This window comes from Oncorhynchus nerka, linkage group LG20 (assembly GCF_034236695.1).
Source record: "Oncorhynchus nerka isolate Pitt River linkage group LG20, Oner_Uvic_2.0, whole genome shotgun sequence".
In the NCBI taxonomy this organism is placed as follows: Eukaryota; Metazoa; Chordata; class Actinopteri; order Salmoniformes; family Salmonidae; genus Oncorhynchus; species Oncorhynchus nerka.
Window position 1 is genome coordinate 51601997 of NC_088415.1, and position 70547 is coordinate 51672543.

The 70547-nt window shown below is 43.7% G+C and overlaps 5 protein-coding genes across 7 annotated transcripts in view; 1 reads left to right on the plus strand and 4 right to left on the minus strand.

Moving 5' to 3' along the window:
* Positions 1-2148: 2148 nt before the first annotated feature.
* Positions 2149-6843, minus strand: LOC115102726 (ubiquitin-conjugating enzyme E2 R1). Its single transcript, XM_029622966.2, has 5 exons — positions 5690-6843; positions 5225-5311; positions 4748-4845; positions 3990-4124; positions 2149-3873 (listed from the first exon to the last, which is right to left on the minus strand). The coding sequence occupies exons 1-5, from the start codon at positions 5873-5875 to the stop codon at positions 3666-3668; spliced, it is 714 nt and encodes a 237-aa protein (XP_029478826.1). The 5' UTR covers positions 5876-6843; the 3' UTR covers positions 2149-3665.
* Positions 6844-7106: 263 nt separating this feature from the next.
* LOC115102725 (splicing factor Cactin-like) lies at positions 7107-16637 on the plus strand. Its single transcript, XM_029622965.2, has 10 exons — positions 7107-7450; positions 7559-8246; positions 9633-9728; positions 12136-12281; positions 14006-14168; positions 14289-14403; positions 14681-14873; positions 15071-15190; positions 15300-15643; positions 15769-16637. The coding sequence occupies exons 1-10, from the start codon at positions 7149-7151 to the stop codon at positions 16257-16259; spliced, it is 2658 nt and encodes an 885-aa protein (XP_029478825.1). The 5' UTR covers positions 7107-7148; the 3' UTR covers positions 16260-16637.
* Positions 16638-26463: 9826 nt separating this feature from the next.
* stap2a (signal transducing adaptor family member 2a) lies at positions 26464-31085 on the minus strand. Of its 2 annotated transcripts, none has more exons than XM_029621190.2 (11): positions 30841-31085; positions 29833-29904; positions 29611-29730; positions 29469-29525; positions 29218-29372; positions 28990-29121; positions 28804-28873; positions 28604-28706; positions 28368-28463; positions 28145-28279; positions 26464-28059 (listed from the first exon to the last, which is right to left on the minus strand). In XM_029621190.2, the coding sequence occupies exons 1-11, from the start codon at positions 30961-30963 to the stop codon at positions 28004-28006; spliced, it is 1119 nt and encodes a 372-aa protein (XP_029477050.1). In that variant the 5' UTR covers positions 30964-31085; the 3' UTR covers positions 26464-28003. The 2 variants fall into 2 exon arrangements, with proteins under 2 accessions (XP_029477050.1, XP_029477051.1); XM_029621191.2 differs by lacking the exon at positions 30841-31085 and adding an exon at positions 30509-30617.
* Positions 31086-31478: 393 nt separating this feature from the next.
* On the minus strand, positions 31479-58485 carry LOC115102727 (endophilin-A2-like). 2 transcript variants are annotated; one of them, XM_029622967.2, is made up of 9 exons: positions 58272-58485; positions 45761-45829; positions 45437-45653; positions 45110-45243; positions 44844-45002; positions 35033-35136; positions 34764-34894; positions 34601-34660; positions 31479-34159 (listed from the first exon to the last, which is right to left on the minus strand). In XM_029622967.2, exons 1-9 carry the CDS (start codon positions 58314-58316, stop codon positions 33975-33977), a joined length of 1104 nt encoding a protein of 367 aa, XP_029478827.1. In that variant the 5' UTR covers positions 58317-58485; the 3' UTR covers positions 31479-33974. The 2 variants fall into 2 exon arrangements, with proteins under 2 accessions (XP_029478827.1, XP_029478828.1); XM_029622968.2 differs by lacking the exon at positions 34601-34660 and having other exon boundaries at positions 58272-58484.
* Positions 58486-64523: 6038 nt separating this feature from the next.
* Positions 64524-70547, minus strand: part of LOC115102728 (nuclear receptor ROR-beta-like) — an 18182-nt gene continuing 12158 nt past the window's right edge. The window contains exons 5-9 of the mRNA XM_029622969.2: positions 70392-70519; positions 70153-70285; positions 68286-68393; positions 67728-67951; positions 64524-67320 (exon numbers count right to left, since the gene is read on the minus strand). Coding sequence (XP_029478829.1) covers positions 67156-67320; positions 67728-67951; positions 68286-68393; positions 70153-70285; positions 70392-70519 — 758 coding nt within the window. The 3' untranslated portion in view covers positions 64524-67155. The remainder of the gene's footprint in view (positions 67321-67727; positions 67952-68285; positions 68394-70152; positions 70286-70391; positions 70520-70547) is intronic.

The following is a 70547-nucleotide window of genomic DNA, read 5'->3' on the forward strand; positions in this document are numbered from 1 at the left end:
TTAACTGTAATATCTTATGTTTCACCGAGTCGTGGCTGAACGACGACACAGATAATATAGAGCTGGCAGGATTTTCCATGCACAGGCAGGACAGAGAAGTTACTTCTGGTAATACTAGGGGCGAGGTATTGCTCGCCTGAGGTAGAGTACCTTATGATAAGCTGTAGACCACACTATCTACCAAGAGAGTTCATCTATATTATTCGTAGACATCTATTTACCACCACAAACCAATGCTGGCACTAAGACAGCACTCAACCAGCTGTATAAGGCCATAACCAAACAAGAAAATTCTCATCCAGAAGTGGCGCTCCTAGTGGCCGGAGACTTTAATGCAGGCAAACTTAAATCCGTTTGACCTCATTTCTACCAACGTGTAACCAGAGGGAAAAAATGTCTAGACCACCTTAACCCCACACACAGAGATGCTTACAAAGCTCTCCCTCGCTCTCCATTTGGCAAATCTGACCATAATTATATCCTCCTGATTCCTGCTTACAAGCAAAAACTAAAGCAGAAAGTACCAGTGACTCGCTCAATGCGGAAGTAGTCAGATGACGCGGATGCTACGCTACAGGACTGTTTTGCTGGCATAGACTGGAATATGTTCCGGGATTCATCAACTGGCATTGAGGAGTATACTACCTCAGTCATCGGCTTCATCAATAAGTGCATTGATGACATCGTCCCCACAGTGACCGTACGTACATATCCTAAGCAGCCGCGAGCTGCCCAATGACACAAGCCTACCAGACAAGCTAAATGCCTTTTATGCTCGCTTCGAGGCAAGCAACACTGAAGCATGCATGAGAGCACCAGCTGTTCTGGATGACTGTGTGATAATGCTCTCAGTAGCTGATGTGAGCAAGACCTTTAAACAGGTCAATATTCACAAAGCCGCAGGGTCAGATGGATTACCAGGACATGTACTCAAAGCAACTGGCAAGTGTCTTCACTGACATTTTCAACCTCTCCCTGAAATACCTACATGTTTCAAGCAGACTCCTATAGTGTATTCGGCGCATGTGACAAATAAAGTTTGATTTGGAAGAACTGGGACATTTTCAGCTTCCAGGAATTGTGTACAAATCCTTGCGATATGGGGCCGTGCATTATCATGTTGAAACATGATGTGATGGCGGCAGATGAATGGCACGACAATGGGCCTCAGGATCTCGTCAGGGTATCTCTGTGTATTCAAATTGCGATCGATAAAATGCAATTGTGTTCGATGTCCGTAGCTTATGCCTGCCAATACCATAACCCCACCACCACCATGGGGCACCACTCTGTTCACAACATTGACATCAGTAAACTGCTCGCCCACACGACGCCATCTGCCCGGTACAGTTGAAACCAGAATTCATCCGTGAAGAGAAGACTTGTCCAGTGTGCCAGTGGCCATCGAAGGTGAGCATTTGCCCAATGAAGTCAATTACGACTCCAAACTGCAGTCATGTCAAAACCCTGGTGAGGACGACGAGCACGCAGATGAGCTTCCCTGCAACGGTTTCTGAGTTTGTGCAGAAATTCTTCAGTTGTGCAAACATGGGTGATCTGGCAGGTGAACAAGTCGAATGTGGAGGTTCTGTGCTGATGTGAAAAAAATATAAAAGCAACATGTTAAGTGCCGGTCCCATGTTTCTTGAGCTGAAATAAAAGATCCCAGAAATGTTCCATACGGAGCAAAATATTGTTTCGGAGTATTTCTGTAATAAAGCCCTTTTGTGGGGGAAAAAAACATTCTAATTGGCTGCGCCCCTGCCCAGTTGTGAAATCCATAGATTTAGGGCCTAATTTATTTCAATTGACTGATTTCCTTATTTGAACTGTAACACAAAATCTTTTAAATTGTTGCAAGTTGGATTTATATTTTTGTTCAGTATGTGAGAATATTTATTGTTGACAAATCTTTACACAATTTCTTATATCACCTTTTATTTTCTTGCTGACCAATATGGTTGCCATTTTCAACCATTTCTGGAACTTTTGAGTTTGACAATTACTTCTGTAGGCTGTCTATGGTTGATGTACTATCGACAGCACACACACACAATTGTTACACTACAATCAACTTTTGCATTGTTGTAAAAACAATTGTGATGTATACTGCCCATTTCAATTGGGTGTAGGAGGAAGAAAATACCATTTGTTTTCCGATAATGATCTTTATTTGTTCAGTTTTAAATAGGCAAAAAATAAAATACATGTAAATAAAATGAAAAGGTCCATGTGCATATCAGTAAGTGTACATGTTACTGTAAACCATATCTGAAGCCACCAGGTAGGATAAACTAGATCACGTTACCACCTTAAAATAAAAAATTCTCATTAAATATCCAGAGGAAGTTAAATTAAGCCAAATTAGAATAAAATGCAACATCCAATATTGCTGACACACACACACCTGTTTGGAGATTCATGATTAGCACCCCCCAGCAGCACACACAAAATAAATAAGCAAAAACAAAAGTGGCTGCCATTTTCGTTCCCAATTCCCACTGCTTGCTGACTGATACAACATATTGAAGAGATACAATCTTCCTACAGAAACCCACCAACATCAACCCCAGGACATTTGAAAGCATTCTCTAACAAAAACTACAGGCATAATTCTCAATGAAAGAAGAATAAAAACTGCAAACGTAGCTAATTATGAAGCTGCTAAACCCATACAGCTAACTTTTTTTTCTCTCCATACAGTTGGGCTCCACTGGTTGAGATCTCTGGCTCCATCCTGCTTCGCAGAGAACCTTGATGAGCAAAGGGTCTTTGAGGAGATTCTGTCCAAACGCAGAACTGGTTGCCGCAGCATCGTTGGGCGCTTTAGAAGCACACACTCCACTTTCAAATGACAGCCGTAACTATCTGAGCTGGTGTTCTCTAAGCCAGCAAAACACTGTTAAAATGTTCAAACTGGGTTTGGGCCACAGCTCAAGCTCAATCTGGGGACCCCCAGACAGAAGTCATTAGAGTTTCCATGATCACTTTTTTCTAAATTCAATCAAACCAGTATGGCGACAAGAGCAACGGTCCATCTAAGAGAAAATTTAACGTGTCCAAGATGTCTGACATGCAGAAACACCCATGTTGCAAAATGTATCGTCCGTTTTCCCTCGCACAAAAATTTAAGGGTGGTGAGAACACAGAACCTCATCTTGGAGATAAATAAGTTCTGCTGTGTCAGTCACACAGATACCATGACAGATGGAGAAGTCTTCAGTCACCTGTTCAGTCAATGAAGTCTATAGGTGAGGGAACTAGAGGCGGCAAGTTGAAGGGAAACTTAACAAGTGAGAGATCTAACTTATGGGCCTGATTTACCAAGTGTTTTCACCAGTGCAATGTTGACACCCGTTTTTTTTTTTTTAACAGGTAGTCAAACAAGGACAAAAGGTAGCATGTCATTTTTTGCTTTATTTTAGTCAATCCTTTCAGAAAACAACAGGTGCAGCCTTTCCACTGGTAGAAAACTGAGCACATCAGGCCCAGCCTAAGTGTTCTTGGATTCTGAGAAGAAACGGCGGAGGAGAACCACTTGCCATCTGTGGATAGAAAAAGTGAGAGGTTTAAAACATGTGAAGTAGTCCTTTCAGAACTGTCTCTCCTATGGGAGAAGTCAGGGAGCGCATGCGTCAGCCATCCAGGGTCACATTTAGGACGCGTCACGACTCCTCTGTCCCAGAGTCATCTTCATCGTAGCAGCAGTCGTCTTCATCCTCCAGATCCTCGTCGTCATAGTAATCGTCATAGAAGAGGTCAGAGCCCTCGTCGGGTGGCGGGGCGCGAGTGCGGACACAGTATTCGGCCAGTGTGGTGGGGACCTTCACCCCGTCGCGTTCCGCCTCAGCCTTAGTGGCCAACACCTGCTTCCTGAGAGACAGGGAGATAGAGAGGGTGAATAAGTGTGTGTGTGTGCGCTGTACTCTCTGTCCTTGTACTTGCGGTATGTATGCATGCTACACGCGGTCCTTTGTGTGTGTACCTACCGAATGATCTCTGCGTACTCTCTGTCCTTGCCCTTGCTGTCTCTCCACTTACGGTACATGACAGAGGCATCCACATTGGCCGGGGAGAAGGTGTTGGGCTCGTTCAGCAGAGAGATGACACTTAGAAGGATGGTCCTACGGGAGCCACACAGAGGGTTTGATGTCAGAAAGAAGCACCAAGCAGTTCCTATCGAAGTAAGCTGGTTGACTCATTGATCCTGCTTTGTGGGATACAGGCTAGGATATTTATGCCTGTCGATGTTGATATAAACCTAAAATGTTGCTGGTAAAAATAAGACCTACAACTTCTTCAATTAGAACTGACAAACATGACTTATAGTATTCCACGTAACTGGGTCAGACAGAAAATAAACAAAGTGTAACAGGGTTTCTGTGCAGTCTTGGAGAGGTTCCACTGAAGCCAGATCGACATGTCATGTGATCTGAGTATGAGTGACACAGCACAATGGGAGAGAGCGGGGCATAGAGGAGAGGGACAGAGAAAGAAGGGATGAATTGGGAGCGTGATAGAAGGGAGAGTGATATAGTAAGCAGAGGGAGAGCAGGGGTGTATTAATTCTATGGATTCTGTTGGAAAACATTTCCTAAACGGAAGAAACCAAATGAAACAGGGAGGGACCTAGCTGAATTTGTCAACTGTTTGGTAATGGGAGAAGGTCACAGAGGAAAAATGAAGCAGAAGGAAAAGGTACAGAGAGAAGGGGATGTGAGGTTAGAGAACATGCTGAGATGTGTACCTAACATTCTGGGTAGGGTTCCACCTCTCAGAGGGCAGCTCTCCACTCTGAGGGTCATCAACTGGAGGGTGCAGAATGGATATACACACGTCCCCATTCTAACACAGGGAAGAGGCTAAAATTAATATACAGACAGGTTCATGTTCACAAATTGCAGGTGTGACTAGGATTAGGCCACAAAAAGATGGAGAGAAATGTAGATTAACACCACAAAATGTCTGAAAATGAATTACATGGAGTAATTAATTGGCGCAGCGGTCTAAGGCACTGCATCTCAGTGCAAGATGCGTGCGTCACTGGTTCGAATCTAGGCTGAATCACATTCAGCTGTGATTGAGAGTACCATACAGCTGCCGTTGTCCGGGTTTGGCTGTCATTGTAAATAAGAATTTGTTCCTAACTGACTTGCCTAGTTTAATAAAAGGTTACACAATGTATTTTTCTAGAATTAAAATTTAAAATTGTATCTCTTCTTACCTCATAGATGTTGGGGTGCCACATCTTGGTGAGGAAACGGAAAGCAGGTGGTGAATAGGGGTAGTCAATGGGGAATTTGATGCGAGCCTGTGGGACACAGGGAGAGAAGCAAATATGTCAGCAACATGTCCTAACATGCGTCTCTGGGGCCTAAACTACCTAACCGGATTCAATTGTAATCCTGATGTCGCAACCCAGTGCTGAGTAGACCAAACTAGAGAGCAACAACAGCGTGACCCAGAAACAAGTTTGACACTAAACAGTACTGCTTGTCACTGCAGGCTGCATCAATAGAATGCAGATGCGATGTTACGTTTTTCACGGGCCTATTATTAACGGAAGCCAACAATGTAGTTGTCCATTAGTAATGGTGGCTAGCTAGCAAACAAAATAAATTAGGAAAATAGCATTTGTGTATGTAACATATTTGCAAAACAAGCTGACATACCTACGCGTCGAACTTACCTTGAAATACCCTCCTTCATAGTGGGTGTTAGGAGGTCCAAAAATGGCCACTTCCCAATTGTATAAATCTGCCTCGTCCACCAATGTTATTCTGAAGCCCTCGACTGGCTCCTCTTGAAGGCTCTTCATTTCTAACATTAATGCTTTCTGTGAGCTTGCTACGTGAGTAGGACCATGTTGCGCCATGGTAATATAGCAAACTAGCGAATCTAGTTAACCTCGTTGTTTACTCGAACACACGTAACAACCTAACTAGCCACCTGATTCTGCAAAAAAAAAAAACGTTTTCTTTGTTGCGATTTTTGCGATGCGGACAAATGCTAGTTAGCTAACTTTTATTTTGCTTCAGGTGGATGGATTTGTTGTGAAACCGCGCAATGTTTTATCTGGCTAATTATCTTTATAAAATAGCTGAATTTAGAAAAACTCATACTAAAAATAAATGTTTTGGTATTTCAGTAGTTAGGCTCACCGACCGAGCTGACTGCCGTGGATATAGCTAGTAGTTAGCAGAAGGCGCTAGCTATTGATCAAATTAATATTTTAAAAAGCGGTTACTTTGCTACTGATAGTTATACTAAAATAATTAGTTTTGGACCAGCCAAAGTCTGTACAACATTAATAATTATTCACCGAATATATTTTTAAACTGCGAACGTCTGTGTCCCTGCTGGCTAGCAATGTGAGGAGTGAAAGCAGTCTCCTCTCCTCTCAAAACGTTCAATAAGATTGCAGTGCCGTCTGGGAAATGAAGTTCCAATGAAACATGGAACTTAAAACTTCTCATATCAGCATTGCAAAAATTGCCAAAAGGTTTCATGATATACATTTTATTCACCATGTTTATTGTACAAGTACTCCAATTAATTGTGTATAGCAATGTATTTACAACTCTTTCATTATTTTCGAGGTTTTAAAAACTACACTCACTGCATTTCTGGAAAACAGTCCAATTGTGTGACGTTACAACAACACGAATGTTGTTTGTTTTGATGTGAAGTGCCTTGCTTGGCATTTTCGATGTCAATTTGTGTGTAAACTGAAATATTTCTATACAAAATACTTATAGATGGGATGTAGTGTGCGGATTTCATTGATCATGATAAAATACTTGAGAAAAGCGTAGTTGTATTTCACCATCCCCCATTCTGCTCCAAACCAAACGACCAGTCAGTTTATAATATGACGCGTACAAACTGCGTCAGGGCTCAATACAAGTCCCAGTGGTAGGCTTTAAATATACCTGAGAATTAAACAAATGTGAACAAAATCAATATAAAGGTTATTAGGAGAGGATCCCTTCGTGGTTTAAGTTAAATAATTATGTTTGTAATTTTCTTAATGTGTTTCTCTCCTCAAATACAATACAGTTGTGTGCTGCGAACAAAAATAATTATACAGGTCCTATTTACGCGACCTAGAAGAGAACGGACCACAAAAATTTGGGAACTCTTTTGCCATGGGTCCAAAAAAGCATCGTCGGTCCCGTTCTGGATCTCGTAGTCGGAACCGGGATCGAAACAGGTACAAAATAAGCAGATCACGATCACCCGAAGAGAAGAGAGGCCGGAGTCGGTCCATTGATCGAAACATAAAACCCCGGAGAATTGCGCGTTCTGAGAGCGGAAACTCGAACAGCAGTGGTGGATCTACGAGGCGACAAGGACAGCGGCCCCGTAGCAGAGACCATCCCGGATCGAGAAGCGACTCAGACAGCGACAAGAGACGTAAACTGAAGGGCAAATCAAAAGACAGATCCAGGTAAACGTTACAGGTTAAGCTATATGAAATAAAATTGTACTGTGTATGTAGTTCGCAAAAAATGGCCCACATACTGTATCTGCAACTAAACGTTTTTCTATCCATCAGGTCTGACTCAGATGATCCAAAGGGAAGGAAGAAAAGAGAGATAAAGAAGAGCAGAAGAGAAGACAAAGGAGAGAAGATGATTAGCAGGAGCCAGTCCCAGTCCGACTCCGGGTCTAGTGCAGACCGGAAGAGATCGAGGGACGGGGGGAACAATGCCCGGGAGAGGAGATGGCAGAGGAGTGCAGACAGAGGGAGTAGAAGCCCCAGCAGAGAAAGGGAACGACAGATGCGGGAGAGAACGAGAGACAGGGAGAGAATGAGAAGCCGAGACAAGGAGCCAAGCCGATGTAAGGAGAAAAGTCGAGAAAGAAGCAGCCGGAGGAGTGAAGACCGTGGGAGGAGAGAAGGAAGCAGAGGGAATGACCAAAGGGACAAAGAGCGTAATAGACGTCGCTCTGGATCCTCTGACTCGTCTAAGAGCTCTGGGTCAGATGGCGGGGCCCGTGGAGGCAGCCCGGGGTCTGGAGAGGCCGGTCCCTCGGTACGAGATGAGAAGAAGAACCAGAGAGAGATGCTGAAGGCCCTGGAGACCCCAGAGGAGAAGAGGGCCAGACGACTGGCCAAGAAGGAGGCCAAGGAGAGGAAGAAGAGAGAAAAGATGGGCTGGAGTGAGGAGTACATGGGCTATACCAATGCAGACAACCCCTTCGGAGACAACAACCTGCTGGGCACCTTCAAATGGCAGAAGGTACGACGGGGAGAGGAGAATGAGCACTTGAGAAATGGGTGTATATGGGACTATCAACCTCCTGCTTTTAGAAGTGCAGTGGTTGTCAGACCTAGTCTAAACAGCAGACTGATACAATTTTTTTATTTTATTTATTTCACCTTTATTTAACCAGGTAGGCAAGTTGAGAACAAGTTCTCATTTACAATTGCGACCTGGCCAAGATAAAGCAAAGCAGTTCGACACATACAACGACACAGAGTTACACATGGAGTAAAACAAACATACAGTAAAAAACAAGTCTATATACAATGTGAGCAAATTAGGTGAGAAGGGAGGTAAAGGCAAAAAAGGCCATGGTGGCAAAGTAAATACAATATAGCAAGTAAAACACTGGAATGGTAGTTTTGCAATGGAAGAATGTGCAAAGTAGAAATAAAAATAATGGGGTGCAAAGGAGCAAAATAAATAAATAAATTAAATACAGTTGGGAAAGAGGTAGTTGTTTGGGCTAAATTATAGGTGGGCTATGTACAGGTGCAGTAATCTGTACGATGCTCTGACAGTTGGTGCTTAAAGCTAGTGAGGGAGATAAGTGTTTCCAGTTTCAGATATTTTTGTAGTTCGTTCCAGTCATTGGCAGCAGAGAACTGGAAGGAGAGGCGGCCAAAGAAAGAATTGGTTTTGGGGGTGACTAGAGAGATATACCTGCTGGAGCGTGTGCTACAGGTGGGAGATGCTATGGTGACCAGCGAGCTGAGATACAATGGTTACTCCATGAATATCAATCTGAAAGAAGTCGCTGTAAAAGAAAAAGCAATAGTCTCTACAAGGCAGAATTTTTAAAAATATTTATACTTATTTTACAGGTTGTACATGCTGTTGGTCCTTTTGGCGGTAGGAGGTGGAGATAATGTTTCCACGGGAATGTGTTTACCTGACTTTTTGCAGCGCCGATAGGTTCTGTCACTTGTATTATCAATCTGTTGTCACATTACACGTGATGCACAATATGTAAACAATAGCCGTAACACGTTTCCTCGCAATCAGCTGGAAGTGTTTGCCTTTCGGTTAGGCTCGGCTATATTGTGCAAGTGTTTGTCACGTGCTAATTGCATCAGTATTGAAAATAGAAATTATCTACAGAACAGCGTACTGAAGGTTGGGTTGATGACATTATTCTGTTGGTCATTTTGTCTCACATTCCTACCAGCAAAAGGAACAACCACACGGATAACCAATACTTTTTTTCAGCATTCTGGCTTGTAGAGGTCATGAAATGAAATTTTCCTGAAATGCTAATTTCTGCCCGACTTAGAATTATATTCAATTCAACGTCAGGTCTTCAGGCTTCATCAGACAAGGTTCTGAGGAATTTGTGTATTTTTCTGTTGTTGTTGTGGTCAGGCTCTGGACAGGAAGGGCATTGGCCATCTGGGTGAGAAGGACCTGAAGGACAGGAACAAACGTATCCAGGAGGAGAATCGCAGAGAACTGCAGAAGGTATGCTTCTATGCAACACAAGTTTTCTGGGTCTGCATAATAAATCAAGGATAGTTGAAATCGGTGTTAAATTAAGTCCCCAGAAGTAACAAGTAATGGTAGACCTACCAATTAGTTATAGTGATTTTACTGATATCAATTTTGTTAATGAATTATTATGTGTTTAAAACTCGTAATTCCGTGACCAATTTGGCAAAGGAATTACCAAAAAATCTGTAACAGAATTACTGCAACTGAATTGGCTACAATGGGAAATCACAATAGTCACCTGCTTGGGTCACCTGCTTTACTGTCCCCTCTTCCACTGACATACTGTTATGTTCAGCTCACAACTGTTTTCTTTGTCTTTCTTGTGGACAAACCCAGTGTTAAAACAGTCTGAGTCTGGACAACCCCCTCTCTCTTTCTCTCTAGTTAATGTCACCTCTCCCAGGTCTTACTGACACATACCCATGAGCCCCCTCTCTTTCTCTCTAGTTAATGTCACCTCTCCCAGGTCTTACTGACACATACCCACAAGCCCCCTCTCTTTCCATGGACACTGGACGTCCATGGACTTTTAAAAGTAGTTGAACCAAATCTGAATCTATCATAGAGTTATGTTTCATAAGTTTGGATAGTACAGTACTCTACATTGAGTAGAGCACAGTAGAGTGTAATAAACTGTAAGAAACGTCCCTCTTTCAGGACCCTGTCTTTCAAAGATAAGTCGTAAAAATCCAAATATCTTCACAGATCGTCATTGTAAAGGGTTTAAACTCTGTTTCCCATGCTTGCTCAATGAACCATAAACAATTAATGAACATGCACCTGTGGAACGGTCGTTAAGACACTAACAGCTTACAGACGGTAGGCAATTAAGGTCACAGTTATGAAAACTTAGGACACTAAAAAGGCCTTTCTACTCTGAAAAACACCAAAAGAAAGATGCCATTGGTCCCTGCTCATCTGCGTGAACGTGCCTTAGGCATGCTGCAAGGAGGCATGAGGACTCTAGATGTGGACAGGGCAATAAATTGCAATGTCTGTACTGTAAGACGCCTAAGACAGTGCTACAGGGAGACAGAACGGACAGCTGATCGTCCTCGCAGTGGCAGACCACGTGTAACAACACCTGCACAGGATCAGTACATCCAAACATCACACCTGCGGGACAGGTACAGGATTGCAACAACAACTGCCCGAGTTACACCAGGAACGTACAATCTGTACTCTAGAGCGTGATCGATTTGGAGGTGGAGGGTCCGTCATGGTCTGGGGCGGTATGTCACAGCATCATCGGACTGCCTGCAATGACAACAAGCTCAATCTCAACGCTGTGCGCTCCAGGGAAGACATCCTCATGTGGTACCCTTCCTGCAGGCTCATCCTGACATGACACTCCAGCATGACAATACCACGAGCCGTACTGCTCTGTTCTGTGCGTGATTTCCTGCAAGACAGGAATGTCAGTGTTCGGCCATGGCCAGGGAAGAGCACGGATCTCAATCTCATTGAGCACGTCTGGGACCTGTTGGATCAGATGGTGAGGGCTAGGGCCATTCCCCCCAGAAATGTCTGGGAACTTGCAGGTGCCTTGGTGGAAGAGTGGGGTAACATCTCACAGCAAATCTGGTGCAGTCCATGAGGAGGAGATGCACTGCAGTACTGTGGAACTTGTTCAGTTTATGTCTCAGTTGTTGAATCTTGTTATGTTCATACAAATATTTACACATGTTAAGTTTGCTGAAAATGAACGCAGTTGACAGTGAGAGGATGTTTCTTTTTTTGCTGAGTATATATTGTACTGAACTAAACTCTACTGAACTTTGCTGCGCTGTATTGTACTGCATTGTATTCTACCGTGATGTCCAAACTTGTGAAACTGTGCTGTAAATGACATTCGTTTCCATATTTATGCATTTCTGTGTAGTACAGATCAGGGACCCATGATGTAATTCTGTTACCGTAGTGCCGGCACCGGGTATAAATCCACTTCATTTACTGTACTTCAATAACCAAAAGAGATTTTTCAAACGCAAGCTATCATTACTGATAGCAGACATCTTTTAATCTTAATTCGGAGAAGATATTTAACATTGTTTTTGGAAAACGTTGGTCGCATAAAAACCTTAGGGTTACATCTGCACAATTCTTCTACTAAACTCGTTTTTGTACATTTTTTTTAGTGGAAATTGTTAAAAGTAGCCCTTGTGCATAGAGTTGTGGTTTGAACATCTTTTAAATCAATGTAGTTTTAACACAAAATGAGGTTGGGACTATATAAACCCCAAAATAGTGTTACATTTGACTGCAACGAAGTCATGCAATTTTACTGTAGGACAATGTAGAGCGAGAGAGAGAAAGCCATGCAAGAGCAGGACCTGTGTGTGTGTATAACTGTGTTTGTGTGTCTGCCTGTGTTTAGGTGAAGCAGCTGCGCCTGGAGAGGGAGAGAGAGAAGGCCATGAGAGAGACCGAGCTGGAGATGCTGCAGAGAGAGAAGGAGGCAGAGCATTTCAAAACCTGGGCGGAACAAGAGGACAACTTTCACTTGCACCAGGCCAAGCTACGGTTAGTGGTGCCACCTTCATTACTATCCCTCTGTAAACCCTGACCCCTCAATAACCTCTCACATGCAGTGCATTCAGAAAGTATTCAGACACCTTGACTTTTTCCATGTTTTGTTACATTAGCGGTATTCTAAAATGTATTAAATTGTTTCTTTCCCTCATTAATCTACACACAATACCCCATAATGACAAAGCAAAACCGTGTTTTTTTTATTTTTAAGTGCAAATATATATATATATTTTTTTAAATTTACACAAGTGTTCAGACCCTTTACTCAGTAGATTGTTGAAGCACCTTTGGCAGCGATCACAGCCTTGAGTCTTCTTGGGTATGATGCTACAAGCTTGGCACACCTGTATTTGGGGAGTTTCTTCCATTCTTCTCTGCAGATCCTCTCAAGCTCTGTCAGGTTTGATGGGGAGCATGGCTTCACAGCTATTTTCAGGTCTCTCCAGAGATGTTCGATGGGGTTCAAGTCCAGGCTGTGGCTGGGACACTCAAGGACATTCAGAGACTTGTCCCAAAGCCACTCCTGTGTTGTCTTGGCTGTGTGCTTAGGGTCGTTGTCCTAGTCTGAGGTACTGAGCGCTCTGGAGCAGGTTTTCATCAAGAATCTCTCTGTACTTTGCTCCTTTCATCTTTCCCTCGATCCTGACTACCGGTAGTCTCCCAGTTCCCGTCGGTGAAAAAAAACCTCCCCACAGCATGATTCTGTCACCACGTGATGCATTATACTGTCACCATGCTACACCCTATAGATGGTGCCAGGTTTCCTCCAGACATGACCTTGACATTCAAAGAGTTCAATCTTGGTTTCATCAGACCAGACAATCTTGTTTCTCATGGTCATAGTCCTTTAGGTGCCTTTTGGCAAACTCCAAGCAGGCGGTCATGTGCCTTTTATTGAGGAGGGGTTTCCGTCTGGCCACTGGCCACTGCTCTACCATAAAGGCCTGATTGGTGGAGTGCTGCAGAGATGGTTGTCCTTCTGGAAGGTTCTTCCATCTCCACAGAGGAACTCTAGAGCTCTGTTAGAGGGACCATCGGGATCTTGGTCACCTCCCAGACCAAGGACCTTCTCCCCCGATTGCTCAGTTTGGCCGGGCGGCCAGCTCTAGGAAGAGTCTTGGTGGTTTCAAACTTCTTCCATATAAGAATGATGGAGGCCACTGTGTTCTTTGGGACCTTCAATGCTGCAGAAATGTTTTGGTACCCTTCCCCAGGTCTGTGCCTCGTCACAATCCTGTCTCGGAGTTCTACGGACAATTCCTTTGACCTCATTGCTTGGTTGTTGCTCTGACATGCACGGTCAACTGTGGGACCTTATGTAGACCGGTGTGTGCCTTTCCAAATCCTGTCCAATCAATTGAATTTACCACAGGTGGACTCCAGTCAAGTTGTAGAAACATCTGAAGGATGATCACTGGAAACAGGATGCACCTGAGCTCAATTTAGAGTCTCATAGCAAAGAGTCTGAATACCCTTTGTTGTTGTTGTTGGGTGTGTTGATGGATGAGGATTTTTTAAATTTTTTAAAATTCATTTTAGAATAAGGCTAACCAAACAAAATGTGGAAAATGTCAAGAGGTCTGAATACTTTCCGAATGCACGGTGGTTCCATTTACTCACTCAAAAACAGCCTGGTCCAAAAACAACACCCCAGTGCTATCTGCCGATGTGGATTTGTGTGTAGCCCTCTAACTAATAAATGTTTGTGTGTTTAGGTCTAAGATCCGTATCCGTGACGGCCGTGCTAAGCCCATAGACCTTTTGGCTAAGTACATCAGTGCCGAGGATGACGACTTGGCTGTGGAGATGCACGAACCTTACACCTTCCTCAACGGACTCACCGTCACTGACATGGACGACCTGCTTGAAGATATCAAGGTGTGTGTGTGTTTGTGTGCTTACTGTCTTTCTAGAATAAATGGAGCTTGTTGGTTGAGAAATTGTGGTGTGCAGAGGAAGAGAGTTTTTTTTGTGTGACCCTGTGTGTTTTCTCTGTAGGTATACATGGAGCTGGAGCAGGGGAAGAATGTAGACTTCTGGAGGGATATGACCACCATCACAGAGGATGAGATCAGCAAGCTCCGGAAACTGGAGGCATCTGGAAAAGGCCCAGGTGCACCACCTCAACCTCTCATAGGCCCAGCTACATGGACATCTCAGTATTGCTCTCTCTCATTGGCCCATTTTATGTCTTGGCTGTCCATCATCAACCTCTATACTTTACGCCTAGGCATTTCTCCCCCTGTCTCTTTCTCCTAGGGAGTGTCGGAAATGGCACCCTAGTTAAAAGTAGTGTAATATATAATTAGGGCATAGGGTGCCATTTCTGGTGCAGCCCTAGTCTGTCAAGTGAGGTTTCCTGTTTAGTTGACTGTCTCTCTGTTCTCCAGGTGACCGTCGCGATGGCATTAACACGTCAGTGAGCACCGATGTTCAGATAGTGTTTAAGGGAAAGACGTACAGCCAGCTCCAGGCGCTGAACCTCAACATCGAGACTAAGATCCGAGCTGGGGGATCCAACCTGGACATAGGCTACTGGGAGAGCTTGATGCAGCAAGTCAGGGTCTTCATGGGCCGAGCACGGTGAGGACCGGTTGATTGCATGTAGAGCATGGTGCTTGCATCGCCAGGGTTGTGGGTTCGATTCCCACTGGGGACCAGTACAGGCAAAAGTACAGAAATGTATCCACTCACAGACACTCTTATCGTATGCCGCTCGGGCTAAGAGTGTTTGCTAAATGACTCAAATAAAAAAATGTCAACCCCTATCTGTGTTGTAGGTTGAGAGAGAGGCACCAGGACGTGTTGCGTCAGAAGCTGTTCAAGCTGAAACAGGAGCAGGGAGTGGAGAGTGAGCCTCTCTTCCCGATCATCAAAGAGGAGCCTGAGGACGAGGCTGTGTGAGTACACGCACACACACACCGTCAACCTCTTTCTACGCACGCATGCATGCACGCACGCACAAGCACACTAGGTTTGACCTTTGCCGCCTCTATTTTTCATTCACAGAACCGACGGCGAGAAAGACACTCCCTCAGGGGTGCCTGGACCCTCCTCTTCCTCCCCTTCCATCAATCAAAAGAGAGATGCAGAGGAAAAGGATGAGCAAGTGGCGGGCCCATCCACGGAGGGAGACAGGGAGAAAGAGGGGGATGGAGAGGAGAAGGGTGAGGTGGTAGAGGCTGTTCTGACAGAGGAGGATTTGATCCAGCAGAGCCAGGCAGAGTATGACTCTGGCCGCTACAGTCCCACACTGCTGCTTCCCTCAGAGCTACCGCTGGACACACACACCATCACACCTGACGAAGACACACACAAACTACACCTCTCACGCAGACAGCTCGCCGTCACAGGTAAGAGGCTCTACACACCCATATTCATACATACACAAAAACGCTCAGACATTCTTACAAGGCCTATCTCTACCCATCGTCCTATTAATCAATCTTCCTCTCTCTGCTCACCCCTTGTTCTCCAGGTGATGCCAATGAGAATGCAGAGGATGAGTTTGTGCGCCGCGCCAAACAGGGCATGGGCGGGGACGAGGCTCAGTTTAGCGTAGAGCTTCCCCTCACAGGGAAGATGTACCTGTGGGCTGATAAATACCGTCCCCGGAAACCTCGCTTCTTCAACAGGGTCCACACAGGCTTCGAGTGGAACAAATATAACCAGACCCATTACGACTTCGACAACCCTCCGCCTAAGATCGTCCAGGGCTACAAGTTCAACATCTTCTATCCGGACCTGATCAACAAACGTTCCACACCGCAGTACTTCCTAGAACCCAGTCCCGACAACAAGGACTTTGGGGTTCTGCGGTTCCATGCGGGCCCGCCATATGAGGACATTGCCTTTAAGATCGTTAACCGCGAGTGGGAGTACTCTCACCGCCACGGGTTCCGTTGTCAGTTCGCCAACGGGATCTTCCAGCTGTGGTTCCACTTCAAGAGGTACCGCTACAGAAGATAGAACCAGCTGAGTTTAGAACCTCAACAGTACAACACCAGCCTTGGGCCTGGACCCCAATCCGGACCAAGAAACTCACACTGCCAGGTTGTAACCATAGAAATGGAATGTATAGATCAGATATCATATCAGTTGGGATCATCAGTAAGGTTAATGTGTTCTAGCGGTTAATGTTTAGTCTGAAGGCCTAAAGAAAAACAATTACACACTTGGGATCAACTGTGTTTTTATTGGTTATCTTCGTGTTAACCTTTCTCCTAGTTATTACTACGGCAGCCCTGCCCATTCTGTTGTCACAAAGAATGGTTTGTATTTTAGTTTGATCAGATAGGCTTTCAATGTACCTGTCTCTGAAATTACATATTAAAGATTCTTTTCCTAGCGGACTTCCATTTGTTGCCATCAGAGCTGTGAGGTAAAACAGTCTAATAACAAAACATTTGACAATATTTCAATTTTCCTAGGAGTGGCATTAACTATGTCTCATAATCAGTCAGGAAGAGGATGTCAACAAATCACAAGATAGTAAACTGTCTTTTTTACCATTGGCTAAGTGTAACGTTGACCTATTTTCAATCTTAGAAACAACAGCTGTTCGATTTAGGACTAATTAACCCCCAATGTTAGCACTTTCTTAGCAAGTCCACTCCTGCCCCAGATTGAAACCAGTCATGCCTGTTGACTATTCTATTCACACACATTGGAGATGCCAAAAACAGTTCAGATAGAAAGAGTTTTAATAACGTAAACAACACTGATACAGTACAGTTAACAGGATCCTGAGAATGCACTTTAGGCTAGTGGCCAATCCTCCATTTTTTATTTTTTTCCCCCATATCTCTTAAGGTCTCCCATGTATGAAATGGATGGTTGTGTAAAAATATTTTACTGCAGAAGGGGTTACATTTCTAGATATTGTGACACCCTTTGACTCAAAGTTCAGGATAATGCCTGGCTGCAGGGGTAACCCAATATGGCAAGCTCTGATATTGCTCAAATTTTGAATACAACAAGTCAACTGTCTGCCCAAATACACAAACATCATTTGGATATCTTAAATAACTTTTAAAATAAAGACCTGTAAACACAGATCCATACAATAGGCAGAAATAACTATCAAGAATCATGTTGAATGTAAACTTTGCTTTTTGGTAGCTGTTCAATAGACAACTTTCCATGTCAAATTAGCTTTCATTCAGTATGGTACCGCCTGGCAAGAATACATACAGTTACACATTATTTTATGTTGTGGCTATTGTAATCACTCTAAGGAAAACAAGTGGGCTCTGACATCCAAATAAGATGTTTTGGGGTCAAAGGTTCTGTAAAGGTTCCCTAGTCTTGCAATTAAGTCAGAGAGCCATCACAGATTATCTTTATATTTGGTCTCAAATTCAATATGGCTGCCATAATAACATTTGATGGAGGTTAAATCACCTGTAAATATTACTTTTGTAAATGAGGCCTTTTTTTCAGAATTGTGTACAACACTCATGCCTATAAAGACTGTTGGTGTAAATACTTTTTTTGTGTGTATTTGACACCCTTTTTACCCGCAAATTTGATCTTGTCTCATCGCTGCAACTCCCCAACAGGCTCGGGAGGCGAAGGTCGAGTCATGTGTCCTCCGAAACAAACCGCTTTTCTTAACATCCGCCCGCTTAGCCCCTGTCCGATTAAACGTCGTTCAACTAACGACAGAGGTCTGCCTGCAGGCACCCGGCTTGCCACAAGGAGTCGCTAGAGCTCGATGAGCCAAGTAAAGCCAACCCGGCCAAACCCTCTCCTAAACCGGACGACGCTGGGCCCTATGGGACTACCGATCACGGACGGTTGAGATACAGCTTGGGATCGAACCGAGGTCAGTAGTGACAGACCACTGCGCCACTCGGGAGGCCCTGTAAATACATTTTATTCTGATTCCAATATGGCCAACATGATTACACTCAATACCTTTGCCCACAAATAAGTAGCCCTTGATAATTTTGTATTGTGTTATTCTAAAAGGGTTTCATACAGCTCTTGCTATATTTATGAGTGGCACTGCCATGCCTCTGTGTCTGAATAGCCGAAGGCAACTAGTTTTTCAATGTGTGATCATGTTTTAATCTCATTCACACACTTACAGCATATACAAAATGTAATAAGCCTTTCAAGACACAAGCACACAGTAGCGTGCTTTCTATTTGGGGTTTTAGGCTGGGTTTCTGTATAACCACTTTGACATCTGATATAAAAAGGGCTTTATGAATACATTTGATTGATTAGAAAATATGTTAATGTCATTATTTGGTAACAGAACACCTATCTGTTCTAACTAAAATGATTTTCCCAATGAAAACTTAACTTTCATCCTTTGCATACTGTTCAGTCACAGTGAGTGCTGAATACACTCAAAATATGATCCATTTAGTTGGAACCAAAACGATTTTCCAATCATTCTGAACAGGACCCATATTTTCTTTGTTCCTGTCTGATCAAAAAATAAAGTTCTGAACCAGTTCGAACCCATATAGTTCCTTTTTGTCATTTTTGTAACCTGTGAAATCAACATAGTTTTTACAGAATAGATCATTCATTTACTCAACCTATTAGCACAGCTAGAGAAGCTTGCTATGGAACGCTCGGCACGAGATGCAACAGACATTTCACAGGTGGGGAGAGAGAGGGGTGAACATGGAGGGGGCTTGGCTTGAAAAGCTGAACATCATGACATGACGTGAACTGGAATGTGTTTAGGCTATTACTAGAATTATAATTTCACCGAATTATAGAATTATGAGGACATTATGTGGACATGAGGAATGTTTTTGGTACAAAAAGGTTCTCAAGAATTGAAAATAACGGTTCTGTTCCAGAACACAAGAGATCACTTTGGATGAGCATTTTCCTGTTCACTTATGGCGGTATACAGCTCATTAAGTGTGGTTTTATGGTGGTGATATGTAAACTCAAGGTAGATAGTGTGGTCTACAGCTTATGATGAGATCCTCTACCTCAGGCGAGCAAAACCTTGAGACTTCCTTAGATATCGTGCACTAGCTGTTCTTTACAAATATGCATAGGCCCCCGCCCCGTGTCTTACCAGAGGCTTCTGTTCTATGCTGCCGATAGTCGTCGTCTAATTGATTATTAGAAAACCCTTTTGCAATTATGTTAGCAAAGCTGAAACTGTTCTTCTGATTTAAGAAGCGTCAGCATTTGTGGGTTCGATTACAGGCTCAAAATGGCCAGAAACAAAGGACTTTCTTCTGAAACTCTTCAGTCTATTCATGTTCTGAGAAATGAAGGCTATTCCATGCGAGAAACTGCCAAGAAACTGAAGATCTCGTACAACGCTGTGAACTACTCCCTTCACAGAACAGCGCAAACTGGCCCTAACCAGAATAGAAAGAGGAGTGGGAGGCCCCGGTGCACAACTGAGCAAGAGGACAAGTACGTTAGAGTGTCTAGTTTGAGAATCATACGCCTCACAAGTCCTATAGTGGGATCTTCATTAAATAGTACCTGTAAAACACTTGTCTCAACGTCAACAGAGAGTTGCAAAGAAAAAGCCATATCTCAGACTAGCCAATAAAAATAAAAGATTAAGATGGGCAGAACACAGAGCCTGGACAGAGGAACTCTGTAGACCCTGCCATATAGCGCTCGTGTCTGAGCCGTTGTATTTCGACTTGTCTCTGTACTGACGTTTTGCCTGTTTGATTGCCTTACGGAGGGAATAACTACACTGTTTGTATTCGGCTATAATCCCAGTCACCTTGTCATGGTTAAATGCGGTGGTTCACACACACCGTGCAGACACGAGCCACGCAGGACACCACCAGTTTGCTGTTGAAGTCATACTCCACAGCAGTCTCACTGAAGAACAGGTATACCTTGTCATCAACAACCGCTGACCTGCTCTCACTCTCTGGCATCTGGGCCAAGGAGATGAAGTTGGGCTCTGGGAAATAAAAATATAGAAGATATCAACCTAAAGAATTTAGCCTGGTCTCAGATCTCAGATTTACATAAGTATTCACACCCGAGTCAATACTTTGTAGAAGCACCTTTGGCATCGATTACAGCTGTGAGACTTTCTGGGTGAATCTAAGAGCGTTCCACCCCTTTACTTTTTCCACATTTTGTTACGTTACAACCTTATGCTAAAATGGATTAAATGTTTTTTCCCCTCATCAATCTACACGCAATACCCCATATAATGATGAAGCAAAAACAGGTTTTTATTCATTTTTGAAAATGTATAAAAACTGAAATAATCCATTTACATAAGATTGCAGACCCTTTACTCAGTACTTTGTTGAAGAACCTTGGGCAGCGATTACAGTCTCGAGTCTTCTTGGGTATCACGCTACAAGCTTGGCACACCTGTATTTGGGGAGTTTCTCCCATTCTTCTTTACAGATCCTCTCAAGCTCTGTCAGGTTGGACGGGGAGCATCACTACAGAGCTATTTTCAGGTCTCTCCAGAGATGTTTGACCGGGTTCATGTCCGGGCTGTGGCAGGGCCCCTCAAGGACATTCAGAGACTTGTCCCGAAGCCCCTTCTGTGTTGCCTTAGCTGTGTGCTTAGTGTCATTGTCCTGTTGGAAGGAGAACCTTCGCCCCAGTCTGAGGTCCTGAGCGCTCTGGAACAGGTTTTCATCAAGGATCTCTCTGTACTTTGCTCTGTTCATCTTTCCCTCGATCCTGACTAGTCTCACAGTCCCTGCCACTGAAAATCTTTCCCACAGCATGATGCCAGACGTGATGCTTGGCATTCAGGCCAAAGAGTTCAATCTTGGGTCAATCAGTCCAAATAATCTTGTTACTCATGTTCAGAGTCCTTTAGCCATCACGGTTGACAACTCCATTGTGTCCTCCTCCCAGAGCGCTAAGAACCTTGGCGTGATCCTGGACAACACCCTGTCGTTCTCAACTAACATCAAGGCGGTGGCCCGTTCTTGTAGGTTCATGCTCTACAACATCCGCAGAGTACGACCCTGCCTCACACAGGAAGCAGCGCAGGTCCTAATCCAGGCACTTGTCATCTCCCGTCTGGATTACTGCAACTCGTTGTTGGCTGGGCTCCCTGCCTGTGCCATTAAACCCCTACAACTCATCCAGAACGCCGCAGCCCGTCTGGTGTTCAACCTTCCCAAGTTCTCTCACGTCACCCCGCTCCTCCGCTCTCTCCACTGGCTTCCAGTTGAAGCTCGCATCCGCTACAAGACCATGGTGCTTGCCTACGGAGCTGTGAGGGGAACGGCACCTCAGTATCTCCAGGCTCTGATCAGGCCCTACACCCAAACAAGGGCACTGCGTTCATCCACCTCTGGCCTGCTCGCCTCCCTACCACTGAGGAAGTACAGTTCCCACGCAGCCCAGTCAAAACTGTTCGCTGCTCTGGCCCCCCAATGGTGGAACAAACTCCCTCACGATGCCAGGACAGCGGAGTCAATCACCACCTTCCGGAGACACCTGAAACCCCACCTCTTTCAGGAATACCTAGGATAGGATAAAGTAATCCTTCTCACCCCCCCCCTCTTAAAAGATTTAGATGCACTATTGTAAAGTGGCTGTTCCACTGGATGTCTTAAGGTGAACGCACCAATTTGTAAGTCGCTCTGGATAAGAGCGTCTGCTAAATGACTTAAATGTAAATGTAGGTGCCTTTTGGCAAACTCCAAGTGGCTGTCGTGCCTTTTACTGAGGAGTGGCTTCAGTCTGGCTGCTCTACCATAAAGGCCTGATTGGTGGAGTGCTGCAGAGATGGTTGTCCTTCTGGAAGGTTCTCCCATCTCCACAGAGGAACTCTGGAGCTCTGTCAGAGTGACCATCGGGTTCTTGGTCACCTCCCCAACCAAGGCTCTTCTCCCCCGATTTCTCAGTTTGACCAGGCGGCCAGCTCTAGGAAGAGTCTAGGTGGTTCCAAACTTCTTCCATTTCAGAATGATGAAGGCCACTGTGATCTTGGGGACCTTCAATGCTGCAGAAAACAGGTTTTTAGAGTCTGGGCATATGGAATCATGTAGTAAGCGAAAAAGTGTTAAACAAATCAAAATATATTTTAGATTTTAAATTCTTCAAAGTAGTCACCCTTTGCCTTGATGATAGCTTTGGACACTCTTGCCATTCTCTCAACCAGCGTCACCTGGAATGCTTTTCCAACAGTCTTGAAGGAGTTCCCACATATGCTGAGCACTTGTTGGCTGCTTTTCCTTCACTCTGCGGTCCAACTCATCCCAAAACATCTCAATTGGGTTGAGGTCGGGTGATTGTGGAGGCCAGGTCATCTTATGCAGCACTCCATCACTATCCTTCTTGGTCAAATAGCCCTTACACAGCCTGGAGGTGTGTTGGGTCATTGTCCTGTTGAAAAACAAATGATACTCACACTAAGCGCAAACCAGATGGGATGGCGTATCGCTGCAGAATGCTGTGGTAGCCATGCTGGTTAAGTGTGCCTTGAATTCTAAGTAAATCACAGACAGTGTCACCAGCAAAGCACCCCCACACCATCAGTGTCACTAGCAAAGCACCTCTACACCATCACACCTGCATCACACCTCCTCCTCCACGGAGATCATCCTTTCACCTACTCTGCTTCTCACAAAGACATGGCGGTTGGAACCAAGAATCTAAAATTGGGACTCAAAAGGCAAAGGGACAGATTTCCACTGGTCTAAATTCCATTGCTTATGTTTCTTGGCCCAAGCAAGTCTCTTCTTTTTATTGATGTCCTTTAGTAGTGGTTTCTTTGCAACATTTTTACCATGAACGCCTGATTCATGCAGTCTCTGAATAGTTGATGTTGAGATATCTCTGTTACTTGAACTCTGTGAAGCATTTATTTGGGATGCAATTCCTGAGGCTGGTAACTCTAATGAACTCTAATGAACGTTCCTCTGGGTCTTCCCTTCCTGTGGTGGTCCTCATGAGATCCAGTTTCATCATATCACTTGATGGTTTTTGCAATTGCACTTGAAGAAACATTCAAAGTTCTTGATATTTCCCAGATTGATTACCTTCATGTCTTAAAGTAATGATGGTTTTGCTTATTTGAGCAGTTCTTGCCATAATATGGACTTGGTATTTTACCAAATAGGACTATCTTCTGTATACCACCCCTACCTTGTCACAAGACAACTGGCTCAAACGCATGAAAATGAACTTTTAACAAGGCACACCTGTTAATTGAAATGCATTCCAGATGACTACCTCATGAAGCTGGTTGAGAGAATGCCAAAATATATTTAGATTGTTTTACACTTTTTTGGTTATTACATGATTCCATATGTGTTATTTCATAATTTTGATGTCTTCACTATTATTCTACAATGTAGAAAAGTCAAAATAAAGAAAACCCTGGATTGAGTAGTTGTGTGCAGAATTTTGACTGGTACAATAGGTCCGATATTATTGACACCCTTGATAACCATGAGCAATAATGAGTGTATGAAGTAAATCATTGAAATACTGAGCTTTATTGTATATATATATTTTTTACATTAACAGTGGAGGTTAGTATGTCTTGGGGGTATGATCTGTCAGTAACTGCCAAAATAAAGGAAAAACCAACATAAAGTGTTTTAATAGGGCATTGGGCCACCATGAGCCACCAGAACAGCTTCAATGCACGTTGGCATAGATTCTAGAAGCGTCTGGAACTATATTGGAGGCATGTGACACCCTTCTTACACAATAAATTCTATCAATTGGTGTTTTGTTGATGGTGGTGGAAAACAATGCCTCAGACGCCGCACTGGAATCTCCCAGAAGAGTTCAATTGGGTTGAGATCTGGTGACTAAGACACACACACACACATACCCTTTAAACCCCCTATGCCCCTTTAAAACCCCTCTTTCAAAGTCACTGAGATCTCTTCTTCTAACCATGGTAACCAAAATAATGGGCAATTGGGATGTTAAATTACTTAATTAACTCAGGAACCGCACCTGCTTTCAACATACTTTGTATCCCTCAATTACTCAAGTGTTTCCTTATTTAGGCAGTTACCTGTATATATATATATTACGATTGAGGGATACTACAGCGTATAGTATAGTATTCTACAGTATACTACAAAATTCTATAGTAAGTACCACACACGATCAAGGGATACTACAGTGTGGAGTATAGAATTCTACAGCAGCATATTCTTATTCATGGTCCTGGGGACCCAAAGCATTGCACATTTTAGTTTTTGCCTTAGCAAAACAAACCTGATTCGTTTCATCGAAGCTTGATGAGTTGATCATTTGAATCAGCTGTTTAGTGGTAGGGCAAAAACGCAAATGTGCACCCTTTTGAGTCCCCAGGACCAGGATTAAGAAACACTGTTCTACAGTAGACTACAATATTATATAGTAAGCACTGTACGATCAAGGGATACTACGGTGTGTAGTATAGTATTTTACAGCAGGGATGGGCCGGGAAAAAAAACGGAACTCATGAGGGGCCACAGTTGCTCGCCGGTCTGCGTACCCACATCCATACCCCTGCCCCCTCACCACCACCACATTGCGAGCGAAACATTTTAGTGGCCTCTCTTTTGACAGCTGAGATATATCTTTTTTTTTACGTTTTAGAGTTAATTTAGTGCAATTCTACACATTTTGCCATGGGGTGTAGAGAAAATGTTATCGTTTTTTTAAAGCAAATTTGCTGCAATTCTACTCATTTTGCCATGGGGCAGAGAGGAAATTGAGCTATTTTACAGCTAATTTCCTGCGATTCAATTTTTTTTCTCCATAGGGTGGAGAGAAATGTTTGCAGTTTTTTTATATGATATCTGACTGAGACTGACTAACAAAATAAAGACAATGAGAAAAATGTTACAAAACATTTTTGAAACGATTATGGAAGGTATGCCGAAAGGTTGCAAGTTCAAATCCCTGAGCTGACAAGGTACAAATCTGTCGTTCTGCCCCTGAACAGGCAGTTAACCCACTGTTCCTAGGCCGTCATTGAAAATAAGAATTTGTTCTTAACTGACTTGCCTTGTTAAATAAAGGTAAAATAAAAAAATAAAAATGCTGAAGAGGATATTGCTCTCATTCAAATTTGCACTTTGCTTCCACCTGCTGGTGTGCAAGACTCCGATGAAAGAAGAGTAAAGGCTGCAAGAGCCTGGTGTAACAAAACACAAACTACTGTTTTCTTTTTTTTACCAATGACCTGCCACTGGTATTAAACAAAACATACGTGTCCATGTATGCTGATGATTTAACCATATGCGCATCAGCAACCACAGCTAATGAAGTCACTGAAACCCTTAAAGAGTTGCAGTCTGATTTGGAATGGGTGGCCAGTAATAAACTGGTCCTGAACATATGTAAAACTAAGAGCATTGTATTTGGTACAAATCATTCCCTAAGCTCTAGACCTCAGCTGAATCTGGTAATGAATGGTGTGGCTGTTGAACAAGTTGAGAGACTAAATTTACTTGCCGTTACCTAAGACTGTAAACCGTCATGGTCAAAACATAAGATTCAATGGTTGTAAAGATGGGGAGAGGGCTGTCCGTAATAAAGAGATGCTCTGCTTTTTCACACCACACCCCACAAAGCAAGGGCATTGGAGGCTCTAGTTTGGTCTAATCTTGATTATTGTTCAGTCGTGTGGTCCAGTGCTGCAAGAAAAGACCTAGTTAAGTTGCAGCTGGCCCAGAGCAAGGCGGCATGTCTTGCTATTCATTGTGATCAGTGGGCTGATATAAATAATATGCATGCCAGTCTCTCTTGGCTCAAGGTTGAGGAGAGACTGACCGCATCACTTCTTTTTTATAAGAAACATTATTATCCCAAATTCTTTGCATTGTCAACTTACACACATCTCTGACACACACACTTACCCCAACAGACATCCCACCTGTGGTCTTTCAGTCCCCAAATTCAAGAAAGCATACAGTTTTATATAGAGCCATTATTGCATGGAACTCCGTTCCATCTTATATTGCTTAAATAAATAGCAAACCTGGTTTCAAAAAACAGAAAAAGCAATACCTCACAGCACAATGCCTCTCCCCTATTTGACATAGATATTTTGTGTGTATGCATTGAAATGTAGGCTACATGTGCTTTAAATGTGTTTTTTTATGTAGTTCTGTCCTTGAGCTGTTCTTGTCTATTATTGTTCTATATTGTCATGTTTCATGTTGTGTGAACCCCAGGAAGAGTAGCTGCTGCTTTTGCAACAGCTAAATGGGGATCCTAATAAAATACCAAATAAGTATTTGTTTCATGCAAACCATTTATTTAATATCCTTGAATAGGACATCTTATAAATACCACTGATGTTTTTCTTAAACAACACTGACCAACACCCAGGACATAGAGAGTATTGTACAAGACAATGTACAGTGTAGTTCTGAGAGTCCAATAGAGGATGCACTCCCTCTGAACAAATCAGCCAATGATCACAGGGTTTGAGTTCCACTGGATTGTGCTTGTGTACCAGCCCACAACACCAAAGAACAAGAGGAGCAAATGCAATCAATGGTGTACAGTAAGCCTAAATTAAAATACTTTCATACTTTGTTATTTGTTGCAACAGGACAAAGAACCTTTGAGGAGTAAAAAGTGTCCTAGTACCAGTAGGTCATAGCATCACACAGTAGCCTAGCCGATTAAACTCAACTCTATGATTTAAAATGGAGTTGAGTGGTGACTAGTTTAGGCGGACTGGAGCTCCGACATCACATAAAATTATGTTTTTATCCAGATCTACTGATTTCAGCACCCAAAGAATAGCCCGCAATTACACACAACATTGTTCTGTGTAATTGCGGCTATTCCTTGGGTGCTAAAATCAATTGTTTTTTATTTTAAAAACTACATTTTCGTGATGTTGGAGCTCCAGTCCGCCTACACTAATTGGCGGACTGTGAATCGTGGAGTTTAGTTGAGTATAGTCGGCTAACAATAGCCTAGGCCTAAGCGCGCACACACACACACACACACACACACACACACACACACACTAGAAAATAAGGTTAAGTGAGTTGTAGCAACGACACACACAGAGAAGGTTTAGTCAAGTGGAGCACCATACCGTCATTGCACCAACATAATACAATAGATTAGAGCATTGGCATTCTAGATGCACAAAAACAACTAGACATGTTTATCTCTAATCCAGTAGTCATTAACCCAGGACCTGGAAGGTCTGCAGTGATGTACAGGTTCAAGGTGTGCATGCTTTTGTTCCAGCCCAGCAATAAACACATGATTTAATTTATCAAGACTTTAATTAGTTGATCCAGGTGTTAGTGTTGGGTTTGAACAAAAGCCTGCACACACACCCAGTATCACTCCGGGACCAGGGTTGGTGACTACTGCTCTAGTCTCTCTCTCTAGTCTGGTTTCTCAAGCTTTTGGTGTTACTCTTTCTAGTCTCCGGTGTGGCGTCAGTTACATCAGCAGCAGGACAACAGACACGTTGGCTCAATCGGAACAATGGAGTGACAGGCTCAGTCATTGGTCCTTTGTATTTGTGTGCTCATCTAATGCTCAACCCCACTGGTTATCCCTTCTTGAAAACTGTTTTGAGGCTGCAATTTTAGGCTGCTGAACACAACTCAGGTGGATAAGATGCGTTACCCAAACATGGTGGGAAACACTGAAAGGTACTGTAGGACTGTGATCCATGAGGACCACCTATTCTGTAGTCCACCAATCAGAAGGCACAGGAAGAGAAGAAAGCTGCTGCTGCTGGTGGTGGAAGAGTTTTGACCGCTAGTTGGCTGAGAAATTACAGGAAGTCAATCCTGACTGGTCCGTCTCTTCTCCAGTTTCATTTTGAGCTCCTCTGTGAGGCCTAGGGAGAGAGGAGTGAGACCTCTGTAGTATGAGAGTGCGTGTGGGAATGAGTGGATACATTGATCAGGACACATGCCACTCACTTTGTGCGAGGAGGGGGGAGGGGGAGAGAACAAGCCGTCTCATTGGGCTGCTGGGTGATGACGGTACTGGTGATGTCACAGCTGACAGAATACGGCGGTCGGGAGCGGGAGACCTGGGTAGGGGTTTCCATCGCTCTACACCAGGACAAACAGAGCGGTTAGTGTGTGTGTGTGTGTGTGTGTGTGTGTGTGTGTGTGTGTGGGGTGTAGGATTTCTGGGTACCTTGTTTGGGGGGTAGGGCGGGGGCTTTGGGTAGTGGGCTGGAAGGGGCACAGTGTAATATTCTCTCTCCATTCTCTTCATTGGACGAAACAAACGCTGAAGGCGACAAATACAAAACATCAATTAACTACATGAACGTTGGACAGAACCTCAGATACTGTATCTCTTAGGATTTCAATCAACACAGTGTAAGTGGAAATGTGTTGAGGATTAAAGTGTGCCCGTGTGTGTCTCACTGATGTTCTCCTCATAAGGTTCCTCCAGAAGAAAGGGCTGAAGGGTTCCTGCTGTCTTCTCCACCAGCGCATCGATGACATCATGAAGCGTAGCACAGGGAATCTAGAGTGGGAAAACACAGAGTTAGGACCCATGGAATAGCAAGATATGAGGCAAGACAACAATGTAGCATGTGTTTATATGTGTGTGTTGGACTTACTGGGTTCTCAACGTCTATCACATATCCTCCCTGCTCTCTCTGAGTCACACGATAGTGTCTGAACACTGACCTGAGAGAGAGAAGAGAAAGAGAGAGAGAGAGAGAGAAAACGCAATTGATGGATCAAATCAATCAAGAAAATGCTTGCAGATCTGTGTGTGTATATCTATGCTGAGTGGCCGTTACCCGTTGAGATCCTGGCGGGTGGTGACTGCCAACGAAGATCCGTCTCTGCCGGGCCTCAGCAGCATGTTGCCACAGTCTGGATGTCTCTCTAACAGAACTTCTGCCTCAGTCCTCGACACAGGCCGGAAACACCTATAGACACACAAAAACATATACCGCAGTTTCATATAGACACCTAAGTGTAACACACCTGCACTCACTTCATTGTCAGCAGTGTGTGTGACTCACGATGGGATCTCCCCTAGAAGAGGTACTGATAGGGGTGAGGGGGGAGCGCGGGTGGGGGTGCGTGCTGCTCTGCGTCTGTTCCTTTCTCGGTCCACCACCTCTCTCAGCACCTGCACCTGCCCCGGCAGCAACGTCAGACAGCTAGGCACACTCAGCTACAACAACCAATCACACACGGGGTTACTGACAGTTCAGGGATCAACCACCAATCAGACAGGATTATACTGTGATGTAGGGTGTATGATACTTACATCTACGACAGATTGGAGGAAGCCCTTCCATAGCTCTCGAGCCTCTAGATTGGCAACCTGGATAAGAGGAGAACAGAGAAGTGGTTGTTTCTCTCTGGCTGGCTGTGTGTGTGTGGGGGTGTGTATCTGTGTGTTTTATTACTGTGAGTTTTGTCTCGCCATCCTTCATGCGCAGTATGAGTCTAGCTGCCTCCAGGTTTCTGTCTCGGCTGCAGTCGTCTTTGAGTGAGACAAAGCCACTGAGATCCATCTTCTCCACATACTGCAACAGATAGACAAATTAACATATACAATAACTCATCCCTGAAAATGTACAAAGTGTTTAATGCACACACACACACACACACACACACAGAGCATTTACGTGAGTGTCCTTGGCATTATTAAAGAAGAAGAGGGTGTTCCCACACAGACAGGTCCACAGCCGCCGAGAGATCTGGGAACACATATGGACAGTTACACAGAGGGAATTAGAGCGGTTTAATATTTTCATTGAAAATTTCAACATTTATCATGGTTATAACATGAATTGTATTACATATATTCCCACACAGTTTATCTCCCTCACACACACTTTGGCCCAATAGTGATCCCAGGTCTCAGGGGATGAATCTGCACTACAGCTGTTGTCAATCTGTGGCCATGTGATCCTCCCTTCAACAGAGTGCACCTGAACCCCAGCCCAAATATCTGGTCTGTGTGTGTGTCTTTGTTCCACATTCCCCCATCACCTCCCTCCCAGCTGTGCCCAGGCAGTGTCATTATCATGCAGCACCACAACCCACACAGCTCAGCTGGGCTGACCACTGACACAACCCCATACTTCTCTCCTCTCCCATACTCCATAGCACAGCGGCACTACCACTCGGCGAAAGGCATGGCCATAGTACAAGCAGCTGTCAAACATTTACAGTCGTCAAAAATCACTGTGCCAGCCCGAGCCTTCCTTTTCGGTTGAATAGGCCAATACATTGAATCATTTGTGTTACTGACATAAAGACAAATAATGTATTGACTAGGCTACATTCACCGGGAAATACCTGTAGTGTTATCCTTTTAAATTCAGTGGCCACTCTAACCCGAGGTTAATATGAGGACGTTTAGTATACGCGCTTAATTAACTCGCACTCCAGTCGTCTGCTAGTAATCGTGCGCAATAAGCAAGTGTACCGCTAGATGAAAATCACTGCCAGCTTTTTCAAGACTCGCCCATTCGCACACAATAAGGAAGTTGACAGCTTTCGCAGACTGGGATTTCCAAGGAATTCGCCCCCGCCCGGTGCGCGCTATCTGGGCGACACTATGCAGCCACTCACACAGCATGCAATGCAATGCACCGACATTTGCACATTGGCGGTATGGCTGCACCTACCTTTTCTTTCGGTCCCCGTTTTTCCAGGTATCCTTCGTAGTAGCAGGGAGGGAGCTGAGCTCTCGTTCCCGAGCGCTGTTTGACTGGTGCAGCCGCCATGAGTATCGTTGGCTGGCTGGGCATATACAGAGGACAAAGGGGCGCTTAGTAATTGGGAAAGATGACACGCCTTCCTCCGAAGAGATATCACCATGGATATCCGCCGACAGCTGGCTGTCGTGCACGTCCTTATGTGTCAGTCAGTATAGGGTATGTCATTGTGTGGTTTATTGTGAAGTTTGCTTTGATTAGGCTTCTTCAGTAGGGTGAGAGATTGGTTGTGACATCTCAAATAGATTGCTTGTCTCACACCACCTGCTTGGACACCTATTCCAGAGCCTGACTGACCTATTCTTTTTTTTGGACAAGACTTGTTTTTGAAACCACTGATTAAATTATTCTATGAATTTAGGCTACAGTTAACGTCATAATTTCATTCAACATATGTGTATAATATTGAAACTACACTGTATTAATGAAAGACTGAAAATACTGTAATTCATATGTAAATGATATGCATAATGTGCATCCCCAAAAATAAAACAATCCATCCAGTCATACATTGTAACCCTGAAGACAACCAGCACATGGAGGGCCACTTCACTTTCCTTTACATTTATTTAACAAGTGAAAGGACAGCATCCTTTCCCCTTTACATCATAACAAAAATATACAATACACAGGAGATTATGACAATACAAAGATAATATAGAGAGAATCCATACAAAAAGATCACCCTGAATTGGTTCAAGCCTCAATCCCTAGAGTGTCACAGTTACAACAAAAAAAAGAGCCTCATAATGAGGCATTAAATCGCTAAACCAAGGCATTACCTATAGACACATGCAGGCTACTAGCAATTTACACAGGACACCTTCCAATATGATTCTATATATTAAAATAAAGATAATACTTATTTGAATAATATCTAAATAATATGGTACTCCAGTAGGGGGGTTGGTAGATCTTACCCCAGCTCCGTAGCGTAGCGTAGTGTGAAAAACATACACATATAATTCACCAGTGGCATTAGAATAGTTGACAACGACACACGTCCACAAAAACGGACAAAAGGTGGTCTGAACCCTTTGTTACATTATTAAATCGACACATGTATAACGAGGTACTTGGCACAACATGATCCTCTCTTCCCCCTGCCTAGTTATTTTCAGTTAGGCTAAAGGACCATGGCCCCTGCACCTAAACAGTACTCACTGACAGAGGCCCTAAACCCCAAACCATGTCAACTCAACAAATATAATAGACAACAAGAGAAACATGTAAACATTAAGATAACAGGAACATACCAAAATGTTCTAGGGAAGGAGTGGAGAGAGAGAGGGAGAGTTCTGTAGTGATGGGAGAGAGGCAGGGCTCGAGGGGGAGGATTAGGAGATGAGTGGGGTGGGGGGGTTAGGGATGACAATAGGAAGGGACCAGGGGCAGGTGTGAGAGAGGGGTAGGAGGGGAGGCAAGGGGGCATAGGAATGGGGGCAGGGGATGGGGGCAGAGAGCCAGAGAGTGGGGGTAGGGGATAAACTGTGCCATTTCTATATAAAAGATTATGCTCCAGTTCCACGGATGCCATGAATGAGTGAAACAACGAGATAACAAGGAGAACCAGTTATTGTCTGTGTGTAGAGTTCATATCTTTACAGTTCTGAGGCTCTGGGTTAAAAGGTGGAACTGAAACTAGAACCGTTTGTAACACCCAGAAAAACACCAGTGTTTGGTCATATCCAGTACTCTGTCCACTCTTTCTCTCCCACACACACACACTGGGGGTGACACATAAATACTCTAGAAAACCTGATAACATTCTCCAAGACACTGCCAGCCGTGTCAACAAGCGATGCATACTGACAGACATACACCTTACTGACTGTACATAGACTAACTGTAGCAAGTCAATTATAGGCCACTGTGGTATCAATCTCCACGCAATTTAATATATATATTTTTTTAAACTTTGGTTTCAGCCCTCAGGCACAGAGACTAGGGTTATTGTCACAGGGTGCAGATTACTACAAATTGGTTTTAGAACACAAAAACACATTCAGAACTAAGGACTTTGGGTGAGAAATGCAAAATGTCCCCTTTTTGATAATTAGACCATGTAAAAGTTAGTGTAAGGCAGAGATACAGAGGAGAGGAAGGCAGAGAGGTATTGCAGACAGAGTCTATGAAAGGCAGCCTAGAGACAGTAACAGTACTAAACAGAGATAGTGTTCAGAGACGTAGTACAACTCTGACCAGCAGAGCTGTGTGTATTCACTAGCCTAGGTGCCCAACCCCATATTGTTGCCTTACCAAGACAATGGCCACGTTGGCTTCAGTAGAAACAGGCTGGAAATCAGGCTAGTTATTCCACATACAAGCTGAACAATCACATTTTACAAGTATGGGATAGATTATGAGTTTGAAAAAAGGACCATGAAATAAACCATTAGGGGGGGAAACACGCAAAAGGATCAGTATCTATTGCAACTCCATCCTACTGCTGACGGTAATAACTCAGACCAGCAGAGGGCAGCATATAAGTGCTAAAACGGAGCTCTAACGCTCATCTTGTGTTTGTATATAAAAGAAAAGGGTGTGTGTGCATGAAAATTAAACATATTTAAACAATTCTGCCTAGAAATGAGGACAACGTAAAGTAAATGAGTGATTAAAGGCAACAATGTCAAGGCAATTTTGCTGCCATTTCCCCCCCTAGGTCTGCTTACAGCATAGCCTGGTAGTGTTCATAGGTACAGGTCACGCATAATAACACAAACATCTCCTCTAGGAACCCCTTCTTCATATCTCCCGGTAAGGGAGGTGAAGGGTAGAAAGTGCACAGGTGCATAGAGAATGAAAACAAAGATACACCCAACCCCAATGTTGTACTAACTTTTGCCTCCATCAGCATCCTTATCCTGTCTCCCTCACTTTTCCTGTGCATCCATATTTGGGTGAATCTCAATCTAAAGTGACCTCTCTCCTCAGCTACTTTCCTCATGCCGAGATCTCCTTGTATTTAGACCAGTGACCCACTTCAGACAATTGAGATGCCCTCTCGTCTCCCTCTCCCTCCCTCTTCTCCTCTCTGAGCGTTACAGGGGCACTACCACTTCTACGTAGTTGTTGGGGAAGAATCCTGATTGGCCGTGGAGTGTGCCCTCGAACCAGTTCTCGTCGATGCGGTTGGTCAGCGTGATGATGTCGCCCTCGTGGAAGCCCAGCTCACCCTCGTTCTCTGGCTCAAAGTCATATAATGCCTTAGCGCACGGCTCAGAGCCTGGGGACAGGGAAGGAGAGGAATGTGTTGGAAAGAGAAAAAGGAAACTTAAAAATGTTGCATTCTTCTGAAACACGGTTCGCATTTTCAAACCAGGACCACTTCCAGAGTTTAAATGAGGGAGATGCAGGAGAGGAACACTTCCGGAACCAGAACACTTCAGAAACCTCCAAACCTCTGGGTTCAGAGGGCTGAAGGGAACAGTTACCAGCTACCAGATCCAGTGCAAAGGGTTAGTTTAGTGGTTGTAGAGGCTGGGGCACGTGGGAGTGTGTGTTAGTGACCAACCATATACTCTTTGTGGTGACATGCAGGGGATGGGAGGGTTAAAGCATCCACAACACACACCATTCCATGTTATTTAAAAAAAAAAACTCCCGAAGGGAGTCAATAAAATACCATTTAAGTGTCACTCTTTCACAGACTCACACACACACTCACAGTGTTGATTGTTCTTCATGGACGGTGTTCTGTGGAAGGATGGAACTTCTACAAGGGGGGCTATACATACAGAGAAAGATCAGTTCTGGGCTGGTGAGACAATAGATACACACAGACAGGGACAAAAGCACGCACACCACATGCAGCTAAGGGCCAATCTTACCTGATGAGTAGGAAGGGGAGTTGGCAGTGGGGGAGTATCCTCCGTTTGAGTGCTCCGGCTCTCCGTAGTCAAAGGAGGGTTGGGGTTTAGGAGTGTACTCACGCCTGGGGCGAGACTGGGCCTCGTTCACCCTGATGCACACACAGGAGAGGGGATGACTCCGGTCACACACACGCAAACAGGGAAATACACACACACACACACGGTGACAATCAACACAAACATCTTGAACTGAATTGTAGATGTCCACACACACAGAGCTTAAATACCGGTCTCGGAGTTTGTCAGTCAGCTCCTCCAGAACCTGCACGGCCTGTTTGTGATACTGCAGCTGGGACTCCACCAGAGAAGCCATCTGACTCACCTGCTCCACCTACACACAAGCACAGAAATCAGTCAGAAGTATTATTTCTACAGGGGGATGGGACAAGAAATGCCATTACCATGGAACACTTAGGCACGTTTGCTTCATTGTTCTTCATTCTCTCCCCTCACAAGGCCTATTTTCTGACTCTCTAACACGTGTTGTACTCACTCCATACCTTGATGGAACAAAAGGTAAATACCTAACATGGGCCTCGTTTATAACAGTTGCGTAAATTTCACACAATTTCTGCGTGCACAATTTCTGAAATGAATACGTATGTCTAAAAATAAATTAGACCCGTCTTAAAACCGTGCGCACGTGAACAAGCATTATAACTCTGCCTGGAAAACGCCCTCCATTCACCTTTTATTGTGAAAACACCCTTTATTTGCTGCATGATCTGGAACTATTGGAATTAGGCCACGTCAGTTTCTAAAAGAAAGAGCAATGGCAAATTTGATCAAAATGTCATTGAAGGTGTTGGCAGAATCCTTTAATCTTTTACAGTCATTTATGCAGTATTTGGCAAAGGACTGACAGATTCTTAAATAAAATCTGCCGCTAATTGTTATGGATCAGTCAGCAGAACGTTTGAATTCAATAATGTTTTAGATCGACTTTTACCCCAATCCTAAATATGCTGGACTGCCCGCAAGTTCTGAAACTACTCAAAAACATTGACATAACAGTAGGCTACTTACAGTAGTTGTCACGCCCTGGTCGAAGTATTTTGTGTTTATCTTTATTTATTTGGTCAGGCCAGGGTGTGGCATGGGTTTGTGTATGTGGTGTGTATGTATTGGGATTGTAGCTAGTGGGGTGTTCTAGTTAAGTCTATGGCTGTCTGAAGTGGTTCTCAATCAGAGGCAGGTGTTTATCGTTGTCTCTGATTGGGAACCATATTTAGGCAGCCATATTCTTTGAGTTTGTCGTGGGTGATTGTCCTTAGTGTCCTTATTCTGTGTGTATGTGCACCAGTATTAGGCTGTTTCGGTTTTCGTTACGTTTTTTTTTATTGTTTTGTAGTGTTTGTATTTAGATTCGTGTTACTTCAGTTTAATAAACATGGATCGCAATCTACACGCTGCATTTTGGTCCGACTCTCCTTCACCACAAGAGAACCGTTACAGAATCACCCACCACAACCGGACCAAGCAGCGTGTCAACAGGCAGGAGCCGCAGGAGAGGCAACAGAGGCAGCAGCAGCAGGAGCAGCAGCAACTACAGTGGGAGAGGCTGCACTACTTGGAGAAATGGACTTGGGAGGAGATTCTAGACGGGAAAGGACCCTGGGAACAGCCTGGAGATTATTGTCGCCCCAAAGCCGAGCTGGAGGCAGCAAAAGCAGAGAGGCGGCATTATGAGGAGCTAGCACGGCAGAGCGGATGGAAGCCCGAGAGTCAGCCCCAAAAATGTATTGGGGGGGGTGGCTCACAGGGAGTAAGGCTATGCCAGGTAGGAGATCGGCGCAAACTCCCTGTGCTTACCGGGGGGCTAGAGAGACCGGGCAGGCACAGTGTTATGCAGTGGTGCGCACGGTGTCCCCAGTGCGGGTGCATAGCCCGGTGCGGTATATTCCAGCTCCTCGTATCGGCCGGGCTAGAGTGGGCATCGAGCCAGGTAAGGTTGGGCAGGCTCGGTGCTCAAGAGCTCCAGTGCGCCTGCACGGTCCGGTCTATCCAGTACCACCTCCACACCCCCAGCCCTCCGGTAGCAGCTCCCCGCACCAGGCTTCCTGTGCGTGTCCTCGGTTCAGTACCACCAGTGCCAGCACCACGCATCAGGCCTACAGTACGCCTCGCCTCTCCTGCGCTGTCGGAGTCTCCCGCCTCTCCAGCGCTGTCGGAGCCTTTCTCCTCTCCCACGCTGCCAGAGCTGTCAGCCTGCGTGGAGAAGCCAGAGCTGTCAGCCTGCGTTGAGCAGCCAGAGCTGTCAGCCTGCGTGGAGCAGCCAGAGCTGTCAGCCTGCGTGGAGCAGCCAGAGCTGTCAGCCTGCGTGGAGCAGCCAGAGCTGTCAGCCTGCGTGGAGCAGCCAGAGCTGTCAGCCTGCGTGGAGCAGCCAGAGCTGTCAGCCTGCGTGGAGCAGCCAGAGCTGTCAGTCTGCGTGAAGCAGCCAGAGCTGTCAGTCTGCGTGAAGCAGCCAGAGCTGTCAGTCTGCGTGAAGCAGCCAGAGCTGTCAGTCTGCGTGAAGCAGCCAGAGCTGTCAGTCTGCGTGGAGCAGCCAGAGCTGTCAGTCTGCGTGGAGCAGCCAGAGCTGTCAGTCTGCAAGGAGCTGCCAGTCTGCAAGGAGCTGTCAGTCTGCAAGGGGCTGTCAGTCTGCACGGAGCTGCCAGTCTGCATGGAGCTGCCAGTCTGCACGGAGCTGCCAGTCTGCACGGAGCTGCCAGTCTGCACGGAGCTGCCAGTCTGCACGGAGCTGCCAGTCTGCACGGAGCTGTCAGTTTGCAAGGAGCCACCAGTCTGCACGGAGCCGCCAGAGCTGTTAGTCTGTAAGAAGCCGCCAGAGCAGTCAGCCTACATGGAGCAGCCAGATCCGCCAGTCAGCCAGACTCTTCCAGATCCGCCAGTCAGCCAGACTCTTCCAGATCCGCCAGTCAGCCAGACTCTTCCAGATCCGCCAGTCAGCCAGACTCTTCCAGATCCGCCAGTCAGCCAGACTCTTCCAGATCCGCCAGTCAGCCACACTCTTCCAGATCCGCCAGTCAGCCACACTCTTCCAGATCCGCCAGTCAGCCACACTCTTCCAGATCCGCCAGTCAGCCACACTCTTCCAGATCCGCCAGTCAGCCACACTCTTCCAGATCCGCCAGTCAGCCACACTCTTCCAGATCCAGCCACACTCTTCCAGATCAGCCACACTCTTCCAGATCCGCCAGTCAGCCACACTCTTCCAGATCCGCCAGTCAGCCACACTCTTCCAGATCCGCCAGTCAGCCACACTCTTCCAGATCCGCCAGTCAGCCACACTCTTCCAGATCCGCCAGTCAGCCACACTCTTCCAGATCCGCCAGTCAGCCACACTCTTCCAGATCCGCCAGTCAGCCAGACTCTTCCAGATCCGCCAGTCAGCCAGACTCTTCCAGATCCGCCAGTCAGCCAGACTCTTCCAGATCCGCCAGTCAGCCGGGATCTGCCAGTCAGCCAGGATCTGCCAGATCCGCCAGTCAGCCAGGATCCGCCAGTCAGCCAGGATCTGCCAGATCCGCCAGGATCCGCCAGGATCTGCTAGATCCGCCAGGATCCGCCAGTCAGCCAGGATCTGCCGAAAACACCAGCCAGCCAGGATCTGGTAGATCCATCAACCTGCCTGAGCTTCCTCTCACTCCCGAGCTTCCTCTCACTCCCGAGCTTCCTCTCACTCCCGAGCTGCCCCTCAGTCCCGAGCTGCCCCTCAGTCCCGAGCTGCCCCTCAGTCCCGAGCTGCCCCTCAGTCCCGAGCTGCCCCTCAGTCCCGAGCTGCCCCTCAGTCCCGAGCTGCCCCTCAGTCCAGTGAGGTTCTGGGTGAGGACTACTAGGCCATGGTCGGCGGCGAGGGTGGACTATCCAAGGACGCGAGGAGAGGGGACTAAGACATTGATTGAGTGGGGTCCACGTCCCGCGCCGCCACCATGGACAGTCCCACCCGGACTCTCCCTATTGTTTTGAGGTGCGTTCGGGAGTCCGCACCTTAGGGGGGGGGGGTTCTGCCACGCACTCCTTCACCACAAGAGAACCGTTACAGTAGTTGCATACATAGTGCCTTCGGAAAGTATTTAGACCCCTTTACTGTTTCCACATTTTGTTACAGCCCTATTCTAATATGGATTTTTTTTTTTATCCTCAATCTACACACAATACTCCATAATTACAGAGCGAAAACAGGTTTAGATATTTTTGCATATTTCTATATATATATATATAACAGTCTAAAGTTTGGACACACCTACTCATTCCAGAGTATCTTTATTTTGACTTTTTTCTAAATTGTAGAATAATAGTGAAGACATGAAAACGATTAAATAAGACAAGGAGTCATACAGTAACCAAAAGTGGCATTGAAACACGGTTGGTTTTTCCTTTATTTTGGCAGTTACTGAAAGATCATACCCCCCAAGGCATGCTACCCTCCACTGTTAATGGTAATTGTTTTGAATATACAACAAAGCTCAGTATTTCAATGATTTACTTCATATTGCTCATGTTTATCAAGAATCTCAATAATGTCAGACTGCACTAAATAAAATAAAAACACAGTACCAGTACTCATTCCAGGGTTTCTTTATTTGTACTATTTTCTACATTGTAGAATAATAGTGAAGACATCAAAACTATGAAATAACACATATGGAATCATGTACCGTAATTTCCGGACTATAAGCCGCTACTTTATTCCCACGCTTTGAACCTCGCGGTTTATACAATGACGCGGCTAATTTATGGATTTTTCCCACTTTCACAAGATTCATGCCGTCAGAAAACTGAGCACCGTCACATAATGTGACGTAAATCAAGCGCGCTCAAACTTCACATCATTCTGATTACGGTAGTAATTTTGTCACCCTCATCATGGCAAAGACACGGAGAAATGCATATGATGCAGCTTTCAAGTTGAAGGCGATCGATCTGGCTGTTGGAAAAGGAAATAGAGCTGCTGCACGGGAGCTTGGCCTTAATGAGTCGATGATAAGACGTTGGAAACAGCAGCGCGAGGAACTGACTCCGTGCAAAAAGACAACAAAAGCTTTCAGAGGGAAGAAAAGCAGATGGCCCAAAGTATTTGCAGCCACTCGACATCAGTGTAAATCGTGCATTTAAGGTGGCGCTCCTTGTTCAGTGGGAGGCTTGGATGACAAGTGGGGAGAAATCCTTCACTAAAACGGGCTGCATGCGAAGAGCAACTTATGGTCAAGTCTGCCAGTGGGTCCTGACAGCGTGGAGCATTGTCAAAAAATCCACTATCATCAACGGGTTTCGAAAGGCTGGACTGCTGCGTGTTGAAGGGGCAGCATGAGCTCAGCGGGGTATTTGCCTCCGGATGAAAGTGACGAGAATGACAATGAAAACGATCCAACATCGGATGAAGCAATTCTGAGGCTATTCAACTCCGACACCGAAGGAGATGACTTCAGTGGTTTCAGTGCACAGGAGGAGGAAGATAGTGACCAAGTTCATTTGTTTCAATGTACCGGTAGGCACCTGCGGCTTACAGACATGTGCGGCTTATTTATGTACAAAATACATATTTTTTTATAATTCAGTGGGTGCGGTTATATTCAGGTGCGCTTAATAGTCCAGCAATTACGGTAGTAACCAAAAAAAAGAAGTGTTAAACAAATCTAAATATATTTTAGATTCTTCAAAGTAGCCACCCTTTGCCTTGATGACAGCTTTGCACACTCTTGGCATTAGGGGTGGTAAGTAATTCAGACCCGTTTCTATGACACACTAAATTGAGCACAGGTGCATCCAGTTTCCATTGATCATCCTTCAGATGCTTTTACAACTTGATTGGAGTCCACCTGTGGAATATTCAATTGATTGGACATTATTTGTAAAGGCACACACCGGTCTATATAAAAAGGTCCCATAGTTGACAGTGCATGTCAGAGCAAAAACCAAGCCATGAGGTCGAAGGAATTGTCTGTAGTGCTCAGAGACAGGATTGTTACGAGGCACAGATCTGGGGAAGGGTACCAAAAAATGTCTGCAGCATTGAAGGTCCCCAAGAACACAGTGGCCTCCATCATTCTTAAATTGAAGAAGTTTGGAACTAGCCGCCCAGACAAACTGAGCAGTTGGGGGAGAAAGGCCTTGGTCAGGCCAAAAACTGAAGGTCACTGACAGGGCTCCAGAGTTCCTCTGTGGAGCCACTCCTCAGTAAAAAGGCACACGACAGCCCACTTGGAGTTTTCCAAAAGGCACCTAAAGGACTCTCAGAACATGAGAAACAAGATTATCTGGTCTGATGAAACCAAGATTGAACTCGTTGGCCTGAATGACAAGCGTCACCTTGAGAAAAACCAAAACCTGGCACCATCCCTACGGTGAACCATGGTTGTGGCAGCATCATGCTGTGAGGATGTTTTTCAGTGGCAGGGACTGGGAGACCAGTCAGGATCGAGGCAAAGATGTACAGCGCAAAGTACAGCGAGATCCTTGATGAAAACCTGTTCCAGAGCACTCAGGACCTCAGACTGGGGCGAACGTTCACCTTCCAATAGGAAAACGACCCTCAGCACACAGTCAAGACAACGCAGGAGTGGCTTCGGGAGTCTCTGAACATCCATCCTGGGCCCAGCCAGAGCCCAGACTTGAACCCAATCGAACATCTCTGGAGAGACCTGAAAATAGCTGTGCAGCAACGCTCCCCATCCAAACTGACAGAGCTTGAGAGGATTTGCACAGAGGAATGGGAGAAACTCCCCAAATAGGTGTGCCAAGCTTGTAGCGTCATACCCAAGAAGACTCAATGTTGTAACCGCTGCAAATGGTGCTTCAACAAAGTACCGAGTAAAGGGACTGAATGTAAATGTATTTTTATTTAATCCATTTTAGAATAAGGGTCTGAATACTTTCCGAAGGCACTGTACTTCAATGTAAAAGATCAACTGTCTGTTCACCTGTTAAATTCAACTTGATTCTGTTATAAACCGTGCTGCCAATGGGATGGCATAGGTAACAGCAAAGCTTGAAATACATAGCCTCTATTTACTAAGCTACTTGGCCCAATTAAATTAGAGATGCGCGTGGTCATGTTGTATGGCTACTTCGGGGATGCATCACGGGCAGAATGTGAGGAATTTATTCTGCAATGAAAATAAAATAAGTAGGAAACTACTTCCTATGTCTAATTATTTTAGGTAGGTTCTTTTTATACACAGATTTTCACTCTTAGGCCTACTAACTGCCAATGGCTGCATCTTGTTTTTTATTCATCCCCCATTTGCACGCAATACAAAACTTCAATCACTAGAAAATGTGTGTACACATGGTCTAAAGTTTGCGTGGAGTGAAGCACATTCTTACGCCAAGTTCAGTTTGAATAAATGCCAACTTTTGCGGGAAAACTGGCGCATGCATGTTTTGGGGTATATTTTATACATACGCAACATTTATAAATGAGGCCCCAGGCCATCAGACGGGTTAGACATGTTCTCAGTTGCTAGTACCAACATTGCTGTGACATGACTTAACTGTTCCACTCGCCAGCTATGTAGTCGTGGCAAGCGGACTGCATTCTGGTCCTGAAATACTCATCAAGGCTAATGCTAACCTTGATGCCAAATCTAGTGCTAATGCTAGCGATAGGGTATTATGGCTTGGGAGTATGAAACCTCATATGGCATGACGATCATACTAGCTCTGACCTTCTACCTAGACAACCAATGGAAAATAGGCTCCCTTTATTCCTTGTCACTGTTTATACTTGCTATTGAGAAGTTTAGGCACATACTGTATGTTTCTGTTAAGGGAGCACTTTACGACCAATTCATTTGTAAGGAGCACTATATATAGTATACAGGCAGTGGCGACCCATCATTCAGGTCAGGTGGAGCAGAGAGCCACCTGTTTAGCTAATATATATATATATATACACATACACACACACACACACACACGTGTGTGTTTTGCATGTTATTTTGGCATTACTACGTGTCACAAATCAGTTTGCAAACTATGTAAAAAAATGTATAATTGAGATAATAAAGCAGCATACAAACATGATCTATTTTTTGCTTTCTTGAGTAAGGAAGCTCCAAAATGCAGGCGTTTCAGCCTAGCTCAGTGTGGTGGTGGGGCAGCCAGTGGAAAATACAGAGCGTAGGGGTTGGTAATCTTCTTTACTTATGGGGACACTACGTCACTGCAAAATCTACAGGGAGAGCTAGAAAGTTCCAAGCCCCTTGGGTGCTGCGATAGATTTACATTAGAAGTGTCCATCTAAGAATGCTGAAGGTCATTGGCCACAAATAAAATGATGTCAAATCATGTTATGTCTACCGTAGCTTTGATTGGACTCATGTCGACATCATACTTTCAAAATATTAGCTATCAAGCCAGACAAGCAGTCATGAATCACATCGACAATCTACTGGCAAATCCTCTTCAATCCTTGTCATATGAAGTGAAATGATAGGTTTTATCTATCCGTGCTATTCGGCCATAAACATTACACAACAAGTTGGAAATTGCAAATTCAACAATGAATGGTTAGGAAGGAATCCGTGGCTAACTGCAAGCGTTGCATGGCAATGACTATTTTCCTTCCCCTGCCTGCTATTCGATGGAGAGGGTGTGTGGTGGTCCAACGTTTCAATCCTTCTGACTTCAGTGAGTTCAAGACAACTGGGAACTCCCCCCGTAGCTAAGGAAGTAATACGAAGTGTATGTTGTGTAGTAAGCCGTTAGTAGCCCATGTGCCTCACCCTAATAATTTGGTCCCTTTCCCCTTACTGTTTTGACTTGGTGGTGCACATGTAGCCTATTGCCTGTTTTAGAGAAATATTGTTGAATATTGTAAGAGCATTTATTGTCTGCTTATATGCTCCCTTTATTTATCCCACAGTTCTGACTTGGTGTACAGGGAGAATACTAAGAACAGCCCATGTTCTGAATTCTGTCGCTGAACAAACAGTTATATTGATTACGTCCGTCCTAGCTCTCTCATTGTCTTAAATCGAAATTACGGATGGCTTCTTTTCCACTCATCGTTCCCTTATGCCATAGTTTGTACATCTCAATTGTCAGTAGAAACCACATTTGTTTAAGCAAGTCAGCCATATCAGCTATGTTTTAAAAAAAGGCAGTAAATGAGGCAGAATGAACTGTTTCGCTGGTAAGGATTCACTACATGGTGCTTAAAATAAAGCTCTGCTGTTGGGACAGGTTTATGGAGGCCCTAACAGTTCGTGGGCATAGTTTGTCACCGTTATAATGCAATGTTTAGTGTTGTGGCCTTACTGGCATGCATTAAAAAAAACAGCACAGCTTCAATGCACCTGGGCATAGATTCTACAAGTGTCTTGAACTATCGGAGAGATGCGAAACCATTCTTCCACTAGAAATTCAATAATTTGGTTGTCCCATAAGTGTTCAATTGGGTTGAGATCCGGTGACTGAGATGGCCATGGCATATGGTTTATATCGTTTTCATGCTCATCAAACCATTACGTGACCACTCGTGCCCTGTGGATGGGGGCTTTGTCATCCTATGTGGAAGCCAAAATATAGCCAAAATAATGGCCTATCGAGCATTTTTATACATGACCCTAAGCGTGATGGGAAGTTAATTGGTTAATTAACTCTGGAACCAAACCTGTGTGGAGGCACCTGTTTTCAATATATTTTGTATCCCTAATTTACAAAAATGTTTCCATTATTTTGGCAGTTACCTGTATATAATTTAGCAGACATTTATCCAAAGCGACTTACAGTCATGCGTGCATTTTTACGCCGCTGCTTATTATCTATGCATAATCACTCTATCTACATGTACAGATTACCTTAATTACCTCGACTAACCAGTGCCCCCGCACATTGACTCTGTACCGGTACCCCCCTGTATATGTATATATATTTTACTGCTGCCCTTTAATTACTTGTTTCTTTTTATTTCTTATTCATATTTTCTTTAACTGCATTGTTGGTTAGTGGTTTGTAAGTAAGCGTTTCACTCTAAGGTCTACTACACCTGTAGTATTCGGCGCATGTGACTAATACAATTTGATGACTCACGTCAGTCTCCAGCAGGTTGTGCATGGAGCTCTCAGCAATTTCTTTGGACTCGTGGAACTTCTCCAGGGCCGATCTCAGCTCCTCGTCTGGAATCTTCCCCTGCCGCTTCTTCTTATAGTCGTAGTCCAGACGCCTGCCCTCCAGCTTCTTCAGATGATGCTGGGCAGGGAGAAGCAGAGAGCCCTCCCTTAGTTGATTTTGCAGGGTTAGAACAAAAATGTGTATCATTGGGGTAGAGTTGAGAATCACTCATTCTAGATCTGTACCTGGATATCTTTGATGTCCTTGTCGACGACGGACTGCAGTGGGTCGATAAAGTTTTGCTTGACGTCGATATCCAGAGAGTCCTTGACTTCGGCCAGCCTCTTCATGGACTCGCCCACGTCCACCAGGGCCCCACCTACAGGACAAACATTTACATGAGTGGGTACACAATCCACTCAACTGCCACAAAGGACAATGTTCTTCTATTGAGTACTGTTTTGAGTGGTCATTACTTCATACATACACACACACCTGGAATTCTGTATTTTGAGGGGCAAAGGCTAAAATAAAAAACTTATGGCGATTTATGAAACCAATTTCTTTCTTACCAAAGTTGGTGTCCTCTCCCATCTCTCGTCCAAACTTGGCCATGCTCTCCCCCAGCAGCCCCTCAGCCTGGGGGTAGCCAGGGCTCTTCACCTGGCCCCGGATCTTAGACACTGTGTTCAGCATGGTCAGCTTGGCCCTGGACGCTGGGTTGGGCTGCAGGTACTCAGAGGTTTTAGAGATTAGATCCACCACCGCTTTGCTGGTAACATCTGCCCTCTGTGGGGAGGAGAGAAAGGGTAAGACAATTATGTACAACTTCCTTTAACAAAAACGGTTGTTTGTAGTACAGGAGGGTCGTTTTGTTAAGGAGAAAGAGCCCTTACCTTCTCCAAATCTTTGAAGTCTTCATCCAGCTTGGTTCCTTCTGCACCCCCCACCTTCTCACTCACCATCTACAAAGGACAAGGGAGGAGAATAATAAGTTGACTACAAGTCTCTTTCACATCCATTCTGCACGGGAATTTTCAATCACAACAAAGCAGGCCTAATTCAGACAGAATAGTAGCATACAGAAATGAAACGTGGTATTGCCCATGTGATGGAGAAAGTTTGCTCTTCTCCAGTCTCTGCTGGTTCATTACAGGACATGTCTACTCCTAGCAGTGAAAGTCTACACTGAACATGGTCAATACAACATTTCACCTCTATATGCTACTATTTCAAAGATTTTACTGAATTACAGTTCATATAAAAAGGAAATCAGTCAATTGAAATAATTTGATTAAGCCCTAATCTATGGATTTTCACAAGCCCAGGAATACAGTTATGCATCTATTAGTCAGCAATACTTTAGAAAAAAAGGTAGAGGCGTGGATCAGAAAACCAGTCTTTATGTGGTGTGACCACCATTTGTCTCATGCAGCGTAACATCTCCTTTGCTTAGAGTTGATCAGGCTGTTGATTGTGGCCTGTGGAATGTTGTCCCACTCCTCTTCAAATCACTGTGCAAAGTTGCTGGATATTGGCAGAAACTGGAACACGCTGTCGTACACGTTGATCCAGAGCATCCCAAACATGCTCAAATGGGTGACATGTCTGGTGAGTATCCAGGTCATGGAAGAACTGGGCCATTTTCAGTTTCCAGGAATTGTGTACAGATCCTTGCGACAGGGGGCGGTGCATTATTATGCTGAAACATGAGGTAATGGTGGCAGATGAACGGCACGACAATGGGCCTCAGGATCTCATCATGGTATCTCTGTACATTCAAATTGCCATTGATAAAATGCAATTGTGTTCGTTTTCTGTAGCATATTCCTGCCCATACCATAACCCCACCATGGGGCACTCTGTTTACAACGTTGACATCAGCAAACCGCTCGCTCACACGAGCCATACACGCCGTCTGCCCGGTACAGTTGAAACCAGGATTCATCAGTGAAGAGCACACTTGTCCAGTGTGCCAGTGGCCATCGAAGGTGAGCATTGGCCCACTGAAGTCAGTTACAACTCCGAACTGCAGTCAGGTCAAGACCCTGGTGAGGACGATGAGCACACAGATGACCACTTTGTTTTTGGTATTTTTCATACTATATTTATTTCTTGCCAGTTTTTTTTTTCTTTCTTTTGAGTGGCAGCAAAAAAATACATTAAAAAACGTGGTTTAACAAAAAATACAATTTGCTGTCAGCATAATTTTATTTGAATTAATTTTGGGGTAGAATGTCCTTTTAAAAAGTCACCAGAGCAGGCCCCACAAGTCACCGACAGACAGGAACACTTTCAGACAGAGACGTTCTCACAAACACACCCATGTGCACATGCACACACAATCACCAGAAGCTTTTGGTTGATTGGCAGGTAAAAATCACTATTTTTTTAAATATTCCTCCACCATGTGACTCAGTGCAGCTGTCTCCAGGGCATTTATCTCACTACATGCACACAGCAGATGGGTTAGTCAACCAGTCTTTACATTAAGCAGTGTTCTTTCATCTAAGTCATGGAGACCCAGTGTATGCAGGCTTTCGCTCCGTTCCAAAAGTTTTACACCACTGATTAAAACGTATCAACTAGTAACTACTCATCAACCTTAATAACCTGCCCATCAGTGTGCAATACACTCTCAAAGACCGTACGCCTGCTTCAGTCCTGCTTCAGTCCTGCTTCAGCTGAATCGTGAAACAAGTTGCACCTGAAGTGCAATAACTGTTGCAGTTACCATAGTCACATAACCTGGCGTGCTCAATGCTGTCACATTACATGCTCAGTGGCCAGGTTTCAGCTACTGATAGCTGTAATCCACATGATGCTATATGACATAACATGTAGGACTGGGGGTGGGCCTGCCTGGGAGTGGGAACATATTTCTGGTGCTTTTGTTCATGTTATCAACACATCTCTCTCACATGATGAGCACCAGCCATTTTGCAGGTTCTCCCTCCGTGCATTAATGCTGCCATAGCCTATTCCATGATCTGCGGTTCAAGATGTAGCAACAAGTAGGCTGCTAATTTTAAAACCCCAGCAGCAAAATGATCAACATATGTTGCCAAGAGCCAACTCAAAATAATTCCTCATATGACAGTAGAGTCAATATTATGAAATGGAACAGACTAATGTATGGAGTTCAGTGACACAAAATGAAGCAATTATGTATTGGTTTTCAATGTCATAGGCATTGAAATTTGACATTACATAATTTCAAGTTCATGTTGACCGTGACTAACAAATGAGCTTGAACTGTGTCAGAGAGAGAAGAGGAAGCGCAAGAGTGTCTGTATATGCGTGTGTGCCAACAGACTGTTACTGACGTTGTATTGTACGTGCATAACACTTTGCATGTGAGTGAGTGTGTGATAGTGTGTGTGTGGAAGTGACTGTGTGTGTGTGTGTCTGTTTATCGGCAGGCTGTTGACCTGATCGGTTCTCCTGGTAAAAATAACGACCCAGGAATCCGGTTTGGGCACTGCGTAGCGAGATTTACGAAACACACCATGGCCCACACCCACAAGCGAACAAGTCACCCCACCAGATACAGGGTAAGTAACACACCAACAGACTAGTGTTGCACGGTGTACCAATTAGAGGTCGACCGATTATGATTTTTTAACGCCGATACTGATTATTGGAGGACCAAAAAAGCCGATACCGATTAATCAGCCGATTTATACATTTATTGGTAATAATGACAATTACAACAATACTGAATTAACACTTATTTTAACTTAATATAATACATCAATAAATCCATTTAGCCTCAAATAAATAAAACATGTTCAATTGTGTAAATAATGCAAAAACAAAGTGTTGGAGAAGTAAAAGTGCAATATGTGCAATGTAAAAAAGCTAACGTTTGAGTTCCTTGCTCAGAACATGAGAACATATGAAAGCTGGTGGTTCCTTTTAACATGAGACTTCAATATTCCAAGGTAAGAGGTTTTAGGTTGTAGTTAATATAGTATTTACAGGACTATTTTTCTCTATACCATTTGTATTTCATATACCTTTGACTATTGGATGTTCTTATAGGCACTATAGTATCGCCCCTACCTGGGCTCGAACCAAGAACACATCGACAACAGCCACACTCGAAGCAGCGTTACCCATCGCTCCACAAAAGCCACGGCCCTTGCAGAGCAAGGGTAATAATTACTCCAAGTCTCAGAGAGAGTGACGTTTGAAACGCTATTAGCTCGCACCCCGCTAACTAGCTAGCCATTTCACATCGGTTACACCAGCCATTAGGCTGATCGGCTTGAAGTCATAAACAGCGCTGTGCTTGCGAAGAGCAAAACTCACGAAAGTGCTGTTTGAATGAATGCTTAAGAGCCTGCTGCTGCCTACCATCGCTCAGTCAGACTGCTCTATCAAATATCAAATCATAGACTTAATTATAACATTATAACACACAGAAATATGAGCCTTTGGTCATTAGAATGACCTTCTTGATCCAAATCAGTCAGGTTTCAAGACTAGTCATTCAACTGAGACTGCTCTTCTCTGTATCACGGAGGCCCTCCGCACTGCTAAAGCTAACTCTCTCTCCTCTGCTCTCATCCTTCTAGACCTATCGGCTGCCTTCGATACTGTGAACCATCAGATCCTCCTCTCCACCCTCTCCGAGTTGGGCATCTCCGGCGCGGCCCACGCTTGGATTGCGTCCTACCTGACAGGTCGCTCCTACCAGGTGGCGTGGCGAGAATCTGTCTCCTCACCACGCGCTCTCACCACTGGCGTCCCCCAGGGCTCTGTTCTAGGCCCTCTCCTATTCTCGCTATACACCAAGTCACTTGGCTCTGTCATAACCTCACATGGTCTCTCCTATCATTGCTATGCAGACGACACACAATTAATCTTCTCCTTTCCCCTTCTGATGACCAGGTGGCGAATCGCATCTCTGCATGTCTGGCAGACATATCAGTGTGGATGACGGATCACCACCTCAAGCTGAACCTCGGCAAGACGGAGCTGCTCTTCCTCCCGGGGAAGGACTGCCCATTCCATGATCTCGCCATCACGGTTGACAACTCCATTGTGTCCTCCTCCCAGAGCGCTAAGAACCTTGGCGTGATCCTGGACAACACCCTGTCGTTCTCAACTAACATCAAGGCGGTGGCCCGTTCTTGTAGGTTCATGCTCTACAACATCCGCAGAGTACGACCCTGCCTCACACAGGAAGCAGCGCAGGTCCTAATCCAGGCACTTGTCATCTCCCGTCTGGATTACTGCAACTCGCTGTTGGCTGGGCTCCCTGCCTGTGCCATTAAACCCCTAAAACTCATCCAGAACGCCGCAGCCCGTCTGGTGTTCAACCTTCCCAAGTTCTCTCACGTCACCCCGCTCCTCCGCTCTCTCCACTGGCTTCCAGTTGAAGCTCGCATCCGCTACAAGACCATGGTGCTTGCCTACGGAGCTGTGAGGGGAACGGCACCTCAGTACCTCCAGGCTCTGATCAGGCCCTACACCCAAACAAGGGCACTGCGTTCATCCACCTCTGGCCTGCTCGCCTCCCTACCACTGAGGAAGTACAGTTCCCACGCAGCCCAGTCAAAACTGTTCGCTGCTGGCCCCCTGGAACAAACTCCCTCCGACCCAGGACCTCTTTCAGGAGAATACCTTTCAGAATATAGGATAGGATAAAGTAATCCTTCTCACCCCCCCCTTAAAATATTTAGATGCACTATTGTAAAGTGGCTGTTCCACTGGATGTCTTAAGGTGAACGCACCAATTTGTAAGTCGCTCTGGATAAGAGCGTCTGCTAAATGACTTAAATGTAATGTTAAATGTAATTAATATGGTCGAATCCGGAAACTATCATTTCGAAAACAAAACGTTTATAATTTCAGTGAAATAAGGAACCGTTCGGTATTTTATCTAACGGGTGGCATCCCTAAGTCTAAATATTCTGGCAAATTAGTTCGCAATGAGCCAGGCTGCCCAAACTGTTGCATATACCCTGACTCTGCGTGCAATGAACGCTAGAGAAGTGACACCATTTCACCTGGTTAATATTGCCTTAATATATGCAAATTTAAAAATATAAACTTTGGTGTATTGATTTTAAGAAAGGCATTGATGTTTATGGTTAGGTACAGTCGTGCAACGATTGTGCTTTTTTTTTTTTTACAAATGCGCTTTTGTTACTTCATCCCCAGTGTTGCATCGATTATATGCAACGCAGGAAACGCAAGATAAACTAGTAATATCAACCATGTGTAGTTAACTAGTGATTGAGTGATTGTTTTTTATAAGATAGGTTTAATGCTAGCTAGCAACTTACCTTGGCTTCTACTGCATTTGCGTAACAGGCAGGCTCCTCATGGAGTGCAATGAGAGGCAGGTGGTTAGAGCGTTGGACTAGTTAACTGTAAGGTTGCAAGATTGAATCCCAGAGCTGACAAGGTGAAAATGTGTCGTTCTGCCCCTGAACAAGGCAGTTAACCCACCGTTCCTAGGCCGTCATTGAAAATAAGAATGTGTTCTTAACTGACTTGCCTAGTTAAATAAAAGGTATATATATATATATATATATATATATATATATCATAACAATATATTTCATAACAATCGGAAATCGGTATTTTTGGACGCTGATTTTGCCGATGTTAATATATTTATTTAAAATATATATATATATATATATTTTTAAATAAATTAAAAGCGTCCAAAAATACCGATTTCCGATTGTTATGAAAACTTGAAATCGGCCATTCCGATTAATTGGTCGACCTCTAGTACCAATACTTCAGAGCTTTTTCGAATACTACAACATTAAGAACGATCCGGTATTAGAATGTTACTTTTGGTTCTTCTATCAAACGTGTCTCACGTTTGGAAATCAACTAAATATACTGAACTAATTAGAAAAGCAACACATTTTCCCAAGGTTATCATAAGACATGAATAGAACGCATCAGTGATTCGTATTCCCCGAAGTCTGTGTGTGTTAGCGGTGTGAGTATGTCTACCAGCTTGTGTAGCCATTAGGAATGCTAATGATAACCGTTTTCTGGTAGATGGAAAGGCTTTCCAAAAACCTTCTCAAGTTAAGTACAAACTAGCCTACACCTACCTGGCAGAATCAGGATCATTTGCATCAATCAAGTGGGCATTTTTTTTTGCAAACTCCATGTGAGGTAAAGCAACACAGCTAAACAAAAACAGCCCTAGGTACAGGAGCACTTGAAATAAAGGCTAACTACACTCAAATCAATATTTAGAGTTTTACCAAACCTCAAAAATGGTATCCTATGTGATTTCAGCATGGTTGTGGACTTAAAAAAACAGAAGCATTGGATGCTCTATACATTTTTAAAAAGTTAAATTTTGAAAGCAAATCTCCCCCCACAAAAAAAAGAAAAATCAGTCCATCTCCCCACTTAGTTTTTTTTCTCCTTCTGCAGTATCGTGATAGTATAGAGCCCTCAAACTCAACTCTGGACCTCAAAGCCTGTTCCACTGTGTTTTCCCCCCCAGTGCTGCCTTCTAAATCAGGGACTGATTTAGACCTGGGACACCAGGTGGGTGCAATTAATTATCAATGTTGAACATAAAATCAGCAGGCTCCAGCACTCGTAGGGTCAGAGTTGAATACCCCTGGTATAAAGTAGTGATACTAAAATTTGGGTATCGTGACTAGGGTTGGGCCGATATGTGATTCAATAGAATATAGTGATATTTTACATTGACGATATATCGTGAAGTGTAAGACTATACTCTATTTGAAATGTACTAACCAAAATTAGGCAGTTTTATCAGTTATGCTGTATCAATATGTTGAAAATTACATCTAAATTGATGAACTAAGCTGTCGTGACTCTCTCTCCTTAGTAAGGATCAAAGGCGCCAGATCAGCTCGGCACAAGGCTGACAGATAGCCAGACCCCCCCACCACCAGAGAGGAAGGGGGGAGTTGGGCAGGTTTTATGACTTAACGCAGGTCGTAAACTTTCTCTCTCTTGCCCTGCAGTATTGAACAAAGGAATGTGCTGTGTATAGAGAGAGACTCTTGCCAAAACTTCAACATCAGACACCGGGACATTATATTTCCACATCCAAACATTGGGGATGATGAGGGATGGAATAAGGAAAAGGTCTATTTTGTGATGTCATTAAAATGATCAGAAAGACTGTATAACAAGTCCTAGTTATCAGGTTTGCATCTAAATGTTGTATAAAATAAATTACGTATAAGAACACTTTTGAAACGATAGAAGCGTGATTTTAGCCTTTAAATTAGATAATGGCTTTTCCTTTAAACCTGGGCCCAGTCAGTAACCACGCTCATGTGAGCACAGACATTGTGTCAACAGGACAGAACACCCTCCAAGGCCAGAGTTTGCTGAGAATTTAAATACAGACCAGAGAATGTGAGGACTTGGTCCACACTAGAGGTCGACCGATTAATCGGAATGTCCGATTAATTAGGGCCGATTTCATGTTTTCATAACAATCGGAAATCGGTATTTTTGGGCGCCGATTTACGATTATTTAAAAAAAAAGTTTTAATACCTTTTATTTAACTAGGCAAGTCAGTTAAGAACACATTCTTATTTTCAATGACTGCCTAGGAACTGTGGGTTAACTGCCTTGTTCAGGGGCAGAATGACAGATTTTCACCTTGTCAGCTCAGGGGTTTCAATCTTGCAACCACACAGTTAACTAGTCCAACGCTCTAACCATTGCACTCCACGAGTAGCCTGCCTGTTACGTGAATGCAGTAGAAGCCAAGGTAAATTGCTAGCTAGCATTAAACTTATCTTATAAAAAACAATCAATCATAATCACTAGTTATAACTACTTATCCAGTTTAGCAGGCAATATTAACCAGGTGAAATTGTATAATTTCTCTAGCGTTCATTGCACGCAGAGTCAGGGTATATGCAACAGTTTGGGCTGCCTGGCTCTTTGCGAACTAATTTGCCAGAAATGTATGTAATTATGACATAGTTGAAGGTTGTGCAATGTAACAAGAATATTTAGACTTAGAAATGCCACCCGTTAGATAAAATACTGAACCGTTCCGTATTTCACTGAAAAACGTTTTGTTTTCGAAATTATTTGATCATATTAATGACCAAAGGCTCGTATTTCTGTGTGTTATTATGTTATAATTAAGTCTGATTTGATAGAGCAGTCTGACTGAGCGATGGTAGGCAGCAGCAGACTCGTAAGCATTCATTTAAACAGCACTTTCGTGCGTTTTGCCAGCAACTCTTCGCAAGCACAGCGCTGTTTATGACTTCAAGCCTATCAGCCTTATGGCTGGTGTAACCAATGTGAAATGGCTAGCTAGTTAGCTGGGTGTGCGCTAATACGGTTTCAAACGTCACTCGCTTTTAGATTTGGAGTAGTTATTCCCCTTGCTCTGCAAGGGCCGCGGCTTTTGTGGAGCGATGGGTAACGACGCTTCGATGTGTTCCTGGTTCGAGCCCATGTTTTACTCCATGTGTAACTGTGTCGTTGTATGTGTCGAACTGCTTTGCTTTATCTTGGCCAGGTCGCAATTGTAAATGAGAACTTGTTCTCAACTTGCCTACCTGGTTAAATAATGGTGAAATAAAAAATAAATAAATAAAAGACCAAACATTCCCAGTCTGCAGCTGGTATATAAAGTAGTCTAGGACAATTGACCAAAGACGGGAGGGAACACAGATCCCTTTCACCACCGTGTGGTACACCTCCGATGTATCCATTCTAAGAACACTCCAGAACAAAATAAGCCTACAACTAAGACCATTGTGACCTCTGGTGGACAACAAGAGACTTACATCAAATTACTTGCCATAAACAGACCGAGTGGTTTCAGAGAGACGGCAGAGAAAGACATCTAAGAGTAAGTATATGTTGCATTTCTAATCCGAATGAGCGGTTGTTAGGGTGCTAAATATTCATACTTACAGTGAGCGTAGTTTCCAAATGTATGTACGATAAGTCCACTCTGTCTCTCCCGTTCTTTCTTCCCCCACCCCCTTTCAATTGTGTAACAAGCCGTCATATCGGGTTAGTCCACTAGGGACTGTTTTCATTGCATTATGTTAGTAATCAATGACCTATACCGTGTGTGTTTATGTATGTATTATTTAGTTAGTAAATACATAATTAAGCAAATTCGTGTTACGCTGATTCATCACTTAGTTTAGGGTTCGTCCATATTTACAAAGTCAACAACATTCAGAATGAGTGATATGAGGAAATTATTGATTAATGACTGGTATGATATCGATATATTCCTGAGTTAAACTTTTCCCATGGTGCCCCAAATTCCTAATGAGTTAACTGTTACATGGTAAATTTTATTGAGTAATAATTAAACGTAGTAGGTAATTATTCGATGAATAGCATTCATCACATTAATGATAGCCACGTCACAACAAAGCCCTATTTTTTCACCATGTGAATAGGACTATAATATTGTAAATAAGCACAACAATTGCAGGCTGGAAACATTGTGGCAAAACAGTTATATTGGATATTGTGATATTTGGAGCAGAATATCATAGAAGAGGTCTCCCAAATATCACCCAACCTTAATCGTGACAACACTACAACAGACTGCACTCGTATTTCCAAAACAGGCCCCTATAACATAGCAGATGGCCTCATAATAAGGGTACGCCTGAGTCTCTGCACACTCATGGGACATTTAATGACAGAGGCTTGAGGGTGACTAGGCCCAGCCTAATTGGTGTCTATGCAAAATGACCTGTCTGAGACTAGGATATGCTGTAGAGGTGAGTGGTACAGTCAGAGGCCATTCCAGTTCACACACATACACACAAACACATTGTGTTACAGCAGTATTTATGGAGGGCCTCAAGTGTATTTACAAAAACCTAATAGGCCCATTTCAACAGTTTCTCTCTCTCAAAGCTGTCAGATGACTTCCTTAGGACTATACAAACTGTTCTGTAGTTATTTCCCTTGATGCCAAATGCAGATTCTGTTCGTATCGGCAAGGGCTAAATTCCACAAAAAGGGCATGTTGTATCTGGCAAGTAGAGACCGTGCTACTCATAGCGCGTGAGTGAAGAATTCACCTGTTATGGCTGGTAGACCCATGGAGTCAATCATGGTTACCAATCATCCCCATCCATATGAAAATTAGCACTATCACTCCAACTACAAGATCATTTGTCATGGAGATGGAGAGATGAAGGGAATGGTAGAGGGGGAAGGGAATAGTTTGTAGAGAGAACAACAGTGTGGTGGGTCTGGAATAGAGGTCGACCGATTAATCGGAATGGCCAAAAAATTAGGGCCGATTTCAAGTTTTTAATAATCGGAAATCGGTATTTTTGGACACTGATTTTGCCTTTTTTTTTTTTACACCTTTATTTAACTAGGCAAGTCAGTTAAGAACACATTCTTATTTTCAATGACGGCCTAGGAGAGGTGAGTTAACTGCCTCGTTCAGGGGCAGAACGACAGATTTTCCCCTTGTCAGCTCGGGGGATCCAATCTTGCAACCTTACAGTTAACTAGTCCAACGCAATAACGACCTGCCTCTTGTTGCACTCCACAAGGAGACTGCCTGTTACGCGAATGCAGTAAGCCAGGGTAAGTTACTACCTAGCATTAAACTTATCTTATAAAAAACAATCAATCAATCATAATCACTAGTTAACTACACATGGTTGATGATATTACTAGATATTATCTAGAGTGTCCTGCGCTGCGTATAATCTGACTGATCATACAAGCATACAAGTATCTAAGTATCTGACTGAGCAGTGGTAGGCAGAAGCAGGCGCATAAACATTAATTCAAACAGCACTTTCGGCCCCTTGAATTTTATGACTTTATGACCTTTCAACTCCCGAGATGAGGCTGGTGTAACCAAAGTTAAATGGCTGGCTAGTTAGCGCGCGCTAATAGCGTTTCAAACGTCACTCGCTCTGAGTCTGTGGTTGTTTCCCTTGCTATGCATGGGTAGCGCTGCTTCGAGGGTGGCTGTTGTCGTTGTGTTTCTGGTTCGAGCCCAGGGAGGAGCGAGGAGAGGGACGGAAGCTATACTGTTACACTAGCAATACTAAAGTGCCTATAAGAACATCCAATAGTCAAAGGTTAATGAAATACAAATGTTATAGAGGTAAATAGTCTTATAATTCCTATAATAAACTACAACCTAAAACTTCTTACCTGGGAATATTGAAGACTCATGTTAAAAGGAACCACCAGCTTTCATATATTCTCATGAGCAAGGAACTTAAACGTTAGCTTTCTTACATGGCACATATTGCACTTTTACTTTCTTCTCCAACACTTTATTTTTGCATTATTTAAACCAAATTGAACATGTTTCATTATTGATTTGAGGCTAAATTGATTTTGACGTATTATATTAAGTTAAAATAAGTGTTTATATGGTTGTAATTGTCATTATTACAAATACCTGTGTTTTTTATTTTATTATTAATAATAATAAGTATCGGCTTTTTTGGTCCTCCAATAATCTGTATCGGTATTGGCGTTGAAAAATCATAATTTGTCGACCTCTAGTCTAGAAGGAATGGAATGTCCCTCTCCATCCAGAAACACTACTTCCCTCCATCCCTCCCAACAAACGGACACATGATGGTAACTTCAGTCAGAGGTGCATTCTCTGTAGTCATGACAATTGATATAGCAATGCAGGCTGTACAGATAAGCATCTGTAGTTTTACCAATATATTTAGCTATTATAATAAAATGTCCAAGACATCATCCCGACACACACTTGTTGGTTGAGCTCAGATAAAAAGGTTTAATGTCTCGTTCACTCACACAGCTAGTTTAATTCGCCTCTAGTCTACCCTGCTTTACCCATCCCTCCAATGGAAATCTGGCCGTAAACCCAGGCCAAGATGTATGTCAGGAGAGAGTGGCTGAATATTTATGCTGAACTCAGCAGAGAATTGGGGGGGGTATTTAAATTGAGTCAAGTCAACATTCTGATACGAAACTCACTAGCTAATTTAGCTAGCTATGCAAACATATAATGACATCGCTGCAATGGCGCTGTTTTCAAACGCGTTTTTTTAAATGGCAAATTGAAACATTGTAGTGAGCTAGCCGTAGCAAATTTAAACATTGTGTCAATCGCATAACGACGCGACAAAGTAACTGCACAGTCAAGAGTTTCTAAACCGTGATGAACTGACATCTAGTTAGCTGCTAACAGTAGCTAACTAACATACCCAACTCACCGGCGCTATGCCGATTTAACTTTGCGAGGACTTTACCCGTCCACCGAAGTTATCCATTTGACTAAATTAAAAGTTGAATAATTTAGATAAACATTTGGGTCACATATTTCCTCGTAAAAAAATAACATTAATAGCTTTTGCATAAGTAAAGCTACCGCTAGCAAGCTAACGTTAGCCGAAGTAAAACAGTTGTTGTTTACTGACCTGGCTGGCTTTATAAAATTGTTTCTTGAAGCCTGCGACAGACATTTTTGCAGCAGGATATTAGTTTATTTATTTACGTGCAAGCGGCTTCAAAATAAATGCTGAAAGTTAGATTTTAGGAATAGCTCGCTGAAGTTTCTCTGCTGCTTTGACCATACACGTCTTCCAGATGGTTTTACCCTTATGCCTTGGTGAGTGGAACTTGCCTGGCAACCATACTTCCTGTAAGGAGTAGTAAAATCTGTGGCTAGATGACGATTTTGCAACTCCCACTATTGCCCAAGGGAATTAAAGTAACTGTCCAGTGTTCCCAGATGTATATGAAATATGACCTATAGTTACTTACAATATGAGTTAAATAGTTTTCCTTCCAAAATGTTTTTAATTAAGTATGTTACAAATAACCGTTTCTGTGTTGGATTGGTGTAAACCCAGTGCCACTACATGGCACAATGATGACAGCCCTTCTCATTTTGAACACATCTAACCAGTTTTCCAGACACGGATTAAGTTAAAACCTAGTTCTGAATTTATAGAGCATGTATGAGTCATAAAACCCGGAAATGGTTCCAATCGTTTTTTCCACCATTCATTTTTCCATCTGGGATTTTGTTTCATGTCGGTTTACCCTGGTGTGATGTTTTAACTTCGCAAATCTCTATGGACAAGGTAACTTTGAGCAATAATTAGCATTGCACATTTTTGCAAGTAAATTGAGGTGATTATGTTGAGAAAACTCACATTGACCAAGAGAGAATTACATGGCTATCAAAAATGTCACGTTAAGGTAATTTTTTTTGTAATATTCACGATGTGAAAAATGAATGGTGGAAAAACCATTGGAACCATTTATGTGTTTATAGGTGTTATGAGCATTCACTGTGGCTGACAATGGAAAATCTCTACCGAAATTGTATTTTTAGTTCAGGACTAGACCTAATCTGTGTTAATGCAATATTAGTTTAGAAATTGTGCAAGGGGTTTAATTGGTTGTCAGAAAATGTTTTTTTTTCCTCGGGGTTGATACCTCATTGTTTGCATTTTGAAAATCTAAACGTTGTAAAGATAAGGGGATGCGTGTGGGATTTTGAGTGAGAAAGACCGAGGTTGTGCCAACAACATCAAATACCCATTAAAGACTGATGTCAAGAAGAGTTAGCCATCTTCTTTATCTGCTGAACTGTGAGAGGACAGGTGGTTGCTACAATGAAAGGTGGATGCCACTTGAAATCTTCTTTCACCTTTACCCAATCCTCCATACAGGTAAAGGAAATGAGATATTGGTGAAGGGACTAGCTGTGGGCCGTAGTGACAGCTCTACTGAGGACAATGGATGGATCTCAGTCTGCTCACTTTCCTTTCCCAGTGTCAAGGGGTGAATGTTTTTGGCAATATTTGTGCCTTATTCAGAAGGGTGCAATATTCACACTGCTGCATATTATATTTTAAAAATGGTTTCTGATGTCAGTTGGCCAATACCTTTCTACATGCAGGCAATCATGTCTGTTCAGTGCAATCTATTTGTATCTGAACATTTTACAATTCCATCCTGAATGATCCAGGACCCTAATTTCAGAAAGCGGGTTTAGTGAACTAATTGTTATCATCTGTTCTGAAACCGAAAACCCTCTGAGTTTGACAGCTCAGAGATAGTCAACCCAGAGTTCAGGTTTAAACTCAGTTTGTTAAACATGCTTTCTGAAACAGGGCCCAGGTCCCACTCTGCAGTTTGGAATGCGATGTGGTGTTGTTTCTGCTCTCTTGCCAACTTCTTAAGGAATTGTCATGCCAAACAATGACAACGGAGTAGGCAAAAGCACACATCTGGGACCAGGCTAATGTGTTATACATAGGCCCATTTTGGTCCCTAGCCCTTTAAGTTCTTACAACCAGTGTTCACAGATCAGGATCAGCGAGAGCAATATGGCAGACGCTCCACTTAGCTTGTTGGACGACTAGGGGGAGCCATCACCATAATATTCACACCTATCTCGTCCTTTCAGAAATATGATTTTTGTTACCCCCTCTATACTGTAGCACATACAAGTATATTGTGTATTACCCTGAAAACAAGAATATGATTATACTGAAATTTAAGGGATATCTAGGCAAATGTTTTCATTGTGAACTTGTTGCCATACTATTGCCACTTTATTACATGATGTAAGTGGTATTATTTATTTTTAATGTGAATAAACCAAGAATTGACATTTTTAAAAGACAGACTTCACTGATTCAAAAGAAATACTTTTATTACATTCTTTAAAGCACATGTAATGTAACCCAATGTACAATATATATTGAGCTGACTGACTCGTTTACTCTTTAACTAACAAAATACCTCTTGTACATTTTGGGGGGGAAGACAGAAATGTTATTGATTTTTTTTAAATTTAATTTCCTGGGTTCTTAAAAAAATAGATCACTTTTTGTCAGCTATGACATGAAAAAAAATCAAAGATCAACAGAGAAATAAAAATCACAACCAAGGTAACATTAAATCACGAGAACAAAATATTTTTTAAATTATATTTGTATTTTCTTGATTCTGTCTTTTAAAATTCAGATTGTGTTAAGATATTTGACACTGAGTACCATTCACCAAAATAGAGCTTACCTACACAATGATCAAGGTTATGGGTCTTGTCTTAGGTGCAAGGTGAGAAGAATACAAGGGTAGTAGAAAACACTAGTGAGAGGACCCAGACTGAACTCAGCTAGCTCCCTGAGTCACTCAAAATAGTCACTCTGAACCCTTTCTGGAGTGAGTTCTTAGAACCTTATTCTCAATATTCTGTTCCGGAACATTACAGTTCAATAAGGACTGAATTAGAATCAGGATACACTGTCTGTCCATACTCTTCAAAGGGGTAAGCGATGCTCTGTCTGAATCATAAACCTAATTAACATCAAAGCCTAACTCAGGGGTAGCTGGTAGCTCAGTCCATCATTAGACTTGTGCCCACCCAGTGGGACAGTGGATAGGAAATATCTTTGACATACAGTGAGTGGAGGACACAGGAACATCAATGTACAAAAATAATACAGTTGATCCAACCAGCAAAGAAAGCTTATGATACATACAAACTTAATTGTAGCCCAAAGAAAAGCAATGAGTGAAGGGGAGCCTATTCCTATTGGCTGGCTGTTACTGGTTAGGTACTCTCACAGAGAAACTCTTCTCCTCAACTTATTTCAGCGGTCTCCTGAGGCAAGGGTCCAACGTTTCCGTCAATATTGGGTCATTGACAATGTTGGGCCATAGTCTGTACAGTTCAGATACTGGCCGAAGAACGTGTCTCCTCCTTTGCCTTTGTGTGATTGGACTGCCTACCCCGGAAGTATCCACTAGGCAAAGAGTGTTCTGCCTCCTCCCCATTGGTCACATGACATACAGTACATAACCCCATTGGGTTGCAATGGGGGTGGGTGTTGCCGTGGAAACCAGTGAGAGGAAAACAGTCCAGGAAAAAAATAATTTTCTAAGAGTGCTTTTTTTGAGATCACTCAAGTCCATTTCTTTCTCTTTCTCTCTGCTCATCTCCCTCTCCTCTCATACCCCCATGCTCTCTAAATATATACACACACACACACACATTTATCTATATACATTCTTAATTAAAATATTCAATTATAAATTTGTATATAAATTAAAAGATCATTTATTTTCTTGTCTCTAAGTGGCATTAACAAGGGAAGGGGGTGTGGGACTGAGGTTTCTCATTGCATTTTAAAAGCCTACAAAGGGCAGCACCAAACACTGTCAGAACAAGTGCCTATGTCTATGTGTGTGTAACCATTCTGTGAGTTTGTTATTAACCTACTGGCAGACAATGATCAGCACCAAGTAGTGTGGCATGTCATACTGGTTTATATCTTCTTATATTTAACAGATAAATAACTGAATCATAAAATTGGTCCCTTGGTGAAAATTGGTGAGTACATACCTGCACAAGATACAGTACCAGTCAAAAGTTTGGACACCTACTTATTTAAGGGTTCTTTATTTTTTACTATTTTCTACATTGTAGAATAATAGTGAAGACATCAAAACTATGAAATAACACATATGGAATCATGTAGTAACCAAATAAGTGTTAAACAAATCAAAATATATTTTAGATTCTTCAAAGTCTCCACCCTTTGCCTTGATGACAGCTTTGCACACTATTGGCATTCTCTCAATCAGCTTCATGAGGAATGCTTTTCCAACAATCTTTAAGGAGTTCCCACATATGCTGAACTTGTTGGCTGCTTTTCCTTCACTCTGCGGTCCAACTTATCCCAAACCATCTCAATTTGGTTGAGGTCGGTGATTGTGGAGGCCAGGTCATCTGATGCAGCACTCCATCACTCTCCTTGGTCAAATAGCCCTTACACAGCCTGGAGGTGTGTTGGGTAATTGTCCTGTTGAAAAATAAATGATAGTCCCACTAAGCGCAACCCAGATGGGATGGCGTATCGCTGCAGAATGCTCTGGTAGCCATGCTGGTTAAGAGTGCCTTGAAATCTAAATAAATCACTGACAGTGTCACCAGCAAAGCACCCCGACACCATCACACGTCCTCCTCCATGCTTCACAGTGAGAACCACACATGCAGAAATCATCCATTCACCTACTCTGCGTCAAAGACACAATGGTTGGGAAAAAAAATCTCATTCGTACTCATCATACCAAAGGACAGATTTCCACCAGTCGAATGTCCATTGCTCATGTTTCTTGGTCCAAGCAAGACTCTTCTTATTCATGTCCTTTAGTGGTGGTTTCTTTGCAGCAATTCCACCATGAAGGCCTGATTCATGTAGCCTGAGAGCCAGTTTCATCATAGCACTTGATGGTTTTTGCAACAGCACTTGAAGAAACGTTCAAAGTTCTTGAAATGTTCCATATTGAGTGACCATTATGTCTTAAAGTAATGATGGACTGTCATTTCTCTTTGCTTATTTGAGCTGTTCTTGCCATAATATGGACTTGGTCTTTTACCAAACTGGGCTATCTTCTGTATACCAACCCTACCTTCTCACAACACAACTGATTGGCTCAAACGCATTAAGGAAAGAAATTCCACAAATTAACTTTTAAGAAGGCACAACTGTTAGTTGAAATGCATTCCAGGTGACTACCTCATGAAGCTGGTTGAGATAATTCCAAGAGTGTGCAAAGCTGTCATCTACTTTGAAGAATCTAAAATATATTTTGATTTGTTTAACCCCTTTTTGGTTACTACATGGATTCCATGTGTTATTCCATAGTTTTGATGTCTTCACTATTATTTCAAGACTAGTCATTCAACTGAGACTGCTCTTCTCTGTATCACGGAGGCCCTCCGCACTGCTAAAGCTAACTCTCTCTCCTCTGCTCTCATCCTTCTAGACCTATCGGCTGCCTTCGATACTGTGAACCATCAGATCCTCCTCTCCACCCTCTCCGAGTTGGGCATCTCCGGCACGGCCCACGCTTGGATTGCGTCCTACCTGACAGGTCGCTCCTACCAGGTGGCGTGGCGAGAATCCGTCTCCTCACCACGCGCTCTCACCACTGGCGTCCCCCAGGGCTCTGTTCTAGGCCCTCTCCTATTCTCGCTATACACCAAGTCACTTGGCTCTGTCATAACCTCACATGGTCTCTCCTATCATTGCTATGCAGACGACACACAATTAATCTTCTCCTTTCCCCTTCTGATGACCAGGTGGCGAACGCATCTCTGCATGTCTGGCAGACATATCAGTGTGGATGACGGATCACCACCTCAAGCTGAACCTCGGCAAGACGGAGCTGCTCTTCCTCCCGGGAAGGACTGCCCATTCCATGATCTCGCCATCACGGTTGACAACTCCATTGTGTCCTCCTCCCAGAGCGCTAAGAACCTTGGCGTGATCCTGGACAACACCCTGTCGTTCTCAACTAACATCAAGGCGGTGGCCCGTTCTTGTAGGTTCATGCTCTACAACATCCGCAGAGTACGACCCTGCCTCACACAGGAAGCAGCGCAGGTCCTAATCCAGGCACTTGTCATCTCCCGTCTGGATTACTGCAACTCGCTGTTGGCTGGGCTCCCTGCCTGTGCAATTAAACCCCTACAACTCATCCAGAACGCCGCAGCCCGTCTGGTGTTCAACCTTCCCAAGTTCTCTCACGTCACCCCGCTCCTCCGCTCTCTCCACTGGCTTCCAGTTGAAGCTCGCATCCGCTACAAGACCATGGTGCTTGCCTACGGAGCTGTGAGGGGAACGGCACCTCAGTACCTCCAGGCTCTGATCAGGCCCTACACCCAAACAAGGGCACTGCGTTCATCCACCTCTGGCCTGCTCGCCTCCCTACCACTGAGGAAGTACAGTTCCCGCGCAGCCCAGTCAAAACTGTTCGCTGCTCTGGCCCCCCAATGGTGGAACAAACTCCCTCACGATGCCAGGACAGCGGAGTCAATCACCACCTTCCGGAGACACCTGAAACCCCACCTCTTTCAGGAATACCTAGGATAGGATAAAGTAATCCTTCTCACCCCCCCTTAAAAGATTTAGATGCACTATTGTAAAGTGGCTGTTCCACTGGATGTCTTAAGGTGAACGCACCAATTTGTAAGTCGCTCTGGATAAGAGCGTCTGCTAAATGACTTAAATGTAAATGTAAATGTAAATTTCACAATGTAGAAAATAGTACAAATAAAGAAAACCTTGAATGAGTAGGTGTGTCCAAACTTTTGACTGGTACTGTATATGTAGCCTACATGCAGTTGAAGTCGGAAGTTTATATACACCTTAGCCAAATACATTTAAACTCAGTTTTTCACAATTCCTGACATTTAATCCTAGTAAAAATTCCCTGTCTTAGGTCAGTTAGGATCACCACTTTATTTTAAGAATGTGAAATGTCAGAATAATAGATGAGAGAATGATTTATTTCAGCTTTTATTTCTTTCATCACATTCCCAGTGGGTCAGAAGTTTACATGCACTCAATTAGTATTTGGTAGAATTGCCTTTAAATTGTTTAACTTGGGTCAAGCATTTTGAGTAGCCTTCCACAAGCTTCACACAATAAGTTGGATGAATTTTGGCCCATTCCTCCTGACAGAGCTGGTGTAACCGAGTCAGGTTTGTAGGCCACCTTGCTCACACACACTTTTTCAGTTCTGCCTACACATTTTCTATAGGATTGAAGTCAGGGCTTTGTGATGGCCACTCCAATACCTTGACTTTGTTGTCCTTAGCCATTTTGCCACAACTTTGGAAGTATGCTTGGGGTCATTGTCCATTTGGAAGACCCATTTGCAACCAAGCTTTAACTTCAAGACTGATGTCTTGAGATGTTTCTTCAATATATACACATACTTTTCTTGCCTCATGATGCCATCTATTTTGTGAAGTGCACCAGTCCCTCCTGCAGCAAAGCACCCCCATAACATGATGCTGCCACCCCAGTGCTTCACGTTTGGGATGGTGTTCTTCGGCTTGCAAGCCTCCCCCTTTTTCCTCCAAACATAACGATGGTCATTATGGCCAATCCGTTCTTTTTTTGTTTCATCAGACCAGAGGACATTTCTCCAAAAAGTACTATCTTTGTCTCAATGTGCAGTTACAAACCGTAGTCTGGCTTTTTTTATGGCAGTTTTGGAGCAGTGGCTTCTTCCTTGCTGAGCAGCCTTTCAGGTTATGTCGATATAGGACTCATTTTACTGTTGATATAGACACTTTTGTACCCGTTTCCTCCAGCATCTTCACAAGGTCCTTTGTTGTTGTTCTGGGATTGGTTTGCACTTTTCGCACCAAAGTACGTTCATCTCTAGGAGACAGACCGTGTCTTCTTCCTGAACAGTATGACGGCTGCGTGGTCCCATGGTGTTTATACTTGCATACTATTGTTTGTACAGATGAATGTGGTACCTTCAGGCATTTGGAAATTGATCCCAAAAATGAACCAGACTTCTGGAGGTCCACAGTTTTTTTTTGAGGTCTTGGCTGATTTCTTTTGATTTTCCCATGATGTCAAGCAAAGAGGCACTGAGTTTGAAGGTAGGCCTTTAAATACATCCACAGGTACACCTCCAATTGACTCAAATGATGTCAATTAGCCTATCCGAAGCTTATAAAGCCATGATATCATTTTCTTGAATTTTCCAAGCTGTTTAAAGGCACAGTCAACATAGTATAGTGTATGTAAACTTCTGACCCACTGGAATTGTGATACAGTGAAATAATCTGTCTGTAAACAATTGTTGGAAAAATTACTTGTGTCATGCACAAAGTAGATGTCCTAACCGACTTGCCAAAACTATAGTTTGTTTTCAAGTATTTTGTGGAGTGGTTGAAAAACGAGTTTTAATGACTCCAACCTAAGTGTATATAAACTTCCGACTTCAATTGTATATGGTACCGCCAAGAAGTGTCTGTGGGACTACAAATGAATGAACCCTGGGTATGTTGAGTAGAACCAAAGAATTACAACGATTCTAAATTGAACAGTCGAACTGAAGCAGGGTGTTAGTATTTACATTTAGTGTGGGGCTCTAGCTGGTGCATTGGTGCTTGTCAGTGAGGTACATTCATGACAGGGTTGGGTAGCATTGAAAAAATATGTTCTAATGCTAAATGATCTATGTGCATACTGTAGAATATACATATCGCCCATTAGTTTGTCCAAAGTGCTACGGTACAAAAGGACCATGAAGGTGAAGTCTGTAGTGTAAGATGTATGGCCTGCTGGGATAGTGGTGGACTAACACAACAGGATGCTAGGAGACTGAGTATTTTAAGTCCTGGATTGTCTCGTTAACAGCTGGTTATTTCTGAGGTCACTATTTATATCCCTCACTTATTCATTCTCTCCTTTCACTTCCCTACCTCCATACTTATTTCTCTCTAACACATTCACTCCATCGTTCTCTCTAGGAGTTGTTTGTAGAGTCGGGGAGAGAAATCTCACTCCCGAACACTTCCCGGTAGAGTGGTGGGAAGCTGTATGCGGTCTCGGGGTGGACCAGACGAAAGAACTCCAGCTTGTCGATGTGGAGATTACAGATGGACTTCATTATCGGCAACTTGGATACCATCTACAGAGGGGACACACCAGGATCAGTCAGGAAAACACAATCAATATTTGTGGACTTGGTGTGATGGAATGGGAAAAATCTGGAGAATGCATGAAATGTGTATGTACTTAAGCTACGCTAAAATGGGATAGATCCGGTCTACAGCACTAGACTGGTTAACTGTTTGTCTTTGTTAGATTTAAAGAATGCCAGCATGTCTACAGCACAAGATTGTTCAGCCCATAAGGCTGAATGTGCATATGCAGCTGTTTGGGATATTCTGGAGAGGATCGTATCATAAAGTTCTTGGAGAGGAGACATATGCTACACCAGTAACTCCAATATGGTGGATCTGAGCTAATGACAACTGGGCCATGACTAGAGACTGTGGGGTATGTTATGGTGCTGTGGAGTGTGCTAGGCCTGACCTGGTCTAGCTTCTCGTCGGCAGCCCCGCTCGTGTGCAGACTGTGTTGCAGAGCCAGGTAGACCTTCGCCTGTAGCTTCTGGACCTTCTGGCTGTCGGTTAACCATGGTCGGTCTGGGGACAGCAAGCAAGCGGCACTGAACAGAGCCATCTCCTCATCGGTCAGATGCAGGCGGGAGAGCCCTTTAGCCAGGTCAAACACGGCACTGACCAGGTCATCGCAACCTGCAGAGAAATATCACAATATTAGATATCCAGACACCATGTTGAGTTTTCATTGAATTGTATGAGTTAGCCTCACCTACTATCCCAATCTCGCGAGCTTACATAAAGAGCAGCGGTCAGGCTGGTCTTTGATCAGGCTAATTTGCAGTAGCTAACAGTATCAATCAAATGTTATTTATTTATTTACATCAGCTGATGTCACAAAGTGCTATACAGAAACCCAGCCTAAAACCCCAAACAGAAAGCAATGCAGATGTAGAAGCACGGTGGCTAGGAAAACCCTATACATTATACTGTATCGCAGAAAGAGTAGCCTATTAATAAAGACACTTACCGAGGGCTTTGAAGAGCTGAGCAGAGGCAAATTTGCCATTAAAGAACATGGTGTTGGTGGTGGCGTTAAATGCCCTGCACATCCTAATCAACAGCACCTCCAGACAGCCTGCAATGGTAACCACAGAGAGCCACAGAGATGGAGGAAGAGGAGGGAGGGGAAGACAGAGAAGACAGAAAATGCTCCAACATGCAAAAACACACAATGAAAAGTAAATATTTCAGATTGGAGGACAGCAGATGTAAGGCATTTGAACATTTAGAAAATCAGCGGGGTAGGATGGATTTGTCAAAAGGGGTTTCAAACATTTACAAATGGTATAATATGGAGTATTGTAATATAAATGTTTGTGTGTTGCAGATATAATGATAAATTATATACAGAAATGTAGGTTCCAGAGATGGTTAAATGGTCAGAGCAGTCATGTGTGGTTTGTAAAAAACCAAACCAATACAAATAAAAGGAGCACAAAAGGAAGAAGGTTGGAGAAAAGAAGTACAAGAGCCAAAGTTAGCAAGATAAAGCATTTCTTCTCTCACATTACAGAAATGTTCACATGGTGCTATGGTATACGGTTTGAAATAATGGCTGCTTGCATATATAAGTGTGTGTGTAAGAGAGTGTGCATGTCACACAGAAACATTTATCTGTGTAAACATGCCCACCTGGTTTTGCGTATCATTGTGTCTATGTCTTGTAAGAACTGAAGTGATTTGAGCAGTCAAGTCTAATTTGCATATACACTGCTCAAAAAAATAAAGGGAACACTTAAACAACACAATGTAACTCCAAGTCTTACAACCCACACAAGTGGCTCAGGTAGTGCAGCTCATCCAGGATGACACATCAATGCGAGCTGTGGCAAGAAGGTTTCCTGTGTCTGTCAGCGTAGTGTCCAGAGCATGGAGGCACTACCAGGAGACAGGCCAGTACATCAGGAGACATGGAGGAGGCCGTAGGAGGGCAACAACCCAGCAGCAGGACCGCTACCTCCGCCTTTGTGCAAGGAGGAGCAGGAGGAGCACTGCCAGAGCCCTGCAAAATGACCTCCAGCAAGGCCACAAATGTGCATGTGTCTGCTCAAACGGTCAGAAACAGACTCCATGAGGGTGGTATGAGGGCCCGACGTCTACAGGTGGGGGTTGTGCTTACAGCCCAACACCGTGCAGGGCGTTTGGCATTTGCCGGAGAGCACTAAGATTGGCGAATTCGCCACTGGCTCCCTTTGCTCTTCACAGATGAAAGCAGGTTCACACTGAGCACATGTGACAGACGTGACAGAGTCTGGAGACGCCGTGGAGAATGTTCTGCTGCCTGCAACATCCTACACAACATGACTGGTTTGGCGGTGGGTCAGTCATGGTGTGGGGTGGCATTTCTTTGGGGGGGCCGCACAGCCCTCCATGTGCTCGCCAGAGGTAGCCTGACTGCCATTAGGTACCGTGATGAGATCCTCAGACCCCTTGTGAGACCATATGCTGGTGCGGTTGGCCCTGGGTTCCTCCTAATGCAAGACAATGCTAGACCTCATGTGGAGCATGCCCAGGCGTTGTAGGGAGGTCATACAGGCACGTGGAGGCCACACACACTACTGAGCCTCATTTTGACTTGTTTTAAGGACATTACATCAAAGTTGGATCAGCCTGTAGTGTGGTTTTCCACTTTAATTTTGAGTGTGACTCCAAATCCAGACCTCCATGGGTTGATAAATTTGATTTCCATTGATCATTTTTGTGTGATTTTGTTGTCAGCACATTCAACTATGTGAAGAAAAAGTATTTAATAAGAATATTTCATTCATTCAGATCTAGGATGTGTTATTTTAGTGTTCCCTTTATTTTTTTGAGCAGTGTATATAGGTACTGACCTGCTTTGAGCAGAATGATCTGGTCATTCTGACACAGGTCCATGAAGCCTGTAATGCGTTTGGCAAACTCCACCACGTACTGGATGGAATTGGTGATGTGGTGGGCACATTGCTGCCACACAGACTCTGCAGACTGCGAGAAAGAGAGAAATAATCATTTAATACGACGATAATGCAATATTATACTACGTATTGTGATGGTGAGTGCAATGTGTGTGAGTGTGAGTGTGTGTATTCACCTCGCACTGGAAGTTGCGAGTCTCCTCAGGTGAGTACTGCATCCGATTGTATGTCAGCCTCTTCAGTTCGTCAGAGCTGTACTGACTCGTCTCCAAGTGGGACTTGACCACACTCTGGGTGATACGCTCTGAAACAACACAGGCACACTTATGAAT

Coding starts and splice junctions, on each gene's coding strand:
- LOC115102727 (XM_029622967.2), bottom strand. CDS start 58,316: ATGTCTGTCGCAGGCTTCAAGAAACAATTTTATAAAGCCAGCCAG. Junction 34,661..34,763: donor CTCCCCTTCCTACTCATCAG/GTAAGATTGGCC, acceptor CTGTATGTATAG/CCCCCCTTGTAGAAGTTCCA. Junction 34,160..34,600: donor CATGAAGAACAATCAACACT/GTGAGTGTGTGT, acceptor CCCTGTCCCCAG/GCTCTGAGCCGTGCGCTAAG.
- stap2a (XM_029621190.2), bottom strand. CDS start 30,963: ATGCCCAGCCAGCCAACGATACTCATGGCGGCTGCACCAGTCAAACAG. Junction 29,526..29,610: donor ATGGCGAGACAAAACTCACA/GTAATAAAACAC, acceptor CCTCTTATCCAG/GTTGCCAATCTAGAGGCTCG. Junction 28,464..28,603: donor ACCTTATGAGGAGAACATCA/GTGAGACACACA, acceptor TGTCGCCTTCAG/CGTTTGTTTCGTCCAATGAA.
- LOC115102725 (XM_029622965.2), top strand. CDS start 7,149: ATGGGTCCAAAAAAGCATCGTCGGTCCCGTTCTGGATCTCGTAGTCGG. Junction 8,247..9,632: donor GCACCTTCAAATGGCAGAAG/GTACGACGGGGA, acceptor TGTTGTGGTCAG/GCTCTGGACAGGAAGGGCAT. Junction 12,282..14,005: donor TTGCACCAGGCCAAGCTACG/GTTAGTGGTGCC, acceptor TTGTGTGTTTAG/GTCTAAGATCCGTATCCGTG.
- LOC115102726 (XM_029622966.2), bottom strand. CDS start 5,875: ATGGCGCAACATGGTCCTACTCACGTAGCAAGCTCACAGAAAGCATTA. Junction 4,125..4,747: donor AACCCTACCCAGAATGTTAG/GTACACATCTCA, acceptor TGGCTCCCGTAG/GACCATCCTTCTAAGTGTCA. Junction 3,874..3,989: donor GAGTACGCAGAGATCATTCG/GTAGGTACACAC, acceptor CCTGTCTCTCAG/GAAGCAGGTGTTGGCCACTA.